The sequence below is a fragment of the Saccopteryx bilineata genome, chromosome 5 (genome assembly GCF_036850765.1).
Source record: "Saccopteryx bilineata isolate mSacBil1 chromosome 5, mSacBil1_pri_phased_curated, whole genome shotgun sequence".
NCBI classification, from domain to species: Eukaryota; Metazoa; Chordata; class Mammalia; order Chiroptera; family Emballonuridae; genus Saccopteryx; species Saccopteryx bilineata.
In genome coordinates, this window is record NC_089494.1 from 235,075,050 (window position 1) to 235,135,997 (window position 60,948).

At 45.4% G+C, this 60,948-nt stretch overlaps 1 protein-coding gene across 2 annotated transcripts; it reads left to right on the forward strand.

The window, feature by feature from the left end:
• The first annotated feature begins 25,536 nt into the window (after positions 1-25,536).
• Positions 25,537-60,156, forward strand: BEND4 (BEN domain containing 4). Of its 2 annotated transcripts, none has more exons than XM_066279967.1 (5): positions 25,537-26,207; positions 35,310-35,876; positions 47,340-47,431; positions 54,123-54,363; positions 58,428-60,156. In XM_066279967.1, the coding sequence occupies exons 1-5, from the start codon at positions 25,724-25,726 to the stop codon at positions 58,643-58,645; spliced, it is 1,602 nt and encodes a 533-aa protein (XP_066136064.1). In that variant the 5' UTR covers positions 25,537-25,723; the 3' UTR covers positions 58,646-60,156. The 2 variants fall into 2 exon arrangements, with proteins under 2 accessions (XP_066136064.1, XP_066136065.1); XM_066279968.1 differs by having other exon boundaries at positions 54,123-54,292; positions 58,428-58,485.
• Positions 60,157-60,948: the final 792 nt, after the last annotated feature.

Sequence of the window (60,948 nt, forward strand, 5' to 3'; positions counted from 1 at the left end):
GAACCACCTTTCCCGTCCTGGGAGATGGCCCCCCGCAGCAGCAAAGGGCTGACCTATTCCCAAGCTCATCTCTACCACTCCGTCTCTAATGCTGGGTCCATAGCATTCCTTTCGGGGACTCCCCTTCCTTATCCACAACATGGATAACTTCATGCCAAGTGTGGAGTGGTTGTGGAGATTACAAGGGTTAATGCATGAGAAACGTTCGTTCAACGGAGCCTAGGAGGAAGCAGGCTTCCTATAAATAATAGCAGACTTTTGCCTCGGTTCTGAGTTTTAAAGGACTTGTCTTTTTACATCAGTCATATTAAAAATGCAGGCCCTACCACATTGTTGTCACTCAAAATGTCAGGCAACAATTTAACAAGCAATATCTCTCGAGGATAATGAATATAAAAATTCATGAAAATTTCTTCCAAATCAATTTTTAAAAATTCAAACATTAGAGTTTTTTCCCATTTACAATGGAATATAAAGGGAAAGAAGCAAAAATAACAAGTTTTATTAAAAGTAATGTTAATTTACATCGTGTGTTTTTAAGCCTCAGTGTTGGATTGTGCAGGCAAGCCCCGCCTTGACAACACGTTCCTAAAGGTGGATGGGAACAACCTGCCCATTTTGAACAGACTTCTATTCACACACAACTAAAAAGTTGTATAAATTCCCTATATAATCCTCACTTTTATTTTATTTTTTTAAGAGAGAGAGAGATGAGAAGCATCAACTCGTAGCTGTGTCACTTTCGTTGTTCACTGATTGCTTCTTATATGTTCCTTGATTGGGGTGGGGGGTGATTTCCAGCCGAGCCAGTGACCCCTTGCTCAAACCAGTGACCTTGGGCTTCAAGCCAGCGACCTTTTTTTTTTTTTTTTAATTTTTTTTATTATTATTCATTTTTAGAGAGGAGAGGGAGAGACAGAAGGAGAGAGAGAGAGGAGAGACAGAGAGAGAGAAAGGGGGAGGAGCTGGAAGCATCAACTCCCATATGTGCCTTGACCAGGCAAGCCCAGGGTTTCGAACTGGCGACCTCAGCATTTCCAGGTCGACGCTTTATCCACTGCGCCACCACAGGTCAGGCAAACCAGCGACCTTTGAGCTTATGTGAATTGCCATGGGATCATGTCGATGACCCCACACTCTGGCTGGTGAGCCTGCACTCAAGCTGGATGAGCACACACTCAAGCCAGCTACCTCAGAGTTTTGAACCTGGGACCTCAGCATCTCAGATCGTTGCTCTATCCATTGCACCATCACTGCTCAGGCTATAATCTTTTCCTTTAATTGTGCTCATTTCCCTTGCAGTTAATACAAAAGAACGACTCAGCTGGCTTCTAAGCAGATGCTCCAGCTGCTTTGAAGCAGAACGACTACACCTGCCTTCGGAGTAGTTTCCATCTTTGTCTTAATGAAGTGAAGTGTATGAGACATTCCTTTTCTATCACTTTAACTTTTTTACTTGCCACTCATTTTTATAAATATCATAGGGGTTATAAAACAATGATTTTTTAGAAATTCTTTAATCAATAAGAGCCTTTCATTAAACACACACACAAAAAATCTATCCAGAAGCCAGGTATGTAAGACAGATCAAGGCGAGGTAGCCTGGGTTGAAGAAAGGTAGGAGACTTTGAACTCTCCTAAAAACAACCACTGTAACCCAACAGCCACAGTCTCTGCCACCTCAGGATCTCTTGAACAAAACGTAAGTCAGATCATATCATAGGTGATGCTCAAGACCCTCCGATGGCTGCCCGCCCTGCACGGAGATTAAAACCCACAGCCCATAAGCTTGCCCGACGTCTGGTCTCTGACTTCTCAGCCATTTACGTCCTGACACATTTTGCTTCCCGCCCACCACCATCCCACCACCACCACGGCCTCAGTGCCCACTCCATGACCACTACTATCCTTCCTATTCCCCGAACAAACCAAACATACTTGCTCTTCAGCTCCTTTGCATGTATGGTTCCCTCTATGAAAAATGCTGTTCCTTCACAAAACCACAGGTCTCTGCTACAACATTATCTCCTCAGAGAGGCTGTCTTGGCTGCCTGTACAAAGTGGCACTTTTCCACCCCTCAGTCCTTACCATTTTCTCTTCTCAGCACTTACATTATTGACATATTTCTCTATTGATGTGTATACTCATTTATTGCCTGTGTCTCTCGACTAAATGTGAACTCACTGGCACAGGAAATTTGTCTCGTTCACCAGTAGTTCATAAAGTAACCCCTGATACATACTAAGTGCTCAATAAATATGTGCTGACTGAATGTACGAATGAGACGCCTATGCATGGTTTACGAGGCAGTTTGAAACTTCTGCAACATGTAAGTCAATACTATTCTACAGGCAAACATGGGAGCTCTGTTAAAATGGCATGAAAAAAACACCGAAGGTGTCATGAACATCAACAGCCAAAAGCACAAGCGGTTTGGACATCCCAATTTTGTGTCTTAGGCTTAGATTCAGGATGGGTTTGTGAGTGGTGGAAATGAACCACATGAATGCAGATTATTTTTACTCAAAAGCTTCATAGAATATCAAAAAGGATATGAGAATAACAGAGACAAAAGCTATTGTTGGATGTTTCTTTCTGGCATCCATCAAGATTTTAGTCCATGATGCTTAAAAAATTGACCAGATCCAAAGATTTCCACACAAAGGGGAGAGGCCAGGAATCCCTGACTTCCTGTTCCTATCTGCCCCTTCCAGAGAAGTTGTCAGTTCCCAGAAAGTTCATTCCCGTGTATAGGACATGAATGGTGCTCATCATCAAGCCATGTCATCCGGCCTGATGGCCAACGTCTCCTACACCTTTCTAATACAATGTTTTTTCTTTCTCTCTATCTGCAACTCAGGATCTAGGGATTTCCCTCGATGTACACTCAGGGGCTTTCCATGGGCTAACCGGGCTACCAAAGCACAAAGCTGACAATCATTTTGAGAACCTACTTAGAGACCATGAAATCCCATGACTTATGTAAAAGACTAGATTCCCGAAATGACTTACATAAATAAAACTACAGCAAAAAAATTGTTCAACCAGAAAGCCCTGCCGTTCTCATAAGACTCACTTAACACAGGTTTTACCAGGTCAGGAAGCAGGTGGGAAGGAGTGTGGCCTGAGTCACTGAAAGTCAGGCAGCATTACTACAACCCACGTTTCCACTGAGGTTAACATGCTGCAGCCAGCTGTTTTGCTATTGATAAATTAACGTTTTACATATTTATAGATCCCTTAAACTTTGATCTTAAGAAATGTTGTAGGCCCTGGCCGGTTGGCTCAGTGGTAGAGCGTTGGCCTGGCGTGCGGGGGACCCGGGTTCGATTCCCGGCCAGGGCACACAGGAGAAGCGCCCATTTGCTTCTCCACCCCCCCCCCTTCCTCTCTGTCTCTCTCTTCCCCTCCCGCAGCCGAGGCTCCATTGGAGCAAAGATGGCCCGGGCGCTGGGGATGGCTCCTTGGCCTCTGCCCCAGGCGCTAGAGTGGCTCTGGTTGGGGCAGAGCGATGCCCGGAGGGGCAGAGCATCGCCCATGGTGGGCAGAGCATCGCCCCCTGGTGGGCATGCCGGGTGGATCCCGGTCGGGCGCATGCAAGAGTCTGTCTGACTGTCTCTCCCCGTTTCCAGCTTCAGAAAAATACAAAAAAAAAAAAAAAAAAAGAAAGAAAGAAAAGAAATGTTGTTGTGTTTTTCTACCTGGAACATTCTTCTTCTCTTCACCACAAATAACTCCTACTCACGTTTCAGGTCTCAGCCTCCCCTCCCATGAAGCCCTCAGGGAGGCCGTCCCTGACTACTTTCCCACAACCGCGGAGGCTGCCCTGCGTCCCCATCCCATACAGTCTCAGGAAACCTGTACTTTTCCTTTAATGCTCCCAATTCAGTCTGCAACATTTACCTGTTTAATATCTGTCTTCCTTACCAAGCTCCAGGGGAGCTCCAGGCAGGCAGCAGCCATGTTTGTATTGCTCACTATTGTATCCCCAACATCTAGCAGGGAGCGTGCAGTCAATCTAGTGAATAAAGGAATACATGAATAGAGCCCAACCCGAACTATGTGCTGACAGTCCCATGGAGACTTACAAGAGCCCCACTTTATTAGGATAACAGTTCCCCTACACAAGAAACAGCAGTGATACTTGGAGGAAGATGTGGGTCATTTTCTCAAGGTTCCCATTCCCAAACCTCTCTAATGAGATAATTCAAATCTTTGCAGGTGCCTACAGGGTCAGGAAGCTCATGGAATCTTGGGTTTGAGTTCCGATCAAAACATAACTTCAGGTTTTTTGAAACAGTAGGAATGGTACAAGTCAGGTCAACGATCATTATCAACCCTCAAGCAGACAATAAACAAATAGCAACCAAACAAAAAAAAAAACCAAGCAGTGCTTCTCAGTGTCAAATGCAGGAATACCCTTGGCATTGGGTCATTCCTCCACATCTCAGACATGAGACCTCCCTGGGCACCCGGAGAACTGGCAGCCCTGGAGGCATCAGAAAGCAGCAGTGCCCCGTGGACACTGTAAGGTTGGTGGTTAATGGGGGATGGTCATGTGGGGAACTCAGACCCGCCCACTTTGGCTAGGACCGCCCACAATCAAGCCCGCCAAAGGAAGCTTCCCAGGAACCATTTGGAAAGAAGCGATCGTCTGCCAGCCAGTGAAATTTCACCACGTCATAGTAGCTCCACTTCCCTAGAGGGACCCTTTAAATATCTCCCACGTAGTTTAATCTGTGCAACTTCCCTGACCTCCATCTCTCCTCCATCTTTCTTTCCTCGGGGCCAGGGAACCTTGCCGGGCGGGATGTGCGCTCTGTACCCAATAAAGCCATCTGCTATTCCACACTTTGTGGCTCTAGCCTCTCCCTTCCTTTTTAGCGGGGAAAAATACCTTACAGACATCACCGCCACTAAGGAAGGTGCGAGTCCTCGAGTGGTGTCTTAGGCACAAGGTATCACCTACAAAGAGTCAAAGCAAAAACAAAGAATGTGGCGGACATGACATGGGGCCTCTATCTGACATCCAAGTTGTGGGGCTAACCTATAAAGATGCCAAGAAATTTTGTTAGGTGAGATGTTTTCAGGACAAGAGACTATGAAGGGGAAGTAAGAGTAAGAAGAGGAAATCTAAACTGACACTGTTGGGACTTCAGCTGTGAGGTGGCATGCTTGGTAACCTTTGGGTAATACCATTCCACTTTAGGCATAAAGAGAAGAAAGTTCTGAACATGATGAGTTTACATCCTAGCTAGTGAAAGGATTCTGACGTTTAAAAAACATTCCCTCTTTGGAGAGAGATAGCGTCAGAACAGGGGTCCCCAAACTACGGCCCGCGGGCCACATGCAGCCCCCTGAGTCCATTTATCCGGCCCTCACTGCACTTCCAGAAAAGGCACCTCTTTCATTGGTGGTCAGTGAGAGGAGCACAGGATGCATCTGCTCCTGGAGTACTGTATGTGGCGGCACCGCAAAGCACGGCGTCGCTCATGTACAGCAAGTACTACTTCTGGTGACGCGGGACGTACGCGTCACAGCTCCGGAAGTGCATCATATCACTTGTTACGGCTAGCAGTGACAAATATGGAACCGACATTGACCATCTCATTAGCCAAAAGCAGGCCCATAGTTCCCATTGAAATACTAGTCAGTTTGTTGATTTAAATTTACTTGTTCTTTATTTTAAATATTGTATTTGCTCCCGTTTTGTTTTTTTACTTTAAAATAAGATATGTGCAGTGTGCATAGGGATTTGTTCATAGTTTTTTTATAGTCTGGCCCTCCAACAGTCTGAGGAACAGTGAACTGGCCCCCTGTGTAAAAAGTTTGGGGACCCCTGCATTAGAATCACCACCATGGGCTGAAAATGCTATAAAGGAGCAGGCACTGATGAGTGAATGCCAAAGCAGCAAGTGACACAGCATGACAATGATGCCTGGAATGTCAAACGCTTGGAAGTTTTCCTAATCCTTGTTTAATCTCCTGGGCGATATTTTTTCCCCATGAAAATAAATCTTTAATTTTGTAATGAAAACCAAGGGGCAAAGAGATTTGATTTTATAGCCAATTTAAAAAAGATACCTATTCCATGAATGAGTGGACATCTGTATTTATAAAAAGACGGGGTTCTAGACGATGATCATTTAGCCTCTGAGGAAACTGCCTTCAAGTCATTCATTTTCTAAATGCTTACTGAGGCTGGCACCGTTTTAGGTGCTGGAGATAATGCGGTGAATAAAACTCTGTCTCCATGGGGTTTACATCCTAGCTAGGGAGAGAGAGATAGGCCGTAGCAGCACAGGGAGGTATCAGTTAACAGTCTTGGGAACCAGATTAGGGACCTCAGAGAGTATGGGGCAGTGTTAGGCAGATAAAATATATTATGCTCACTTTGTTAAAGATGGCGCTGCCCACATGGAAGCCTGTCACCCAGGTGATATTAGTTGCCCTTCTTGCTTGGGATGGGCATGATTATATTAATGTGTGTTGGGGGCGGGCTGTGGGCAGGCAGGATCCTTGTAGCCTGGGGCTTGGTTTTAGAACTAAGCCTTTTCCACCCTTTTTGATGTGGGGTGTTACACTCTCATGAGGAATCCCATTATGCCTCAGATAAGTGACTTTGTATCAGAGACTCCTTGTTTGTATATTGGATTAAAGGTTTGGATTTCTATACTATAAAGTGGGGCAGACCAGGAGCTTGCTCTCTCTTGGTTCCTGAGATTAGCATTAGAGGAGAGAGCAGAGAAAGGCCACGTGGAGGAGGCCAGGAGAAGCAGCCAAGATGACAGAGTGGTGAAGGAGAAGCCAGTTTGTGCAGAGTTTGTGCAGAGAGCAGGAGATAAGGAACAGAGGTGAATAAGGCTGGTGAGGTAGACACCTTGATTCTAGGAAACTTGGATAAGTCAGTAGCTTTGTGAGCACTGAATGAGTGGGTTTTGAGGCCCAGTGTGTGTTTTTACTTGCCCGCCAGGTGCAAGCTAGGATTAAAGATGATGGCCCACCAGTTCTTGGCTCCATTGTTTAATTACCGTCTGTCCGAATCCAATGCGAACCTGCATGGGCCAGGCGGCTGTGATGGTGGCCGTGGCTACTGGCTTTACAGGCAGCACAAGTCTCAACGAGGAGGTGAAGATTTCAGATCTCACTCAGGGATGGGTTAACTCACACTGAAGATTTGACCAAAGAATTAAAGAAGCTGAAGGAGCAAGTTGTGTGGATCCAGAGGGAAGAGAGTTCCACGCAGTGGGAACAACAAGCAGGAAGATGCTGAAATGTGGCTGCTCCTCACGTGCCCCAGGAAAAGCAAGGCTGGTGTGGGTGGCGAGGGATGAGTGTGGGAGGGTGAGATCGGAGGGAAGGGATGTGGGGACACTAAGGGTCTTTGCAGACGGGCCTTGTGAGGGCTTTGGCCTGAGTGATAGGGGAAACCACTGTGGATCCGAGCAGGAATTGACAAGACCTGACCTCCCTGTAAAGAGCCTCACACTGGCAGCAGCAGCACAGGCACGGGATGTGTTTAACCCAAAGACCCCAAAGAAGACTAAGACTCAAACCCCCAAAGAGTTCCTATCCGTCTACCGACTCAACTTCAAAGTCCCCAAGGAGATTTTCAAAAGTAGGCTGAGAGGTCATTTTGGAAAATTGCTGAAAACAGCAATTCTGTCATTTTAAACATACAACAGAGACACAAGGCAGGACAGGAAGGAGTAGGGTTGCTGCTCCCCAGTGAGTCAGGTTATGCCCATGCCTGAGTCAGGAACTTGATCTGGTCAGCTGTCTGGGGGTACAGTGGCCGAGAGGAACAGGAGCGGAGGCAAAAGGAAGAAACAAACTGACTGCACCTGACCCAAATGCAGTCTTGATGAGGGCCCAGGGACTGGTGTCCCCAGACTACAGTATATTACCTGCCAGGGCCTAAGCACTTCCTCTGATGTTTGATGGCGACCCTTGGTGCTAAAGATTCCAGGACAATGATTTCAAATCCTGCATCCCACTCATCCCGCAGCTCATGGAAATGTCCCTGAAGAACTTCCTCCCAAGCTGCAAACAGAAACATCAGAGGGCTCTATTAGAGAGTGAAGAGAGAGATGGGAAGGCTGGAGGGAGAATCTACCAAGAGGAAATGACTCTCAGGAGTGGCGAGGAAGGGGACAGGGGGCAGGGTGGGTCAGGCAGGGTGCAGTGGCTGAGTCCTGGGCTGGGACCACTATTCGTTCCTATGTACCTGGGTCCATAATCCTGACTGAATGAGATAAGTTGCACACACCCAGGCACTCTAAAAGGTCGGTTCTCTTTCCTCTCCCTTCAGTCATCCTATCATCTCTTACAAAGGCAGGAGGAGGGAAGCGGGCTTGAACCAGTTATATGACGTGATTCCACTTTTGCTAGACATCCACACAAACACAAGCACATACTAAAAACGGACATCCAGAAGGGTGTAAGTGTCACAGTCACCAGCCCTGGATAGTGGTGCTATGGGTAATGTTTTATGTGGTTGTTTAGTTGTAGTTTTTCCTTTTCCGCAGTGAACATAGGTTACTCATATGTTTTTAGAGGCAGAGAAATATGTATTAATTGTAGAAATATGTATTCCCATTCTAGCAGTTCACATGAAAGAGAAAGTCCCTGAGAAGCTAGTGTTTTGTCATCCAAGCACACCTGCACGTAGTTCCTGAGTCACGGACCAGTGAAGCCCGGTTTGGATTGGAATACATTGGCAGCACACCATCCAGCCCATAGACTGACTGGTCTGTGGAAGGCACCGATCAGAGATCGGAGTGTATCTTCTACAGCTACTCAAAGAAGAGTGCTATACTCTTGGGCAGATAAAATATATTATGCTCACTTTGTTAAAGATGGCGCTGCCCACGTGGAGGCCTGTCGCCCAGGTGATATTAATGTGTTTTGGGGGCGGGCTGTGGGCAGGCAGGATCCTTGTAGCCTGGGGCTTGGTTTTAGGACTAAGCCTGTCCCACTGTTTTTGATGTGGATTGGTGCAATCCCATCATGCCTCAGATAAGTGACTTTGTATTTTGTATTAGAGACTTCCCTATTTTGCATATTGGATTAAAGGTTTTGCTTTCTATACTATAAAATGGAGGCAGAACGGGAGCTTTCTCTCTCGGTTCCTGAGATTAGCATTAGAGGAGATAGCAGAGCAGAGAGCAGAGAGAGGCCACGTGGAAGAGGCCAGGAGAAGCAGCCAAGATGGCGGAGTGTTGAGTGAGAAGCCAGTTTGTGCAGAGTTTGTACAGGGATAAGGAAGGAGATGGGGAACAGAGGTGAATAAGTCTGGTAGGCTAGAAACCTTTGATTCTAGGAAACTCAGATAAGTCAGTAGCTTTGTGAGCACTGAATGAGTGGGTTTTGGAGCCCAGTGTGTGTTTTCACTTGCCCGCCAGGTGCAAGCTAGGATTAAAGATGATGGCCCACCAGTTTTTGGCTCTATTGTTTCTTTACCAACTGTCCGAATCCAATGCGAACCTGCATGGGCAGGGCGGCTGTGATGGTAGCCCTGGCTTCTGGCTTTACATTCTACTCAAAGAAGAGTGCTATACACACTCTGTTGTTTAACTATAAGTTTGCCAGTGAAAACACTTCAAATCAAGTGACTGGATTTTTGGAGGGACTGCACTGCTAGGGAAATGGCTCCTTGCTATCCCTGGCTAGCAGGCTACAGAAAGTCTAAGGATCGCTGACCGCTGTATTTTGCTTTCCATTTTCTCTTTTTTCTAACTGGGAGTTTTTACTGCATTTGTCTTCTTTTCCTCCGTTATTATTATATGCTGGATCTTGTTGGGGATGGTTAGTTATAGGGTGCCAGTCTGTAAAGAGCCATGCTTGAACTTGACCTAGACGAAAAGACATTGCCCGGAAATGCTACCCTTGCAACTAGATGTAATAACTGGATGTGACGTTAGGTTGTTTTGAGGCAGGTTAGGGAAAACTAGGAGAATTCCCTGGCAAGTAGAATGAGGAAACTGAGACAAATGGTTAAACAAACGACCTAAATGGCTGAGCAATTAACAGCCAGCTAATAAATCACAAGACCCTATCCCATCCTCCCTCACTGAAAATGCCGAAGAGCAGATGGTTTAAATCACCATTGTCGGGAAGGTGGATAACAAACACCAATTAGAGCCCGACTAATCCAAGATAGAGGTGAAACTGACCAGAGAAGACCCCAAAGCTCATTATACTATCATTAAAATAAAAATTGACACCCCAAGTAGAAGGCCCTCCCTCAGGGGGACCAATGCTATGAAACTTCCTGAACAGATTATATTAGGAATACGACCTATCCTCCAACCATAATGCGGAGGCAGAATTTGTTGCCACTAAACTTGGAGACAGCCCCACCCCCCACCTCCACCACCTTGGAAACACATAAAGTCCCAAGAACTAACTGACCACATGTGTAACTCACTCATGGGTTGGCCTGCATCCACTCAGATGCATACTTTTCACTTCTTTCAGAGCGGGGTCCCACACAAGCCTCTTTTTCTCTACCTGAATAAAACTTGCTTTGTTCTCACTTTCACCCGATCTTGACATTTTTCCTGCATAAATCAAGAACCTGGAGGTCACCTGACATGCAAAAGATACCAGACCATGCCAGGCAGGGCCAGCCCCCGCCATGGAAGGGATCCAGTAAGAATTTCTCTTGCAGGGAGTACAGACTGGTTTTGGTTGATAAATGATGCAGTCTTGTGACTGTATGATATGTGTATAAGGCAGTCAAGGAATAAACTGACATCATGGAATTCCCTGGTAACGCTAATAACCACTATCTCATTCCTCTTCTCCTGGGAACACACTCTCTGTTCCCTGGCTGCTGCGGTAAGCATCAGACCCAGATCAACCAATCATAATAGCCATCCTTTGACAGCAGATATTGATTGGCCCAAGGTGAAGGCATATGTCCCGAAGAAGAGCAAATCAGTGTCCGTGCCTGGGATTTCTATACCAGCACCGGATGAAAGAAGCTCTCTCCGCCTGGGTACTCAGCTGAGGTTGAGGGTGGCTATGTGCTGACAGGTGGGCCAAGCAGAGCTTCAGGAGAAGAAAAAGAGGGTGACACAGAGGGAAACTGAGATAAGCATGGATGGAGAGGGAAGAAGTCCTGCCAGCATTGGGTACTGGGTTCCAGTTGCCACAGCCTTGACTGACAGAGTGGTGAATGTGTTACCCCATGACCTTCCCAGCCAAGTCAATCAGCACAGCCCTTTGCTCCTTCAATGGCCAGAGCTCGGTTTATTGACAACACTTCTGCCCAATCATTCAGCTACAATACCATCAAAGAGGCGCTGGATCCAATCCAATGTTCCTTTGTCATAATAGAAGCCTAAGTAGTTTGTCACTCAAATCCATGTTGGTCTTCCACAGTTTCCTGTTCTCGGTCTACCTTCAATTGGTGTTAAAAGGCCTCAGTATTACAATGACACATCAAATAAAGAATGTAAACATTTTGTCATCAGGCCGACTGTTTCAACATTTCTCACAGCAACAATTGTTGTTAAGATAGACTTATGTTTCCTCTGTGGAATTCCCTTGTAACTGAACGTAAATAAAGAAATTAGCCTTGGGAAGGGGGCCCTGGGCATCGTGGAGCAGTGGGGGTGGGGGTGGGGAGTGGATGGAGCTCAAGGCTCCTATAAGAACGGTGTGTAATGTGTTACCTCAAATACTCAGGGCCTTACAGCGGTGCAACCTTGACAAATATGTAGAGTGTAGTCTCTCACCATAGGAATTACCAAAGAAGCTAAAAGCAGAAACATGCACTGCATAATCTCTATCCTCAGGGGACAACAAAAACAGAGAATTGCTGTGTCAATCTCATTTCCTTGTTAGCCGCATTATCATAAGTGCGGGCCTTTCTTTCCAAACGCCACACTTTGCTAACATTTACCCGACTGCTTTCTGAAATATTAAATTCCATAGTAATTTTATTTTTTGCTTTTGATCTTTACTGTTGTGCTCATTTATCCATAAACATGAGCTACTGAACTGAATATAAATGAAATAGTTAAGGTTAAAACCTGAGGCCACCAGATAGGACTAAACCATTAGCCCAAGAAGGGAATTCACTGTTGAAGTGAGTAATAATAGTAAATTAAAATTTCTCTATCTTTGGATACTTTCGTGTTAGATTATTTGATGATGATCGATGTCTTGATTTATCTTGATGCTCTTCTAAATCCAGAGCAAGGGAAGGGATTTATATGCTACAGAGATTTTCCTGGGTGCGGATGGTAAAAGGAGTTCTCATGATGTGCATTTCATAAACCCTCCTCTTTTGGCCTCAACACTCTCCTATAGGATGGTTCTGTAAAGGGGAATTGCTAGGATCACTCTGCAAAGCAGTACTTGCTATCAATTGACTAATTTTAAAAGTAGCTCATTCAACCAATTTTGGCAACTGAACCATTTTCTGAAATCTGGAATAGCAAAACCTTGAGAGCAAGACAGGAACAAAATGAGAGACTTAGAAACAAGTCACAAGTACATTTTAAGTGCTTTCCATTTACTGCAGCATTACCGGTGGGGGAAAGAGAGGCGGAAGGGTATCTGCATTGGTGGCCACTCACTGACGCTGGGCCTGGGGCAGTTGGCCAACATGGTCTCCTTGATCTGCCCGCCCAGCAGAGAAGTGAGCTCAGTGTCATCCTGGTTTCACAATGGGACTCAGAGCCAGTAAGTGGTGGAACCTATATTTGGGTCTAGGGCTGCTGGATCCAAAGTCTGCGATCTTCACATGGCTTAGAGCAGGGGTCAGGAACCTATGGCTCGCGAGCCAGGTGGGGCTCTTTTGATGGCTGCATCTGGCTCACAGACAAATCTTTAATAAAAAAAAAATAATAACGTTAAAAATATAAAGCATTCTCATGTATTACAATCCATTCATTTCCTACCACTCATGTTCATGGTTGTGGGTGGTTGGAGCCAATCACAGCTGTCCTCCGGGAAAACACCAAATTTTTATTGGATAATGTGTAACGTACACGGGTCGTTGTATGGTTCTCACAGAATTACATTCTAAAATATGTGGCGTTCATGGCTCTCTCAACCAAAAAGTTTCCCGACCCCTGGCTTAGAGTGAGGCCAGGAGAGAAGCCTAAGCTACGAAGATCCTTCTCCTGGGCCATTGTTTATTTGGGATAAAGATATCAAAAAATAATTCATTCCATTTTTATCTCAATGACGATGAAGGCAATGATAAGACTTAACCTTTATTGAGTGTTTCCTGTGTACCAGGTTCCATCTATGTGTCATGTATTAATTCCTTTTGTCTTCAGAACAATGCTGCCAAGCGGGCACCATTATTATTCCCATTCTATAGATGGGGCAACCAAGGAACTGAGGTGAAGCAAACTGTACAAGGACACAAAACTGTGAAGAAGAGCCAACATAAAACCCAAGCTAGGCTGACCTGTGGTGACGCAGCGGATAAAACGTTGACTGGGAATGCTGAGATCGCCAGTTCAAAACCCTGGGCTTACCTGGTCAAGGAGCATACGGGAATTGATTCTTCCTGCTCCTCCCCCTCGTCTCTCTCTCTCTCTCTCTCTTTCTCTCTTCTCTAAAATGAATAAAATCTTTAAAAACAAAAAACCCCACACTATTGGCTGCAGCGCTCACACTCCTAACTTCTGTGCTCTCCTGCTCCTCAGACACATAAATAATGGCTAGTTAGCACAGCCCCCAATGATGTAATTCCACATTGTGCTACTCAGACTTTTATTCAGAGCAACCCCCGTGCTAGAAATGAGACACTGGTAGAACTGAGACACTTGAGACATAGAGCAGTGTATAAGTTTCAAAGAAAAACAACAACAATGAAAGAGATCTTTCAACTTTTATTTTTTAAATTATTTTTTATTTATTCATATTAGAGAGGAAAGAGAGAGAGAGAGAGAGAGAGAGAGAGAGAAATAGGAGAGGAGCAGGAAGCATCAACTCCCATATGTGCCTTGACCAGACAAGTACAGGATTTCAAACCGGCAACCTCAGCATTCCAGGTCAACGCTTTATTCACTGTGCCACCACAGGTCAGGCCTCAACTTTATTTCATACAAAAAGAATCTACACTTGAAATGAGTGTCTATGTTCTTGGAAATCCAATACATCTCTGATAGTTTCAACAGGGTGAAACCACATGCCCCTGCAGGTTCAAGATGGGGGCTCCCCAAAGCAGGGCTCACAGCCACTGTCCTTATCTTTGAATTTGTGGATGACCTTTCTTATGAAGCTAGGAGACCCATTTGAAGAAAAAAACAAAACAAAACCACTAGGCTCTTTCTTTAAAGGAAAAGTAACTTAAGTAACAACTATTGTCTTGCATATTACAGAAAACATCATATGGGTACTTGCTCTCCAGACCAAGTCAAGTCATTGTTTGCACAGTATATCTGTCTGTGAACAAACAAGTCCAGATCCATCCTCCTAAATTTCACCAACTAGAAAAGAAAGATAGCAAAGCATAAAACCATATGACTCTTGCTTCTGACATTCAAGATTGTCTTCTTTTGCCATTTATTTTTCTCTTATAATTCCAAAGGCTTTTTCCCTTATTTAAGGAACATCTCTATGGCACAGAAATGTCTTTCATTAAAAGTTGGAAGAGGAGCATATTAGTTCACTGTTAAAGAGTCAGTAGAGAGCAATTGCTTCTGTCTACCTGGCATCCCTTTGTTAGGGAACCACACCTCATGTGTGGTACCAGTGGGTGGCCCTATGACCCAGGCCTTGCCCATAATAAAACCCTCTCTCCCAAGTAAAGATTGGTCTAAGGATAGCACAAGGCACTGGTCTTTCTTTCTTTCTTTCTTTCTTTCTTTCTTTCTTTCTTTCTTTTTAAGTGAGAGGAGGGGAGATAGTGAGACAGACTCACAGACTCCTGCATGCGCCCCAACTGGAACCCACCCAGCAACTCCCTGTCTGGGCAAATGATCTGCCCATCTGGGGGCCAAAGCATGCAACCAAACTATTTTCCATGGAGTCATCCTCAGCACTCAGGGCCAACATGCTTGCATCAATCAAGCCATGGCTGCAGGAAGGGAAGAGATGGGGAGGAGGGGAGGAAAAGCAGAAGGTCGCTTCTCCTGTGTGCCCTGACCAGGATTCAAACCCAGGACTTCTACATGCCAGGTTGACCCGCTACTACTGAACAAACCAGCTAGGGCCAGGGCAGCTGTCTTTCTGTTGTGAATTCTAAATTGGGAAGATGACTCTTTGTGTCTGCTGGCCATGTTTTCTGCAACATGGAGAGACATGTTAGATGGAGAGACAGAAAATCCTGGAGCACAGAAAATCAGTGAGCACTTTTTTCTAATTCTTGCAGTCCTTTCTTCCTTCTTGCTATATACCGTTAGCAATTGTCTGAGTTGAATGAGCCAATAAATTTCCTTTTGCCATTAACTGGTTTGAGCTGGATTTATATCTCTTGCAACCAAAAGAATCATACCATAAAGACTAAATGTTTAAATTGCAGCCTGACCACTCACGCAAGGTGCCTGCCTGAGCTGAAGCTGTTTCTCTCATACAAAGAACTGAGTTTTATACCCAGTGAACCTGTCACCTTGCTAGCCTCTATTGTCTTCTACAGTCAACCCATTTCTTTCTTTCACTCCCCACTTAGCCCAGCCTTCAGGCTGATATGGTTGCTGTCTAACTGCAGTAACTTAGTCTGTCTTTGGAGAGACAAGAAGAGACCCTGTTTGCTCAGAAACAGCAAAATGCTCACACATCCCAATGTGGACTGGTTTTCCAAGTGGTGACCTTGATACCATGATGTGCTTTTTCCAGAAAGACTGCCATTTGTTCAGGCAATGGTGTTTGAGATAGCTATATAGTCAAATCAACCGAAGAGATTTTAAAAACACCAATGTCAAGGTCTCATCCAAGAGATTCTGTTTCCATTGGTCTGAGGAAGGATCTGGATATCAGCATTTTTCAAAATTCACCCAGCCAAGGTTAAGTCAGCCAACGTTAAGATTAGCTGCCTAAAAACATATTTATATAAGTTTTTAATAATTTTTATGTTTGAGTCAACTAAAATAACTTTTTATCTGCTTTTGGGAGTAGGGGAGAAGGCATGGAGGTGTTAGCCCGTTGTTAACTTTCCTTCAGCATTTCCTGGACTATGCTAGAATTCATTAAAGCATATTGAACATCACACAGTGGTGTGATGGAAATGATCTAAGGTCCCTGTGGTCTATAGCCTTGTGGGAGCCCACTGTTTGTACCCAAATGTGCATACCTGTTGTGTGCATTTAAGTTTTCTGTATATATATATATATATATATATATATATATATATATATATATATATTAAATCATACAATTCTAGTAGAAATGGCTTTTAAAATAAAACATTTGACCTTTATGACATAACTTGTTTTGGTTAATATAAATTATCATCTAATCTACCTATATGGTATATGTACTAGTTTTCTAGGGCTGCAGTAAGAATGTACCACAAAGAGAAATCTGGACACAGAGCCAGGCACACAGGGAGGACACCATGTAAGATAAAGGCAGAGATGGACATGATGTTTCTACAAACTGAGGAATACCAGAGCTTGACAGCAAACCAACCACTGGAAGTGAGGGAAGAGTCAAACAGCCTATTCCTCACAGCCCTTGGAAGGAACCAATGTAGCCGACACCTTGATCTCAGACTTTTAGCCTCCAGAACTGTGAGACAATAAATTTCTGTGGTGTAAGCACCCATTTTGTCATACTTTGTTATAACAGTTCTAGGAAACTAATATACAATAGTCTCTTACGGAAAAGTCTATGATTGTGCAATCAGTCTCCTTTGATGCTGTCTGTAGTGGTAAAGGGGAAAAACCCAAAATTTTGAATAACCTAAACACAGTAAGTTAAAGGGTCACTGCTGATCTTCACGCAACATGAGAAGTTTATTTTCAACTACTCTTTAAAGACAAAAGAAGAGAGAAAAAACTAACAAGACTTTCCTTTTTCCTAGCCTAGAAAACAGAATTCGAAAAGCCCAGCTGCCTGGACATTTATAGAAGTCGGAAAATTGTCACAATTTTTGCAGCAGAAACATATTTCTATTGGTTTTCCAAAAAATCTGTATTTACAGAAGCTTTGTTAGCAAACCATGAAATACTCCAGGCAACCAGGACACCAGTAAAATCCAGGTGCTTTCTTGGTTGGCTTATCTGTGGCATGGATTAATTTGTAAAATTTCCAGTAAAACATATAATGTGTGATCTTACAAAACCTCAAGCTGCCAGTATTTAAGATTGTATTTCACTGGCTCAGTTCTGAACCTTCTCCATAGAAGTTGGTCTTCCTCCAGTTCTATGAAATAAAATGTTAGCTTCAACACTAATTAATATTATGAACTGATTGTTGCCTGTTACAATAAAATATTCAGCCAGAAAAATTAAGAGAGAGCAGAATGGAAGTTGATCCTGCTGGTGGACACTGCATATTCTTCTTAGAAACTGAACTGCCCACAGTTTGACTTGTTACTACATCTCCTCAACTTTCTCTTAATGACTTTCAACTCCAACTTCGTAATTCAACTTTGTTCTAGTAAATATCTAAAGCTTATGCTTCTTCTGTTCAGGATGCTTTCAACTCTTTACGAGAAAAATTCTTTTAGAAATTGGAAGAAAGAAAAAAAGAATAGAGAATAAAAGATTACATATACTAAGCTTGATAAGGAGTATTGACTACCTTGATTAAACAGAAAAGTCTTGACAAGTTAAATTTTCTTCAATCCCTTTTTCTTAAGTTATTTTCATTGTAAGGGAAATAGTCCCAACATCATCACACTGGAAGGGTCAATGAACAAATAAATTAATCCATTACCAAGAGCCAATTAGTCAATGATGGTCAATTCTGGAGCTGCTAGGAGAGTTGCTCTCTTTGCACAGAAGTGACAAACAGCTGGTGGCCAGTTAAGTACCACAAAGGAAGAGCCTACCAGAGAATGAATGAACACAGAGAAAACTGAAGCTGAGAAATAGAGAGGGGTAGATTTCTAATAACACCAAGGGACATCCCTGACTGCTCTACACCAGATATACTTCCAGTCTTCCAGGGTCATGTGAGCTATAAGCATCTTTATGCTTAATTCATTTGTGTTGGGTTACTGTCACTTGCTACTAAAATAATTCTAATGCATATAGGATCCTATTAGTGACAAAAATAATAAATCCAAGATAACAGCCCTTTTCAATCCTTAAAAGGATGTATCCATTCCCAAAAAAAAAAAAAAGTCCTAGAAACCACACAGAAAGGAAAGAAAAAACTGTTGTAGATTTTATTCTAAAAAGAGGTTGGGGAGGGGATTAAATGTCCTCTGAAAAGCCCCCAAGGGCCAAGAGTTGGGAGAAGCGAAGAAGCAAATTTGGGTCCAACACAAGAAAAAACTTTCTGCTGCTGAGAGATGTATAAAATGGAATGGACCACATCTTGAATAAGTTCTACTTATGTCTACCTTCTTCCATTGTCACTAATGCTACACTGTCTATTGCGAGCTAGGCACTATTCTAGATGCTGAGGACTCGGCAGGGAACAGAACAAACCAAAATCCATGCCCTTGAGAAATTTACATTTTAGCCAGGAGAAATAAACAACCAACAAGCACAATATACAGTATGACAAATGGTAATAAGTGCCAGATAGGAAGGAGATAGGGAGTGCAGTATGTAGGCACTTCACATTGTAGATAGGTTCTTGCAAAACACTGTATAAGGAAACCAGTTTTACTATAGGCTAATATAGACATGAGTTACTATAGAATATTTCTGGTCACAAAAGCATCACCAAACTTCTAAATAAAGACCCAAAACATTTCTAATATTACACAGTGAAATAAATGTGAAAAAATACATTTTAGAAAGATGAATAAAAACAAGTAAAATCAGTGTTTTCCAACCTGTATATTCCAGTATTCCAGTTCAGGGCTGCAGCTGGCGGAGCTAATGCTGGGACCCACGCTGTACAGGACACCCTCCTACCACACACACACACCCTCGGGAAATCAATCTTTCCCCCCTCATCAACATTGTAATGAAATGAGGTTGAATAGGGGGTGTGCAATTGTCATAGGGTATTCAGTGAAGGCCTCCCTGAAAAAGAGATTCTAGAGCTCAGACGGAAAGCAGATAAGGTAGGAAGTTACACAGAGGAATATTGAGAGTAGGCAGGAGGAATATTGAGAGTAAGCACCCTGAGGCAGGACATTTGGGGCCTGTTTGAGACCAGCAAGGCTGGAGGAGTGATGGAGGGAGAGGGTAGAAGAACTGAGCTCAGAAATGCAGGAACGGTTGTAGATCATTGTCTGAAGTAAGCAATTGTTGGGATTTACTCTACCAAGGAAGAAGACAATGGAGGAATGTGGAGAAATATGATTATATTTTATTTTTTTAATGTCCATTTATTTCAAACAGTGACAATTTAAAATCATGAAACCTTTCCACAGTCGAACATGTAGAAGGCAAGGTTAGAGATAAGACAAATGGGATAGGATTGGGAGGCTGGGGACACGGGGAGGGTGGGGCAGAGGCAATGACAAAAGCCCAGCCCCTCAAGGGATTTCCCAGGGAAGGTGGGGGGGAGGGGGAGACAGGCCTTCTCCCACAGCCTGGTGGTGGGTCCTCCAAGCCTCTGCCCACAGCAGGGGGCACAGCCGGCACCAGAGCCCATGGGAGCCACAGTGTTGTGGGAGCCCAAGACATATGGTTTTATTTTAAGAGGGACACTCCATCACAGGAAAATAAATCATCTCCCAGCTGCCAACCTGATCCTCCACAGTCCATTGTTCACAAAGCAGAATCAATCTTTTAAAACACTGTAGGACGCCTGACCAGGCAGTGGCGCAGTGGATAGAGCAGGGGTCGGGAACCTTTTTGGCTGAGAGAGCCATGAACGCCACATATTTTAAAATGTAATTCTGTGAGAGCCATACAATGACCCATGTACATGTACGTTATGCATTATCCAATAAGAATTTGGTGTTGTCCAGAGGACAGCTGTGATTGGCTCCAGCCACCCACTACCATGAACATGAGTGGTAGGAAATGAATGGATTGTAATACATGAGAATGCTTTATATTTTTAACGTTATTATTTTTTTTTTTTTACTAAAGATTTGTCTGTGAGCCAGATGCAGCCATCAAAAGAACCACATCTAGCTCACGAGACATAGGTTCCCAAGCCCTGGAATAAAGCGTCAGACTGGGATGCAGAGGACCCAGGTTCAAGACTCTGAGGTCGCCAGCTTGAGTGCGAGCTCATTTGGTTTGAGCAAAGCTCGCCAGCTTGAGCCCAAGGTCGCCGGCTTGAGCAAGGGGTCACTCGGTCTGCTGGAGCACCCCAGTCAAGGCATATGTGAGAAAGCAATCAATGAACAACTAAAGTCCCGCAACGAAGAATTGATGCTTCTCATCTCTCTCCCTTCCTGTCTGTCCCTATCTGACTCTCTGTCACTGTCACAAAAATAAACAACACTGTAGGACAACCCAGCTATCCACTCTTGAACATTTACTCCCAAATAAAACTTATGACCACACAAACACATGTCCATGACTGCTCAGAGCCGCTTTATTGGTAATAGCACCAAGCTGAAAACAACCAATATGTCCTACAATAGGTAAATGGTTAAACTGTTGTACACCCATATCATAGAATATTACTCAGCAATAAAAAGGAACTATTAATACATGCAACACAGATGGCTTTCAGGGGCATTAAACTAAGTGAGAAACTCAAAACATCACATGTTGCATGATTCCATTTATATAACTATAGTTACAAAACAAATGTAGCCATCGGAGGAAATGAATGAAAGGTAACGGGGACCTCTCTGTACTATCTGAGCAATTTCCTGTGAATCTGTAATTATTTCAAAATAAAAAGTGTTTTTTTAAAGAAAGCAGTGTAGAAAACAAATTGTGTGTCAGTGGGAAAGTGTGCATCATCTACATACAGCATGCCCTTCCTTCCTAGTTATCTGACTGTACTCTTTCCTTGTCGTGGAACTATTTCTACAACTTTGAAAGCTTAGAGAGGTAACTGAGATACATGCTGACTGTTCTAATAGAGGTTCCCATCCCCCTCTTCACCCACAATCCCCGTGCAAAAAACAGTATACACGTGGACAAAAAACATTTATGCATTCAATTGAACATTCCTTATAACTCAATCTGTGCATTTTATACTCTCCCCTCTGAATAATATGAGGGCGTGGAGCATGTTCAGTAAAATTTTTAACATCTGTTCATGTCTATGTCTGTATAAGATTCATGATGGTACCTTTTCTGAAAATTATCTATTGAGAACATAAATCTGGTCGTCTCCCTCCCCAGCATTACATTTCCAAGTTTCCTGTTGGATTTAGACTCAATACCAAACATTTCCCCTGTGGACAAGGCCCTGCCCGGCCGGGTCCCAGCCTGCCCCTCAAGCCTCACTTCTCCACTGTGCTCCTCACCTGGGCACTCCGACCATTCACCCTTCTCTCAGCTTCCTAAGAACATCAAGCTTGTTTCTGCTTATAGCTCCTGCAGCTGCTGCCCCTCTACCTGGACAGTTACTCTCATGGGTGGCTCTTCTTCATAAGCGTAAGAAAACTCTTAGCTCAACTGCTCCACCTCAGTGAGGTCTTCTCAAACCATTCTATCAAAAGTAACATCCCCAGCCTATTGTTTTCATCAGTTATTCCTATCTGAAACAATAATAGCAGTATGTATTATGTATATTTTATATATTGTAATATGTTTATTATATAAGTATACTACATATTTCTTATAAGTTATATGAATAAATTTATTACATATCAAATATTACATAAATATGTTAGTAGGGTTCAGTTAGTTTCTAGTTTACTTGTTTATCTGCCCAACCCAATTCCATAATAGTAGGATTTTAGAATCTTGTCCAATTATATCCCCAGTATATAGAAAGATACCTAACATAGAGTAGACATTGAATGAATATTTGTTGAATAATTCCCTAAGCGAATGATGCTTCAGGAAGTAGGAAGGTCCCCTTCACTGGAGGTTTCTAAGCATTGTTTATGCAATCACTTGACAGGGTCATTGGAAAGCTGTACGCATAAGCTCAGTCACAAAAATAAAAAACCGTTAAAGTCCTTCTAGCGCTATCAGTCTATGACTCTATGGCCACCACCCCTTTCTGCTATTCAGTGGGAAACGCACAGAAGTATTCCTCAGTCTTTTTCCACCAAATGATAGCACCCACACCGCTGTTCCTGCTGCAATATCATCTCTGCATTAAAATGTTGAAGCTAATCAGACATTTAATTTCAAAGTGGAAGTTCATTATCTTGTCACAAAATTTTATTCCAATTACTTTTTTTCCCTATTATACAAAATGAATTAAAAGTAGCACAAAACATTGGGAGATCAAACAGTCAATCAGAAGCTCATTAAACATCATTGAAATTGGTGCAATAAAAAGCATTTCCCATGGCTGACATTATTTAAAAGCTATATTCTGGATGGCTCAAGAAATTGACATGCTGCCAATCAAAAAATCACCCTATCCATAAATAGCCACTTGACTTTTAAAAGTTCACTATTTTCCTGAGATAAAGAGTAAATATCTAAAAAGATTTAAAACATGAGTGTAATTACCATACTATCAGCCCCTATGAGACCCTAAAGAGAAGATATCAGGAAAGTCACCACCTGATAATTTAGACCAGTGATTTTCAACTGGTGTGCTGCAAAAATGTTCAAGACAAGCAATACCTGACTATTTAGTCAGAGGCACTGACCTTTTTCCCTTAGATTGTCAAATAAAAAAATGACAACAGCCAACACAATAGCCATCTGGTGTGAATGAATGAAACTTATACCATTTTTTTCATCATATCTGTAGAAAATATATTCTTTGGTGTGATGCAGAATTTTAGTAATTAGTTTATGTGTACCATGGAATGGAAAAGTTGGAAAATCACTGATTTAGACTATAACTTACAGAAAAAAAAGCTTACAAAGTGCTACCAGTGATTTTATAAACACTTCAATACATATATTTATGTACAATATTCAGCTAAGTACAATCCCAGACTGGAATTAATGGGTCAGTGACAATTTCAAAATTGAGTTTAAGTCCACACTTGGAATAAATGTCCATTTATTTTCTAAAAAGTGATTATTAAGCACTTCAGTTTTCTATGAACCCCCACATAGGTGACTGCTAACATGAGGATTTAAAAGCTGATAGTTTTAAAATTTATAATATTTTTCCCCTAGGAGCCCTCCTCTCACACACACACTTTTTTTTTTAAGGTAAACCACTAACTTTAGCATTTAGTTTTATAGAAACAACCACTTTTTGACGTACAGGATGGCAGATCCTTCCAGTTGGTAAAATATAACAGCAGCTGTACTATTCCCAGTCTTTTAAGGTGATTGAAGTGATGAGAATGATACAAATTAAAAATACATAAGCAAAAGGAAAGCTCCAGATATTGTAAATTACTTCTTCAGTAAAGAACTCTAATTCCCCTGCCCCCCCCCCCCCCACACACACACACACTGCAACTACCATGATTTCTTTTGAAAAGCCTGGACTTACTAGCAAATTATCTGGGACTAAATTGGGAGGGAAACATTTCAATGCAAAATTCAGAACTGCTTTACAGAAAGAAAGTGTGGGGAGGTTTGTTATCATGTATTTCCTCCAGTATATCATTCAATTTGGGCTGTCTCACATCTCAGAAGAAGCTCCCCCATTTCTCACTTATGTGCCTAAGAAACATCTTCCTGGCATCTCATTCTCTCTCCCTGTCTTTCACCAGCATTTCATTATTTTTTAACTGTCCCTCTCCTGCTTGTCTCCCTTTTCTCTAGCGATCCACGTGTCCTCATTTAGCAGTTTTCAGAAGCCAGGGAGAAACGTTGCAAATAATGTTAAATATGATTAATATCTTGAATTCCTTGAAATATGACATGCATGAGTTACAATGAAACCTCTTTTATTTCCCCATGAAATGCTTTTGCATAATGAGAAAGAAAATGTCCTCTATGCCCTAATCAGCCCTGACAGTTCCTGGACTCCCAAATACTTTTATTTATGGCATTATTTATTTCATCTCTAATAAATGGAGGTGGGGGGGGCCAAAGCACGTTCTGAGAAGGCTGCAGGAGAGAGGGAGACTATTCAAGGTGGAGGAACACAGAACCAGGAAAGAGAGAAGGCTTCCAAAGGAAGGGAGGAGCTGTGGGAATTGAGAGACCAAAGACCTGTACCCCCAGAAAAGGAATGGGTCACTTTCCCAAGACTAAAAGGAAAACTATTTTCTTCAGAGTGGAGAAATGAGGGTCATACATCAAGGAGATGTAACCAAAATTCGAACCTGGAGAAGGAATACTGAAGGCTGGATAAACAAACCTGGGCGGGGGTGTGGTTTTGAAGCTGGCCTGGGGGAGAGGTGATTTGCTCCAAAAAGTGGCTGGGAGAGGCCAGGATAATCCTCTAGATTTAAAGACATTTCTACATTCATGGGATCCTCCTGCAAACCACAGTGGCTCTTCTCTCATCCAAACAACTACCTAAATTGTGTGTCCTCCAGAGCCCGTGGCCCAGTGGCTCCAGATGCAGAGAGAAACTGGCTGGTCAATGCAGAGAGCTACCAAGCCACTCTGCATATGTCCCACAAGCACATATGCATATATATCAAATGACATTTTTGAAAGTATCTTATCACCATCCCAAAGGGAGTTAGTTGCCAGGTCATATTTTAGTCTGTTTCACAGACACTAACTGCTATGAGAAGAAGTGAGAATATGAATTCAAATAATCTATATAGGTATATCCGTGTGGCTTTGGGCTATTTCCTCGAGGGGCCTCGGTTTTCCCATCTGTAGAATGGGGGAAATGATTCTGTTATGCACTCTCAGATCCCATACAGGGAACTAACAAAATAATGCGGACACTCGACGGCCGCTTGCTGGCTGTGGGCAGAACCGCAGGCGTGGAAACCACCTGGGTCAAGGCCTTCAACATGCTCTTTCAGAAGGTTAGGGGAGCGATTCTTGATCCGGGGAAGAACTGCGCGTAATGATTTCCCAAGGCACGCACGCACGCACGCACTCTAGCCACCCCGCCCCGTCCGTCCCAACTACCACCAGCCACGCGGTGCAACGCCGAGAGTTTGGGGCAGCGTAGGGGGCGCTAGGATCTCGTTTCCGAAGCTGGACGCCGCCCGCAGCAGAAGCTTCGACTCCACATCTGGGACTCCGAAGTCTCGCCTTGGCTGAAACCTCGCCCGGTTATCAGGTCGTCCCCCCCCCCCCCCCCCCCCCCCCCCCCGGTCCCAGCTGTCCCCTTCCCTCTTCCCCGTCGAAGGCGCACACCAGGTTGGCCCACCCCGCGGGCGGTGGCGGCGCCAGGCCCCGCCCCCTCCCCCATTATCATTAGCAGATATTACCCTAAACACTTGCTCTTTACTTCCTTTCTCCCTCCAGGCATTGGCGAGGCGGCCTGTCAATCAGCTCTCGGGCGGCAGCCCCCCGCGCGGGGGCTCAGCGATGCCAGGCTTGGCGACAGGCGGCAGTGACGGCGGCGGCGGCCACGGCACAGACACACACCCTCCCACACGCGCGCACACGGGCAGACCCGGTGGGCGGGCAGCGGAGGCTCCCTCGGAGCCCGGCGCTGGTCGGGAAGGGGGCGTGCGGCCGGGGACCGGCCCAGAGGCGCAGCATGGAGGAAGAGATGCAGCCGGCGGAGGAGGGGCCCAGCGTCCCCAAAATCTACAAGCAGCGCAGCCCCTACAGCGTCCTCAAGACGTTCCCCGGCAAGAGACCGGCGCTGGCCAAACGCTACGAGAGACCCACCCTGGTGGAGCTGCCGCACGTCCGGCCGCCCCCGCCGCCCTTCGCGCCGCACGCCGCTGTCTCCATCAGCAGCAGCGAGCCGCCGCCGGCGCCGCAGCAGCAGTTCCAGGCGCAGAGCACCTACCCCCCGGGGCCCGGCCGGGCGGCCGCCGCCGCCGCCGCCGCCTCGTCGTCATCGCCTTCCGCCGCGTCCCAGGGCCACCTGAGAACTCCCGCGCCCCCGCCCGCCGCCCCCGCCGCGTCCTCATCTTCGTCTTTTGCCGCCGTCGTCCGGTACGGCTCGGGCCCGGCGGCCGCCGCGGGCAGCAGCAGCGCTAGCAGTGACAGTGCCAGTCTGGAGCTCAGCGCAGGTACCAACTCTTGGGCGCAACTTTCCTTCCCGCCCAGGCCGGGGGGAGGGGTGGGGACCGGGGAAGAGGGAGCGAGGGACGGCCGGTAGCCTTTTGCGCCATGGGCCTGGCGGGAGGGGCAGGAGTAGGGGGCGAACACCTGGCTGAGAGTCGGGGCGTCCGAGCGCACCCCGAGGCCTCCCCCGCGCGGGCTGCAAGTTCTGGAGGATTCCGCGGCGCTGCCGCCGCCGCCGCCGCATTCCGGGCTTCTGACGGCGCGCGCGCCTTTTAACAGGTGGCTCCGCCGCTGGATCCAGCGTGGCGCCCCAGAAGTGCCGCGGTGGTCGGCCGGCAGCAGGGATCGTTCGGGCGGGGACGCGGGAGGCCCCTCTGGTGCCGAGGCCGCGGGCTGGGAGTAAGGACGGACACCCTAGAGTGACAGCCGCGGCCGCTCCCGAAGAGGCTCAGGCGGCTCCGGGGGCTCTCAGGGACGCCCTCCCCTTAAAACCTCCGCTGCCCCACTTTTTTCCTTCCCCTTCTTTTCTTTATCTCCCTCTTTCCGCTTGGTTTTCCATCTCTCTCTTCCTTGCTTTCTGGTCTTCTTTTTCTCCACCTCTTTGATGCACTCAGTGTCGCGGTCTACTCGGCTGGCTCTCGTGTGCGCGCTGTCTCTGCCTGTTTCGCCACCCAGCCCAAAGTCCCAGCCGACGGGTGACAGACTCCAGCTCGTCTGTCCCCGCCTCGAGGTGGAACTGGCGCTCGCCCCTGGGGCCGACTTCGCCCCGAGCCCCGGGCGCTCGAGGTCCGCTGCCCACCCCAGCCCTATCCTCACCTCCCCCCCGCCGGGTGGGACACTGCTGCACCGTGGAGTCCCCCGCCCCGGAGCCTCTGGGCCGGGGCCTGCGAAATTGTCTCATGGGGCCTGCCCATCCCAGGGTACGAGATGCCTCTCCTTTGCCCGGAGCCTGCGGGCGGCCTCACGTGAAAAGGCCAGCCCTCCTGCCCGGCAGCGGGAAGAGAGATGGGCTGGTGGAAAGGCCAGAGCCTGGAGCCTGCGTCCAACTGCGCTCTCTGCTCCTCGAGGACGCGCAGCCACGTTTTTCAGGCTCATCAAAACTGAAAGTTCCTGCTCAGGCCTTTTATGCCACTTTGGAGCCCCCCCCCCCCACTCCCCCACCGCCGCTCCCAAATTCTTCATCTGCGTGAATCTTAGGCTTTATTTCTAATGAAAATATGAGCATTATCTCTGAGTTATAGGTACTAACGCTAATGTTCTGTTGTTTGTCAATATTTTGACACATGAAGGATTGATTTTGAGGAAGAAGATCTACAATAATTACAGGTTATAGTGAAGACTTGTTCTGTTATATACCGCACAGATTTGGAGATGTTTGACTGCTTTGAGTGGGGTTCTTATGTCAGTGTCCTTATTGTATATGGGTTTTTTTTTTTCTTCAGTTGCTCTTGGCCCAATATTCTGTTGTGTTTTTATATTCTGAGATTACTCACACACTTTTATTTTCCTCGTTTTTCTTCTGTTTTACCTTCTTTTTTTTTTTTTTTTTTTTTTTTTTTTTTTGTATCTTTCTGATGCTGGAAACAGGGAGAGACAGTCAGAAAGACTCCCGCATGCGCCCGACCGGGATCCACCCAGCACGCCCACCATGGGGCTACGCTCTGCCCACCAGGGGCGATGCTCTGCCCCTCCAGGGGGTCGCTCTGCGGTGACCAGAGCCACTCTAGCGCCTGGGGCAGAGGCCAAGGAGCCATCCCCAGCGCCCGGGCCATCTTTGCTCCAATGGAGCCTTGGCTGCGGGAGGGGAAGAGAGAGACAGAGAGGAAGGAGGGGGGGTGTGGAGAAGCAAATGGGCGCTTCTCCTGTGTGCCCTGGCCGGGAATCGAACCCGGGTCCCCCGCACGCCAGGCTGATGCTCTACTGCTGAGCCAACCGGCCAGGGCCTGTTTTACCTTCTTAAGAGGTTTGTGTTCTTTCTCTTTGGACTCGCTCATGCCCATTTTTATTTCCCAGTTCTGCTTTTTATCTTTCTATATTTTTATTTCATCTTTAATAAGTTTAGGTCCTTTTCCCATTTTCTGTTTTGCTTAATCATTTGCATAACCTCGCTTCCAACCTGGTTTTCCCCCTTCTTTTTCTTTCCTGGTTGGGCTTTATTGTCATCTTGTTTTCATCTTGAGGTCTTGGCTGACTTTCAGTTTTTGCCTTTCTTTCCTACATTATAAATTTATCTCCTCATTTCCACTTTTACCCATCCTTTTAACCTTGGTTTTTTTCCCTTCTGTCTCTGCACTAGTCACTTGCTGTCCTGTCTGGTGTTTCCTACTCTGGCACTTTTCTGATGCTTTCATTCCTAAGTAGTTTTTTGTTTTGTTTTGTTTTTTCCTTTTCTTTCTCACCGTGTTCTAAATGCTCTCTTTCAGTGTTTCTTCTAATAGCCTATTTAATCTACTTTGTCTCTGTCCCCTGGTGGAAATTACATCACTGAATCTAAAGAAGTTAAAAAGGGGCTTGTCAGTGGCCCTCAAACAACCTGTATTTCTTACTTTCTTTTATTGTCAAGGCTTTTGGGAGGGGGGAGAGACAGGAATATGAAGCTGCTCCTGTATTTACCAGGCTTGTTGTTTTTTAATTTTAAAAAATAAAGCCTAGAAAGGTAAGCTTTATAGCACCAAGGGCAGAGTGACACGTGCTTGTTGGAAGGATGGGAATTAAATGTAGGTGTCTTTAATGTAGTGAGGAAAATGGTCTGGGGCAAAAAAAAAAACCCAAAAAAAACATAGCCCATAGTACTAGATGTCATGAATTTGTGGTCATGTTAATCACTGGTAGGCAAAACCATCTCTTATCAGGCACAGTGGTGTGAGTGGCCATCAGAGGGACAGTCACTTGGTGAGTTGATTGGCTCTGTGAAGAACTAGTGGTTCCACTTTGAACCAATGAGCGTGTGTGCACAGAGGGATGGCCATTTATGTGTACCTTGTGGGGGTGTGGATGGTGATTTGCCTTTTACCCCCTCACAGAAGTGTCATTGCAGAGTCTCAGACCACCTGGCACACTGAAAACAGAACAACCATGAGTCCAGGATGGGAGATGGGTGACTGTCCAGAGTAAATGCAGTGAAAACATGAAAGGGTTGAAGTAAATCTAAGGGCCCTAAACTATCGAGAGAAGAAATATGTGATTAAAAATAGACTTTTTTTTCCAACATCCTAATAAAATCTCATGAAGAGTATAATTTTCCTTAAAAGGGGTAATACACCATGGTTTTAAAAGCATATTTTTTCGCTGTGGGAGGCTTAGAGTTAAAACCCACGTAGATCTTGATATGCAGCCTAAATTTGGCATCAGGAAATGGGAAATTGCATCTTTAAGCAGAGTACAATCAAAAATGAATTACAATAAATCCTATATAATTGCATAGGTCATTCTCTTTAATGAGATTTTATTAACCTGACTGTCAAGCTTTTGAGTCAGGCAGATATTTTATCTTCTTCAACTGATAAAAGTGTCAGCTATAAACCACCATATAAATATTCATAAATCTACACATCTGTGGCAGCCTATCAGCATCATTCTTTTGGACATTAAAAGCATTCTAATTACTTTCTGTCTAGCAGAGCTGAAATGCTGCCTGTTATAGTATGTGCTTGGCAGGCATGATTGCTTTTGTTTGCCATCACAAATAGCAGCATCCTATTTTATATACCGATGGTCCAGAAAATATTCAGGGATTGACTGAGCAGGATGAGTATTAGGAAGCACCATCTGGTTTTGATAGCACCAAGTATATTAACTCATCTGTTAATTTTTGACACATCATTGATTTATTTATTTAGAAAAATTGCATCCTCTTTTGCTGTGTTGATGTTTGCCATCATGGAAAAAAAGGGAGGGGATGGTATTTTTTTTAGAAGACGTAGGTCATTGATTTAAGACAGGGGTGGTGCTTCCAAAGAAGCTTTTATTTTCTAACTTCTATCTTCTATGCCATGAAGTGCTTTCTTTAAAAGAAGTTATATTAATGTTTTAAGGAAATTTAGCTATTTTGAACTAGCTGGAAATCTGTTGGGTAGCTAAACTCTGGATGAACGATAGTGGGTCACAGAATGTTTTTCTGCTTCTGCATTTTTAATATATTTCACCCTTCGCTGGGCTAAAATCAAAAGGTTACCACTAATCTTGACTACTGTGATCTCCTTCATAGAAACAGCACTCTTGGGGATGTGCTGTGACGGCAGATTCCGTTCAGGGCTTTCCTTACCAGGAAGGACGTTAGAGTGGGGAGCCTGTGTTTGATGGCTGAGCTCCCGTCCCTCTTCTTCCTCACTTCTCGGTTTTAAGATGGATTAAACCACTTAAGTTCCGAAGAATTTCTAGAATGATTTTTTTTTAATTAAAAAAATAATCATGGGTTCAGAGTTTGGAATCAGACTAGGTACAGCTTGCAGCATATTATTGCCCAACAGACTGCGCAATACAGCAAAATAAGTTAGAAAGAAGCGACCATTTCGGTGTGGTTTGGGACTGTGACATTTAATGTGTTTGATTTTAAGGACGTTAGGGATAAAATAAGTAATTTTAAAGCCCCTTTGTACTTTGTACTTCTCTGCCATCTGAGTGGAGCATTTGGGGACTAAGGGGGGGAAACTGTTAAATTCAAAATACATGTTCGCACTCTACACAATTAAGAATCATGGATCAGTGGCCATTCAATTGCGTTCATATGAAAACAACTTTTCTCCATTTCTTAGCAATAATGGGCATTGCACAATACATGCATTTCTAATTATATTCTGTCTGGAAAGCTATTGCTGGCTGCAACGTGTATTACCGTATTTCCCCATGTATGAGATGCTTCCAGGTATAAGACGCACCTTAATTTGGGGCTCGAAATTTGGAAAAAGAAATGTATTACAGAAAGTTATTGAACTCAAGTTTTATTTATCATAAAACTCATACCACTCCTCATCATTGTCAAAACTCCCATCCATTAGCTTGTCCTCATCTGTGTCTGATGACGAATCACTGTCTTCATATATTGCCTTGTCCTCAGTTCCATCTATGGCATTTGAAATGCCACAACCACTATATAAGACACACCCAGTTTTTAGACCCCAAATTTTTGGGAAAAGGCTGTGTTTTATACATGGGGAAATACAGTAAGTGGAAAGATTTACTGTGTTCTATGAAGTGTAATAATAATATTTTTCATCACATCCTTCAATGTCTTGATGTTAAAACACTATTCAAGTATTACAAGATACTGAAAAGACAAATTCAGCTTTAAGGCTTATACGTGCTGTTTCTGCATGTGTCAGTTTGGAGAATGGAGCGTTTTTTAAAATGCTGGCAAGAACTGTTTTACGATGGTCACTATTCTCTGATATTCTGAGTGCACTTCAGTACATTATCCTCATAATGAAGGGTATTACATAATGATTTTTTTTTCTCAGCATATCATGAGTTTATCCCTCAGGAAAACAAATCATACTTGTCCCTAAGTCAGGTTCTTTTCCCTTAAATCTATACCCCGATGTGATTCATCAATATGATTAAAACAACTGAGTATTATATAGGACATTGAATAAATATATTGAGCAGTTCTTTCTAGATAATTCTATTTTAGCCTTTCCTTTCATATTTTGTTCCTTTCATCAAGATAGTTATGTTAATGGTGTATAGGCTGTAAATCAATTGGGACTATGCTGATTAAAATGCAAACAGTAAATACAACTTCAGGTCTAGAATGGGATTATAGGATTAAAATGAATGAAAATCGCTAGTGTGCTAGAATTTAAAATTCCCAATCAATATCATTCTTTGATTTTACTAATAAAAGAACAAAAACTTGGAAGTAAAGAAATGAGAGGGCAGCATTTTAAACCTCCCCATTTATATGGTTGAACTGTTTACTGTCTTGTTTGTTTTTGGTCATTGTGAAATTATACCCAAATATCTGAGGTCCCTCCCGATTTAAATCATGAGTTCAGTTCTTTGTACCACCTGGCAGGGGGCGGAGGGAGGCATCATCAGTTCCAGTGGTTGGTGGTTAAAAGCTACTTCCCATGTCCACATTCCTTTTTCTCCTATGAAGTAAACGGTAGTAAATGGTAACTTTACCTTGGCAGCTGCTTCTTTTTCTTTCTTCTTTTCCAAGTGAGGGGAGGGGAGATAGAGACACAAACTCCTGTGTGCGGTGACTGGGATCCACCCGACAACTCCCACTTGGGTCTGATGCTCTGCCCATCTGGGGCCAAGCTCACAACCAAGCTATTTTCAACACCTGAAGCAGAGGCTCCACAGAGCCATTCTCAGCACCTAGGGCCAATGCACTTGAAACAATCGAGCCATGGCTGCGGGAGCTGAAGAGAGAGAAGGGGGATGGGTGGAGAAGCAAATGGTTGCTTGTCCTGTGTGCCCTGACCGAAAATCAAACCTGGGACATCCACATGCCAGGCCAACATCCTACTCTACCACTTAGTCAACCGGCCAGGGCCCGTTGGCACCTTCTTCAGCCAGTCCCCAGCCTTGCAGCCTGAAACTATGCCTAGCATCTGATTCCTTCTTTAGCACTCAACATAACTGTGCAAAACATCAGGCCTTTGACTATTAGTGGGATTTAAGATGAGAGTACAAATGCAGGCCTACATATCATATATCTAAATAATTAAAAGGCCTGAATCACACTTAAACTGTTAAAATGTGTCTAGCGCACCCACCCTGACAAAGACACCTTATAATGACCAGGTTTGACTTGGGTGCTTGCAGCCAGCCGGTAATCTCTTGCCACCCCCAGCTTCCCTCCTGGAGGAGGGAACCCATAATCACACGCATGTGGATGCCCCAGTTCAAACTTCCAAGCTCAGGCACCATGGTCTGCCTTTGGGAAGATGGCTCAGGGAACAGACCAGCACAGGCCCTCGGAGCAGTTTGAGTAGGGAGTTCTTGGATTTTAGGCACCTCACCATAGGGAGAGGGAAGTCTGGAAGGGGAGGATCTAGGCAGTGCCTGTGTCTAGGGCAGTACTGCTCCTAAGAGAGAGTAAGCCCCAGACCAAGAGGAGAGTACTGCTGTGGACTGTCAGATCACGTGCCACGCCCACCCCAGCCAAGTACCTGGAACTGCTGTGAACAAAGTCTTACTTGCTTTACAAGAGTCCCTGCATGTACTGGGTCACTGTCTCCTGAGGTACTGCGCCGGCCCGAGACCACTGTGCTGTGGCATTTGTAGTCTGTGCCTCTCCTGAGCCCAGGTCACTGGCCTCTGTGTTCTGACTTCTAATCCTTGCAGAGGGATTTAGGAACAGGAGCATTTTATAGATTTGGGAGATGTGAGGGGTGCTTCTTTGATGCTCTGGGTTTTATATATATATTCTAATTAAATTGTTTAAAAAGGAGACTTTGACCCCCCCCCCCCCCCAATACCTTAGTTACTTCAGGAAAGAATAGTAAGAAGAAAACACAAAGTGGAACATAAAGTACTTCATGGGGGGGGGGGTGTCTTCCGGGGGTTTCATTGTTCAGCCAGCCAGGATTTTCTGGAGAAATCAAGTTCTTTTTTTGACAGAGACAGAGAAAAGGACAGATAGGGACAGACAGGAAGGGAGAGAGATGAGAAGCATCAGTTCTTTGTTGCAGCACCTTAGTTGTTCATTGGTTGCCTTCTCATATGTTCCTTGACGGGGGCTACAGCAGAGTGAGTGACCGCTTGCTCAAGCCAGCGACCCCGCACTCAAGCTGGTGAGCCCACGCTCAAGCCGGCGAACTTGGGGTTTTGAACCGGATCCTCTGTGTCCCAGTCTGACGCTCTATTCAGTGCACAGCTGATCAGGCTAGAAAAATCAATTTCTAATCACAGCTAATCTGGTTCCCCATTCCCATAGAAGCCCTTGAGAATCTCATTTTTTAAGTGCTGTGGGGGGTTATTTGTTTTTAGGGAAAAAAGACAATTAGTCAACATTTTCAGAGACAGCAAGTTGCCACTTACATTTCTATCATAAAAATAGTACAGTATTGGCACCAAAAATCTCCAAGAGTTTGTTGCCATCATTCTGGTGGGGGTTGGGGAGAGGCACCCTCATACTACTCTGTAAGCCCTAAAACGAGTATCTGTCAGTATTTATAAGTAGCCCGTTTGGGGGGGTGGTTAAGGAAGAAGGGAATCCACCTTGTGACATTTATATTTAGGGTGAATTTTCAAGGCCTGATAGACTGACGACATTAAGCCACAGTTTTGCAATTTGGGAGAGTTTCTTTTATTTTTGCAGTAAGTTGTTTGCTTTCTGTTTGCTTTTTGCTTTTGTTGATTAACAGTTAATATGCTTTAGAATTCATGTATGTGAACTAACTGCATTCTCAGCACGTGCCATTTTAGGAGATTTGGCAACCTAATGGCAAATAACTACTGCTTTTCAGATGATACTGATGTAGATCAGCCTAAACATTGGCCTTGATGAGATATTCAAGTTGGCAGGTAAATTAAAGAGTAGGTGACACAGATATTGGATAGCACACATAGTTTTGCTTTGGGGGCTCATCATCGGCTGCCTGATGGGCCCATTCTTTGTTTTACCTTAGATGTCTAGTGAGCTCTTCAAAGAGACTCCACTTTCTTCTCCGGTTTTCATCTGGGAGCAACGTGCTCTCAGCAGGGATTATATCAGCTGATTAATAGCAAGGGCACAAGGGCACTCCAGAAATAGAAGTAATGATTGCTCTAAGCCTTCTACCAATGAGGAATTGAGTCTGCAGTCGCTGGCTCGGCTCGATTCATTAGAGTAAAGACATTAATGAAGCCGTAGGTGTGAATTCAGACCGGTGCAGGCCAGTTAATGCCACAGAGAGGGAAATTGCTACATTGTGCCCCAGTCACAACCCAGCCGCTTCCCAGAGGAAGGGGCTAGAGGCAGCTCGTCAGGCTCTCCGCCCGTCAGAACAGCGGGAAGCTGTACATCCTGCGAAAAGTGGATTCTCTGTGTCCCTTTGATGTGTGACAGTAGATATGCATATTTTTAACATTTTTGAATGTTGAACTGAAAGCTGAAAACTTCTCTTATCCCTTGTCTTTGGCTGTTGGTCTCTGATGTGTCTTCTCACGTGTTACAGAGAGCCGCGTGATCTTGGATGCCTTTGCCCAGCAGTGCAGTCGAGTTCTTAGCCTCTTAAATTGTGGAGGAAAACTTCTGGACTCCAACCATTCTCAATCCATGATTTCTTACGTAAAGCAGGAAGGCTCAAGTTACACTGAAAGACAGGATCAGTGTCACGTTGGAAAAGGGGTCCACAGTCAGACCTCAGACAATATAGACATAGAGATGCAATATATGCAAAGGAAACAGCAAACTTCTGCCTTCTTGAGAGTTTTCACCGACTCCCTTCAAAATTACCTGCTCTCGGGAAGCTTTCCAACTCCAAACGCCTCGTCGGTCAGTGAGTATGGCCACCTGGCCGATGTGGATCCTCTGTCGACCTCCCCCGTGCATACGCTAGGCGGCTGGACCTCCCCAGCAACATCGGAATCCCATGGGCACCCATCTTCTTCCACACTGCCAGAGGAGGAAGAGGAGGAGGAAGAGGAAGGCTACTGCCCCAGGTGCCAGGAGCTGGAGCACGAGGTCATTTCATTGCAGCAAGAAAATGAAGAGCTCAGGAGGAAATTAGAGAGCATCCCAGGTACCCCGTCCTGTTCCTTACAAGCCAGATGGAACTCTTCCTTTTCCATGATCTCCTCTGTATGTATGTATGCCTTCATGCATGTAGATACGTATTTGTTGTTTGGTTGGTTGGGTTGATTTGTTTTTGACCACTGATGTAAAAATGTTGGAAAAACGGGTATGCACAGGATACCCTTAGCCCACCGGTGACAAACAGAAGTTTCAGGATTAGCCACTAGCCTTGTTCTGTCTATGGTTCAGCCACGGTCTTCTTGGGTTTAGGCCTGAAGACCATAGTCCGATTATAAGATGCTCTATCCATAGATGTGGTGCAGTGAGATTAGGATAGGTCAAGTACTGCGAGCCTGAGTTTCCTTAGAAACGTGGTCTTGCTCCTTTAAAATGGCTTTCGAATTTTTAAAGACTTTGATATATGTGCTTTATTAATCAGTGACAGAAATTAAAATGAAATGATACCTTCAGAGAGGCAGGGCTCAAGTAGTAATGAACAAATGATCTCTTCTGTTCCATTAATTTCTCACCTTTCTTGCTAAGTTTCAACAGGCAGAGTCTCTTTTTAGCATGCAGACTCCCCCTTAAAGTTAATAAGCAGCTGTAAACTAAAAGGAATAGATCAAAGACAGACCAGTAATTAAGCTGATCCCAAACTATTTGTGCCCCTGGCTAAATATGAGGCATTTCCTTGCCTCTTAAGAGACATTAGATTTGCAGAGAAATAAAAGTCATTTTCACAGCCAGCTCTTCTCTGGGTTGCAAAGCCATTTTTTTTTACTATTTGGAAAGCTACTGATTTTGCATATGTCTTTGAATTTATTCCTGCATGTCTGTGGCTTATAAAAGATATTAAGATCATTGGCTAGAACAATATCTTCAGACGTCTTGAATCATACACACATTGGTAACAGTTTTTGACCCTGTATCCACCAGTGTACAAATTTATTGGTTAACTACATAGTATGTGTTCCACTATATTGCATATATTTTCTTCAAAAGAAAGCGTACTTAAAAAAAATTAAACTTTTTAAAGCTGGTACCTAAATATAAATAGAAGTTACTTTTTAAAAAAAATTTTATTTACTAATTTTAGAGAGAAAGGAAGATAGAGAGAGAAAGAGACACAGGAACATTGATCTGTTTGTTCCTCTATGTGCCCTAACCAGGGATTGAGCTGGCAAGTTCTGCGCATCTGGATGATGCTCTAACCAACCACGCTATCTGGCCAGGTCTAAATAGAGGTTAACATTTTTCCCTGACTCCTTGTCTTTGTGCTGTTCAGTTAGGCAGCTGATGTAGAAAGGATGTGTCTGTGTTAGGAATACCTCACCACTGACCTGCCCCTAATCATTGTTCTTCTCCACGTCCCAGAAAGACAAAAATGCTGTCATTTCTTGACCCTCTTTATGGTCAGACATTGAGTGACACAGGTTGATATTAGGCTAATTAGTATTACGGCAAACATATCAGCCCTGTTGCTAATCATGAACTTGAATCAGTAGACATTTTACCTGGAGAACTATGATTGCTTTAAAGGATCTAGACCAGGGGTCCCCAAACTTTTTACACAGGGGGCCAGTTCGCTGTCCCTCAGACCATTGGAGGGCCAGACTATAAAAAAAACTATGAACAAATCCCTATGCACACTGCACATATCTTATTTTAAAGTAAAAAAACAAAACAGGAACAAATACAATATTTAAAATAAAGAACAAGTAAATTTAAATCAATAAACTGACCAGTATTTCAATGGGAACTACGGGCCTGCTTTTGGCTAATGAGATGGTCAATGTCCGGTTCCATATTTGTCACTGCTAGATGTAACAAGTGATGTGACGTGCTCTGGAGCCGTGAGGTGTGCATCCCACGTCACTGGAAGTAGTGCTGTATGTGAGCGATGCCATGCTTTGCGTCTCTCACAGACCACCAATGAAAGAGGTACCCTTTCCGGAAGTGCGGCAGGGGCCGGATAAATGGCCTCAGGGGGCCGCATGTGGCCTGCGGGCTGTAGTTTGGGGACCCCTGATCTAGACCAAAACCCAGCTATGTAGATGAAAATCAGTTTGTCTGTTATGAATAGAAAAAAGATTACTGCCTGACCTGTGGTGGCACAGTGGGATAAAGCGTCGACCTGGAACACTGAGGTTGCCGGTTCGAAACCCTGGGCTTGCCTGGTCAAGGCACATATGGGAGTTGATGCTTCCTGCTCCTCCCCCTTCTCTCTCTCTCCCCTCTCTCTAAAAATCAATTAAAAAATAAAAAAAAAAAAAAAAAAAGAAAAAAGATTACTGTCAAAGAGTAGGAAATACTAGTTTGTGATTGTGTAACACGTGTCCTCACTACCTAGGGACACCTTAGCGTTGGGCATCAGGTTGAAAGTGTCACTTGGAGATGAGAACTGGACTCAGAAAGAGACATCACTGCCCTCTTGCCCTCATCTCCCAACCTCCGTTTTGGCTAACCAACCAACCAGGCTCTAGATGACCTGATATTTTCAGATAGCCATTTGGTGACAAGTGCGGCCGGTTAATACTCCGGTTTTGCATGTAGCAGGAGTATTTTGCAAGCAGTAGCTCTCCAGTAATGTGGGATCGACTTTCCCTGAGCAGTGTCACGGCCTCGCAGTGGTCCCAGTAGGCCTCTGTCATCCTGGAGGCCAGTGCATTTCCATGGAAGGACCTGGGGCTTTCCTCTGGTAGAACCCACCCTCCTGTCGTGGGGTCGCTCTTGTCACAGCCAAGCAGGACGAATGGCGATGCCCGGGACGGCAGCGTCCGGCAGTGAGCCGAGGAAGCCCGGCTGACGGGGAGGGGGAAGCGCCTGCCTGGGTCACAGCCAGCACATGGTGCCTCGGTCCTTTCCCTGCCGCTCCAGAACCATGCTGCTGAGCAACCCTGAGGTTCCTGTTTCTTTTCTTTTTTCTTCCTGAAATAAGCATTCATACCAGTTCTTGAAGTGAAAGTTCAAAAGAAATGAGGCTATTAGTTGACAGGAAAAATGATTTTACTTTAGCAGCTATAACAGGGGGGAAGGAAGGTGGTATAGACCTTACCAAAAAGAAAGGCTGGGGAGAGGGGCTCTTTCCAGCACCGCTGGCGAGGGGCTGTGTGACTGTGGTATTCGTGAGACATTCAGCCAAGTCTTATTTACCATCAGCTACATGCAAGCAAGGGGCTTCTGGCCAGTGCTTGCCACCTAACTTTCCAAAGTTAGGCAATTAAATATTTTACCCCAAAGTAGTAGCGTTAGCACGTTTTCTTTTGTATTAGATTATCACATTAGAAGTTACTCTGTTTAAAAATATATGTTCTTTTTAAAAGAAAGCGAGACTAGGTTAAAAGGAAAAGGCTCCAAAAGGGAAGGATGTTGGAATCAGGAATACAAGGAGCCGCAGGATTGGGGAAGGAAGGGGAAGGATGGGGACACGTCAGTGGAGAGGGTGTCGGGCTAGAGAACTCACAGTATAAATATTTAAAAAGTTGACAACCAGCACGAGGTGGAGAAAAGTCATAAGGGAGAATGGGCATAAAATATCATTTCCTCTAAATTAAGACCCTGTTGACTGTAAGACCCAGCAGTACCCTATGTTCCACTATGAATGAAGAAAACACTACAAATCGTAATTGCACATTTTATACTTAGTTTGGAACACCAAGTTCATAGATTTTAAAATATGAAAAATACAGGTCTTGGAACCATAAAATGTAGTCATCTAAAAAAATTTCCTAAGTAAAATAATTGTGACACATGATAGGAAAGATATACTTGTTGGTCTTATTAAAGAATTTCCTGCTTGTTAAAAAGTATACTTACGATCATCTCAGTTTATCCTCATAACTGCAGTATTTCCATTTCCCAGACGAAGAGGTTGAAACCTGGGTAGGTGATATCCGGGGCAGACCTAGGAATATAATCCAAGCCTCTCGACTCCAGATCTGGTTTATGACTCTCTTCCACCTTCAGAACCGTCCGTTCTCATTTATTCACGGTACTTACGTCCTATGAAGTTGCTGTGATCCCTGAATATTGACCCATTACTTCTAGTGGAAATACAGAGCTGGATTCCTGCTAGCCTCTAGTCATAGCATTTTCATCAACTGATCAACATAGAGCCTTGTTTTATGTATGTTTTTGTTTTAAAAGACCTTATTTATATATAGTGTTGATTGATTAACATTGAACTCGCAGGCAGTAGCACAATAACTCATGCCTGAATGAAACTTATCTGACAGATTTTCTCCATAAGGCACGTCACAACCTCCTTGCACTTGGGAAGACTAGGTCGCACTCAGTTGTACATCTGGAGTACATTTTTAAATAGCAAAATCAACAACAGTAAGTACAGAAATTCAAAAAGAAATGTGGCACAGAACAGAGAGTGGAAAGGACACTTGTTTGTAGAGTGCGAGCTGAAGTGAGGCAGAGCGTTACCTTGTCCAGCCTCAGCTGGGTCCGTGTCCATCAGCCTACTCAGATCTTCAGTGATCTGCAAGTGACTGCAAGAGCCCCATGAGTATTGATTTGACCATTACAAATGCACGTTAGCTAGTAGGCAAAATTGCAGATACAGAATCCGCAAATCAAGCGGATCCACTGCAACGAACTAGAGAACTAACCTTCGGTTATGCGGTTCTGATCCCAGTAGTCCACAAGTAAGATTTTTAAAAAGATAAATCAGCATCAGTTTGGGGGTAGTAGTGGTTTTGGCAGAAAGCCGTTGATGTGAATGCAGTGTGGCTTCACGAGTAACCCCCCCACTGCGCTCAGCACCCTCCAGACCCGCACGTGCCCGGAAGTACCTGTGGGACTAGGCACAGGTCGACTTCCGGTCCTGAGACATACTGCTCTTATTTAATGTGGGGGGGTGCGGACAGTGAAGGCCTGAAGTATATTCTGAGTAGAAAATTAGAGCAAATGAGAGGAACAGAGAAAAAGAAAGAATTGAGTTCTTTCACTTAAAATTTGGTAAAAGTCATTACAACTCTTGTTATAGCTGCAGGTGGGATTGAGGGAGACAGAACAGTTGAGGTGAAGAGAATGATTTCAAGTCAAACCCGAGTTTGGATTTCTGCTCCTGCTACTTGCTCGCTGTGATTTTTGGCAAATCTGAGCCTCTGTTTTCTTTCTGTAAAATGAGGTTAATAATTCTATAGGAATATTGGAAGTATTAAGTTCATTAAGTAGTAACTGAGTGCCCACTAAGTATTCCAGTAGGCACTCAGTAAAAAGCGACTTTTAAGAAACAGAGAGGAGCCCTGGCTGGATGGCTCAGTTGGATGGAGCATCATCTTAATATGCAAAGGTTGTGGGTTCGATTCCCGGTCAGGGCACATACAGGAACAGTTCAATGTTTCTGTCCATCTCTCTCCCTCCCTAAAAAAAAAAAATCAATAAATAAAATATAGAAAAAAAGAAAGAAACGGGATGTGCCTAGTAACACAGAAATCTTAAGTGGCTTTCTTAGATCATAAGTGGTGTTCTTACCTTGTAAAAAGGTCACCATCCAATTAGGTCTCCAGCTTAGAAGCCTCAGATCCATCCTTAAAGCATCTCTCTCCCCTGCTTCCCTCATTCTCTTCTGTGGATTCTAGCTCAGACATATCCATCAATTTGGGTTCCTCCTGTCACCCCTCTGCTTTCCTCACAATACATGGGATTGCTGAACCCACTCAGCTCCTCCCCTGCTGAAAATCCCCAGGTCAGCCCTTGCTAAAAAGCTTCTAAAGGCTTCCCATGATCTGTGGAATAACACCCAGCACCCTCAGCGTGGCCCACGAGGCCCTTCACTGCCTGGATCTTTTCCTGCCTATTCTTGTAGACGTGACCCTCAGTTCCCACCGAACACCAAGCGTTCCAGCCCAATTGAACAGTTTGCAATCCCTGAGTAGCCGTACGCTTTCTGCCTCCGATCTTCCCTCACTCCAGCTCTTCCTTCTGAGAACATAATGTCCTTTTATTTCCTCACACGAGAGACTCTTGATTCCTCTTTCAGTATCCAGTTCCAGGGACACTCCTCTGTAACAAACATTTCCCCAGTTCCCAGGCAGAATTAACCACTCTCCGTCTAGTACCTCAAGCATATTTCTTTTTAAAGTCCGTAACAGAGGAAGGTTTTACTTTCTGTGTGTCTGTCTCTCCTGGTGGTCTGAAGTGAGGAGAGGCAGGCCGGGTAAGGTCCTTGAGGGCAGAGATAGAGTCGTCCTTGTATCCTCAATTCCTAGCCCAGTGTCAGGCATGGAGGATCCACAGATACTTCAGTTAAATTAGACAGAACGTTGTCATTATCCAAAGCAAAACCATGCATCTGTTGGCTGAGAAACACTTAAAGCTCATCGTTTATTCCTCGATATTTACAATTCAGGAGCCTGTCCTTTACAGAGAAGCTGTGAATGGGACACTTGATGATATCAGCACACAGATGGCATGGTCCTGCGAGGGCACTAAATAATTTCAGTCCCCCTATAAAATTGTAGATGGTGCATTTCGAGATAATGTTTTGGGTTTTAAAAAGAATTATATAGCAAGGTGGATAAATAGTGCTGGAGGAACAAGGAGAGAAACTCTGATCGAGATTTTAGTGCAACGATCTGCAGTGAAAATTGAGCACTCAAAACCCAAGTACCCTTAATATAGGCAAAACCAGAACTGGAGCAGTTCCTAGAGAGAGCTGCACTCACAAAACAGGTACTCGGGCAGTACAGCAGCCAGGCCAGCAGGTCAGCGAGGCGGCCTCTCCGAGAAATCCCCAGCTGCTTAGTCATGGAATAACGACAGCTTACCTTAGGCAGTATTCCTGGGTGGGTTCGCCTTCATATGTAGTATTCAGTGAATTCACGCAGTAACTTTGCAGTAGGTAATATCCTTGCTTTTCAGACGAGACGACAAGGGGCTACGAGGGGTTAAGTAACTTGCCCAGGGTCACAGTTCAAAGTGCAGTCGATACATTAAGAGAAAAACATAGTATGCAAGAATTACTTTAGAACCCATTCCCCAGCCTTTCTGTCAATGAAGTGGAAGTACCAGTATTCCCTTAGACCAGCAGTTCTCAACCTGTGGGTCACGACCCTGGCGGGGGTCAAACAACCAAAACACAGGGGTCGCCGAAAGCCATCGGAAAGAGAACCGCTGCCTTAGACTGTCTTGAAGACGCTGTCTGTGTGGATTTAACTAACTTACCCCAACCCTGATGAAAACAGGCCCCTCCAGGCCAGGGGACCCGGTGGTGTCTGAGAGCAACATTCACCTTGGTAGCTTAGGTACCTGGTAGAATATTTGCAGCCCGTTCCTCTCAGTTTTTAACTTTCTTGACCCAAAAGATCTTTCTGCTTTGTGGTTTTTTTCCTCCTGAGTATTTTACACTCTTTCCAGGATTGTCTAATATGCATTTTAAATGTCACTACATAGAGGAGGAAAAAATGATTAAATATCAATAGCAAGGTAGGAACTGGGGACATTTGGGGTACTTTTATATTCTTGGTTTCCTTTAATGGGGAATTTCTACAGTTTTGGCTCCTTCACCTGTTTAAGCTAGTAGGTGGGCCTGACTTCAGCAGAATGCGTCAGTGAAACCTGTCCAGTGGGATTGAGGCGGTACCTTCTCCAGTAAGACTGACTTGCGTAAAATTTGCACAAGGTGACAAGTATGAAGGCCCCTGGAGCATTAATTGGCTCCTTGAGAATTCTGGGTTTTTTTGTTTGTTTGTTTTTAATTTGAGAGACAGAAAAACCTCAACCTGTTGTCCCACCTATTCATGCTTCATCAAACCCACACCCTTGGTGTATGAGGCCAACGTTCTAACCAATGGAGAGCTACTTGGCCAGGGCCTCCTTGACAGTTCCGTCCATCTTCCTGCTGCCGTGAGCCCTGACTTCCCTCTCCCTCCCTGGGGGCCGAAGGAGCAGTGTCTGGCGTGTCAACTGGACTGCATAAAACCTCATCACATGAAGCCCGGGCTCCTTGCTCCTGTCTCAGGGCCCTGCGTCCTCCCACAGAAATTCACAGCGTGTCCCCAGCGCTGTAGGGGAACAGAGCAGAAGGGCAGCACACAGGAGCCCGCCCCCTTTCCTGCTCAGTGTCCTCCCTGGGTGGCTCTCGGCAGGTAGCATGGCATAGCTGTGAGTCAGGATAGTATTTCTTTCCCCTTTTATCTCGACTTGAAGAGGCACAACCATCTCCACTTTCCAGACTGACCGGTTCTTTTTCTTCTTTGTTCTTTTTTTCACAGAAAACATTTCACTTGATTCTGCAGCTTTCCTGTGTAAATGTAGGCAACTTTCCAAAGAGCCCTCCGTCAGGATTGATGTTCCAGCTCCTGTGACAGCAAGGGCTCTGGGTGGAGAGGCCCTGGGGACCTGGGCCTCTGTCAGGCTGGGAGTGTGCCGGGCGGGGGAGAGGAGGGGAGCTCCTCAGAGGGCCCAGGGCAGTGAGGATTCTAGTGTTTTAACAGTTGGCTGAATCTGAGCCTTATCTTCAGTTTGTGCCCACATAGCAACTGCAGGACCCACTTCCTATGATAGAGCCCTCTATAGCCAGTAAAGGCAGTATGTTTGAATCAGCTGGCGTTGACCATAGCTTCACACTGTTGACTAAATATTTGGGGTGTAAATAACGGGAGAGCCGACTTCAGGGCTACATGACCAACGCTGAGGATAGCGTAGAGCACAGGAAGGGGAGATAGCAGTTACATGGATATTTTTCAGACAACTTTCAAATTATTCTAATGCATGCCCACTCTAGAAATCTTTCAAAACTGGTTTTAACCCTGGCCGCATAGCTCAGTTGGTTGGAGTGTCAACCCAATAATGCAGAGGTGGCCGGTTCGATCCCTGGCCAGGGCACACACAGAAGATTGATGTTGGGTCTGTCTGTTTCTCTTTCTCTCTCCAGATCAATAAATTTTTTAAAAAATTTAAGAAAGGAGACCCTGGCCAGTTGGCTCAGTGGTAGAGCGTCGGCCTGGCGTGCAGAAGTCCCGGGTTCGATTCCCGGCCAGGGCACACAGGAGAAGTGCCCATCTGCTTCTCCACCCCCCCTCCTTCCTCTCTGTCTCTCTCTCCCCCTCCCGCAGCCGAGGCTCCATTGGAGCAAAGATGGCCCTGGCACTGAGGATGGCTCTTTGGCCTCTGCCCCAGGCGCTAGAGTGACTCTGGTCGTGGCAGAGCGACGCCCCGGAGGGGCAGAGCGTCGCCCCCTGGTGGACGTGCTGGGTGGATCCTGGTGGGGCGCATGCGGGAGTCTGTCTGACTGTCTCTCCCTGTTTCTAGCTTCAGAAAAATACAAAAAAAAAAAAATTTAAGAAAGGAAAAAAACTGATTTTAGCAATGATAAAAGATAAATGTAATGTATAACTACCGTAATCCTGCTACTAAAATGATCATGGTTAATTATTAACATTTTGGCTTATTCTTTCTATTCTCTTCTCCATCCATGTAATTACTTTTAACATGGTGGAGATCGTACAGAATATTCAGGTTTTATTTTATTAAGTTTATCGGGGGGTGATTAAGAGTGTGTGAGCCCCACGTCTGCGGTTCTGTGACGCATCGCCTGTATGCTGCATTGTGTGCTCATCAGGCCTGGTCTCCTGCCACCGTGTGTTTGACCCTCTTCCCTCTGGTAACCACCACACTGTCGTCCGTGTTCACGAGGGTTTTGTTTGTTCATTTGTTGCTTTCTGTTTCATATCCCACATATGAGTGAAATCATGTGGCTCTTGTCCTTTTCTGTCTGCCTTATTTTGCTCATTAGCACGAGACTGTCGGGATTCGTCCCTGTTGTCACAGATGGCCGTATTTTGTTCAGCTTTGCAAGCGTTCTTGTGTTCGTTTAAACATTTTTTTTTTCGTGAACATCTATCTTAATGACTGTAAAATATGGGTAATGGATCACAAGTTTTATTTAAATCCCAATCACTCAATCAGGATTGACTCATTTCACTAAAATTTCCAAACTATATCCTACGTAATACCTTGCCCGTGTCACTTGGCAAAGCTAATTGAAAACCAGAACTCAGACACAAACCTGTTTTAGCTTCTCCAGTCTATTGCTCCCCCCCCATAATTAATGCCCATTGTCAAAAGACTGTTCTCACCCACCGTGGAGTCAGTAAGGTAGGTTAGACTTAGTGTAGGCAGCGACGTTGGGGTGCTTGGCTGGTCTCCCTGCACTTCGGTTTAATGAAAGTCCTATTTCACACTGATGCAGTTGTGCCGTTTTGACTTTCGTGCTTGTTCAGCAACTGCTCCTTCGGGCTGAAGACTAGATTTAAATGACGGTTCAAGAGTGGCCTGTGACACAGGACTGGAAGACACAGACCTGTAAAGGGCGTTATTGTAGAAAAATTCCCTAAGCTATTCCTACTTCCTATCATTCAGCTCTTCAAAAGGATGCTGATAGAGTTTTCTGATTTGTTCCACCACAATGTCTCCTGAAAACCCTAAAGCTGTTAGGAGTGGATAAAGATGATCGTTTCTATTTGCTATCATTAAAAAAAAAAAAAAAAAAAAAAAAAAAAAAAAAAGATGAGAAAAACTAAGTAAAGAAAGCTCAAGTGGTATACTTTAAAATTGGGGCTTAGGTTAAATACCCATTACTTTCTTTAATGGGACAAAAAACGTCTTAAGAAAACACACAGCTAAGACAAAGTGGCAATAATTCGTATAAATTAGATTAGTAACTGAGCTACCAAGGCCTTTAAAAACAATTAAGTACTCTTGAAAAGGGCTCTAACATAAATCTTAAGATGGGGGAATTATTTATGCAACACTGCAAAAAATGTTAGGCTCTCTGTTGGATTACTGTCTGTTCAGTGTTATAATTGTTCGATGACTCTATAAGACTAAGCCTCAAAAAAATAACGCACAATTAATAAAATATACAGTAAGCAAGTCTGAATTGGACCGGATCAGTTGTGTTTCTTGAGAGGAGAGAGAATGGGACACTTAGAGGAGGAATTGTGTGGGCAGGTGTACTCCTGTTGGGAACAGGACTAAATTACATGGTGTTCCTGCTTCCTGAAGAGCTAGGCATAAACCTGTCATTAAAAATTAGTATTATGTTTTTGATTAAAAATTAGTGAAACGTTAGTTTCTAGTACTTTATTTTTAAAAAGCATCACTGGGTACCACTGTTAACAACTCGCGTCAAAGAAGACAAATCTTGTCTCTGAGTTGTTCGTTGGTCTTTGTTGTTGATCCAGATGCATCTTAGATTGTTGGACCTGAAGGTTTTCAGGGATGGTGCTGAGCCTAAACATTCCCCCAACCCATAGCATCTGTTCTGCATTTACTAACTGAGAAGAACTACAGATGCCGAATGCAAGGAGATTCTGTGTCCTTTGGAAAAGAAGTCACTTTATCGTTTTAGAAGTTTATGGCAGAAATCTTTTTAGACCTTGAAGCATTTTGTTTTCTCGTGGCAAGAGAGCTAGTGTATAATCATGCCGTTTCTCCCCCCCCCCCCCCTCAGTGCCCTGCCAGACCGTTTTGGATTACTTGAAGACAGTGCTACAGCATCACAACCAACTCCTGATCCCACAGCCGGCTGACCAGCCCACCGAGGTAGGTCTCCGTCCGTGAAGTCAGTGTTGTTCTACTGGGCATTTCCTTAAAATACAGCGGCTGGACAGCTTGCTCACACATACCAGCACAGCTGGGCTAGCAAAAGACAGGTTTTACTCTCTGAGGTGTATGGGTCTATCATCTTTGATATGTAGACTGACGCAGCAAAGTGATGCATGTGTTTAACTCACAAAAACTCAACTCTGTACTCCAGGGGAGTAAGAGAGAAATGGCAGTTTAAACAGTGTGGGGAGTGTGTCCACCGCTCCTTTGGCACCGAGGGGGCAGGAGATGGGAGGCGCCGGCCGGTCATTCCCTCGGGCAGAGCTGTGTTCCCCGAATGCCTCTCTCGTGTGCCCTCTCCCATGCTGACATACGCGGGTGTTCAGCTAGGTGTCTGCAGACATCAGGGCCCCTGAACCATGAGCGCTTTGTTTCTCCGGACCTTGATGGAAGACAGCAGTCTCTTCCGGCGTGGAGCAGAAGTGGTCTGTTTTGATGGTAACGGTTTATCTATGGCACCACCGTACATTTTTATAGGATTTTCAAGGCTTAGTTTTCTGGGTATATTATTTTCATCTTGGGAACTTCGGAACCTAAATCCAGTGGAAGAAGCAACTGCACTGTGTCCCCCTGGGGTTATGCATGTCAGGGATTGGTAACGGTTGATTTAAGTACAGGGGGTCTTCAGGTTACGACATAGTTCCGTTCCTATGACAGTGACGTAACCCAAATTTTGGTGCAAGTCGAAACACACCCTAGCCTTAGTCACTTACCTATCCTAACACAGTTGTAAAATCATAATCTAGAACATGAAAACATAATTGAGCCACAGAAAAAGGGAAAAGGACATAAGTATGCTGTACTGCACACCACACTGTAGTCACAGAAAATATGACAAAAACTGAGTGTAAAAAAAAATTCCTTCCCTTTACTCCTGTGGTCGGCTTGCACACTGGAAGGGGCATTGCAGGGTGGGAGAGAGTGACCTATCGGGAGGAGGAAGCTGGAGAGGCAGGAGGACCTGCAGACGATGCTGGAGACACTGGGTCAGGTGAATCAGGATTGCCTAAGGAACGTGCAGGAGGCGCTGGAGGTGATTCTACCTGTGCTACAGGTGTTTCATCTGGAGAAGCAGCTGATGTAGAGGGTACAGGATCTGGTGCAGGCCTCTCTACCTTCTTAAAGAGTTGTTCCAGGCTAGTCTGGAAGGTAAATTACTTCTTTTCCAAAATCTGCCTGAACACTCACGTCTCAATTTTTTAAAGTGTTTATGGGAGTGAGGGTCGTAAACTCAAAATGCCCAGTGTCGAGACTGTCCGGGGACCCCCTGTAATTAAATTTTTTCATTTGGCAAGGGGAGTTATTCACACTGGTAGTGGGAGGATGGTGACTCTCTGTCGTTTTGTGGTCCTATAGCCATTGTCATTCCCTGTGTCTAGTTAAAATAATATTAAAGTTCTAACCCCGTTGAGTAGATGCACCTGCACACCTGTTGCCACCTGGCTGAAGAAACACAAGGACACGTGAACATCCAGTCCCTCGCACGTGAGAGACAGGACAGGACGGTGGTGTCAGCCCAGGGCAGCTGAGGCTCTCGCCTTCCGTGGGGTCCGAGACTTGCTGGGCAGTTGCTCCCTTTCCCTGTGATTTGTCTGAAGGACAAAGGTCCTTGTTTCCCTGCAGCCCCAGCCTGTCTCTAGTCCCACCACACTCCCTCTCCTGAAGTCAGCTGAACAGTGAGACACCCGTTACATTCAGTCTGCTGAATTCTGTCCCACCCGTTCCACCTTCGGGCACCCCCGTACCTCACAGGAAGCAGCGCCCTTGCCAGTGCCCACGGATCCGCGTCTGTCTTACCCAGCGCTGGCTCCTCCGTCCGGGCCTTGGTGCCATCGTGGTCCTTGTCTTGTGCATGACTCCTCTCCTGCTTCTTGGTCATTCGCGAGCATCAAACACACTCACGTCTTCCCACCCTGAAAATAACCCTTCCTTTGATTCACCTCTCTCCTTCCGTCGATTACTGCCTTTTCCTCCTCCTTTCTCCCCCAAACCCTCCACCAGCGCTTTGATTCTGCACCACGACACATCTCCCCTCCCGGAGGGCAGGCCCAGAGCGCGTCCTGTCGGCACCCCTGGGCCCACCATTGAAGGCACTTGCTGAATAGCAACCTCATTTTTGCAAAGCGATGAAATGCACAAGAGACCGGTCTGTGTTATCTCCACCCTCTTCATTCTCGTTTCATTCTTCATTCTTCGTTCTCATTCTCCCTTTAGTCTGTCCCCATTTCTGCTGCTTGTCACAGTGCTCTGCAGGAGGCCTCAGTGGTTTGCCCAGTTGTCCAGCCCGGGGCCCTTTCTGCAGCCCTCGTCATCTCCGGGGTCCCGTGCTCCTCCTTGGCTGTCCTGGTCTTGGCCCTCGCATCCTGGCTGCTGGTTCCCCGCCCGGCTCGCAGGTGCTTTGAGGGGCGTTCCATCCAGTGTCTCCAGAGTTTTGTCCTGCATCTTTCTATCTTTCTCTTGCTCTCCACCGCCTTGCTCCGGTCAGTCAGTCCTGTTCTCTCTCTGAACATCAGCTACGTGTAGGTTAGCCAGTCCTAAGCCTTGGTCTGGACCACCAGTCCCCAGGGCTCAGCTCTGGGCCAGCGTGTCCAGTACCTGACCAGCAGTGCAATGCCCATGCACTCCGAACTCAAGACACCTCTGAATACCCGCCCGGACTCCTGTGTTCTCTGCAGTAAAGGCTTCACCCACCCCAAGCTGGAGGTCCTGGGCATCGCTGACTCTTCCTCTTCCTTATTATTGATGCGCACTTGTTTGACAGCCATGTCGAATAGTCTCTCCTCGTGTCTCTACTTCCCTCTCGTCACTTCTCGCCTGGACTGTGGCAGCGGACTCTGTCTTCTCTGTCCTCCACACTGAAGTTGTCTTTGTAAAGAACAGGCCCAAAATAAACGCCACATGCTTAAAATCCTTTGATGACACTTTGGGGTGGGGTTTGCGATTTCTTAACTTGACATTTCTATGGCACAAAAAGCACATCTGAAAAGCCCGCTTTCTCCAAGAAGCTTGCCCTGATTGCCTCACCCCCTCTCTGCTCACCAGATGAATTCAGAACTTACTGAAAAGTTAGCGTGCACCTGTGTCTTCCATCCGGTTAGGCATCTGTGAAGACGAAACGAGGACTATTCATTTGGGGTTTTTTCCAACATTGACTCAACAGCAGGTCAGAATTCTATAAAAACATAAAAGTAGGAGAAATACCTGCGTTTCCTCTGGATAGGGCTATTTAAACTTTAATTACTCATCATCATCATTACTATATTATTTCTCTTGTCAGGCGTATGAGCATTTTCTCATTAGTATTATGTATTACATTTTATTTCTATTAACTACGTGTAATAAATCTCACCCACAACACAGAACATTCTGAGTTGTTGTGAGCTGTAAATTACTTGCTCTCTTTTCCTTTCTTTTTGAAGAAAATTACCTCCAAATGATATTTCTACATTTTACGAGAGCTGCATTTCTTGGGGGGTGGCTCTGTTTCAGAAGAGCCGGAGAGCTCTCTGGGCAGGTGGGTTTTTTGGGGGTTTTTTTTTGTATTTTTCTGAAGCTGGAAACGGGGAGAGACAGTCAGACAGACTCCCGCATGTGCCCCACCGGGATCCACCCGGCACGCTCACCAGGGGTGAAGCTCTGCCCACTAGGGGGCGACGCTCTGCCCCTCCGGGGCGTGGCCCCCGCCGTGACCAGAGCCACTCTAGCACCTGGGGCAGAGGCCAAGGAGCCATCCCCAGCGCCCGGGCCATCTTTGCTCCAATGGAGCCTTGGCTGCGAGAGGGGAAGAGAGACAGAGAGGAAGGAGGGGGGCGTGGAAAAGCAAATGGGCGCTTCTCCTGTGTGCCCTGGCCGGGAACCGAACCCAGGTCCCCCGCACGCCAGGCTGACGCTCCACCGCTGAGCCAACCGGCCAGGTCCTGGGCAGGTGTTTTTAAGGGTTGAGAAAGCTCCTTCCTTGAATCGTCCGCTCCTTCATCTCAAGTACTTCCCATCTTGAAATAGCCTCACCTCGGTCTGAGGGTGAACTCAGAAGTCAGGGGCAGGGTTCCTAGCTCGGCCTTTTGACTTGTGGGACTGGGGGAAGGATTTCACCTCCTTGGCCAAACAGCTCCGGGGACCCTGGCTTGCTGGGCACACTCACACACCCACGGGAACGCTGTTTTTAAAACATGTACGGTGTGAAATGAAAGGTGTAAGAACTACGTAGTTGCACTATCTCCTTTTCTAAGGCTGACCAGTGTCCTTAAGAGACCATACCTGAAAAGATGGTTTTAAATGAAGGGTGGTGGCGGTCTCTGTCTTCAGTATCCCTTAATGGCTCCCTGTCTTTGGTGGTCTCCTTAAAGTTCTTTAGCTTTGCTTATTTATTTGTTATAATCAGAAGCTCTTTGACTGGCCCAGCACTGCAGTGGTTAAACAGAAGAGAGAGAAGAGCAAGGACTCTTCAGTGCAGCAGCATGTTGAGGGCGCTCTGTGCCCGTCACGGTGGTGTTTACTGCACCAGTCATTTGACAGGTGTGTATTGCACCTGCTCTTGTGTCCTGTGCTGTTCTCAGCCCTGGGGCTAGGACGTTGAATAAAGAAAATAATAATCCCAGCTCTCCTGGGCTTATTTTCTGGTGGGGAGGGTGGTAGACTCCTCACCACAAACCTGCAAGCTGGAATTATTACCCTTATTTTGACAGAAGCGAGCTGAAGTGTAGAGCAGTTGAGGCACCTGCCCAAGGCCTGCCCCAGAGCCCAGCTCTGTAGCTGCACCAGCGACTCAGCCTGTGAGGGGCAGAGAGGCCAGGGGGACACAGTGCACACGGCAGCCTCAGGCTGCTCATCTATATGACTCGATATATGGGGACAGTTATCGGTGAGACTTTTCTGCAGACATGCTTTTGAGACAGTTCATGATCTGAGGCAACCAGCCCTGGGTCCCACCTTCCCCAGGCCCGTGGCTGCCCTGAGGGCCAGGGGTTAGCTGGTTTGAAGTCAATAACCCCTTCCCTCCCCGTGCATGGGAAGCAGTGAAATTCTGTTCCTTATCTGCCTCCACCTCCTCCCAGACATACTCGGTTCCTTATCTTTCTGAAGGGCACCTTCATCCCACCTGGGACCCGTCCTGCTCCCCAGTGCCCCCCCCCGGCTCTCTGGGTGGGCTGCCTGGCCCCCCTGCCTGACTGGTCTTTCACACCACTTCTGCATCTGCACCCCCACAGACCCGAGCCGTTCCTGTTCCTCATCTCACCCTCACCCATCGCCAGCCGCCTGGGCAGGGACCCTCTGGCTCCTGTCCATTATTTGATCATCCTTAGTACACAGAGCCAGGGTTGATTTGTGCTCCCAAGTACTTATGTCTTAAACCTACAATAATTTAGTTATTCCTTCCATTTTCCAGACAGAGAAACTTTGGTTCAACAAGTTGAGGTGATAACTTGCTCAAGAAACACAACAGATAAGACCCTGAACCAAGATTCACTTCAAACCCAAGCTGACTCTAAATTCAAAGTACAAACCATGTGCCTCAGCATCCTCCCTTCAAAAGGAAACTGAGTCACACTACTGCTAAATCAAGGAAGGACAAATGCTGTGGAGATGAGCTTCCGATTGGGCGACAGATTCCTAGCCAGCTCTGGCTGCCTACGTCCCAGTGGCTTCTGTACCAACTGCCCTTCTCAGCGCTTAACCAAACAGAACACTTTTTGAAATAAAACCCTAATAGACCTGAACATTGCCAAATTTATAACGTGTAGTAAATTCAGAGTTGTAAAACTATGTTTTCCCTTCTTTATTCTGTATACCTTAATTACTGGAGAAAGAGTACATTAAAACTGAGATCATGGGTTAATTAATTGTCCTGGACTGTAGAATTTTATGGACAACCAGAACTTGACTAAACATGACTTATAAATGTTACAGAAATCCCTTTAATTAGTCCCACTGCAGCTATTTAGCTTGGGAATTTTATAGCAGACATAAATTATGAAGGTGAAAAGTAAGAAAAATTTTGAGTTGACAGTGGCATTTGCAAAAGCTGTCATTTGAGGAAAACTGTTTTGCATCATTATGAATGTAGCTCTTTTTTTTTTTTTTTCAGTTTCCACAATCCCCCCTTTTTAAAAATTTCCTTTTTAATGTTGTTTCCACTGGAGTGTAATCAATAGCTATCCAGTGTTAGGTGCATAGACACAGGTATTACTCCCTGAAAATAGACCACCGGCATCATTTCTAAAAGGACGTACTGCCAGCCAAAGGATGAGGAGACCTATTTGATCACGCTCTTCAAAGTCATTTCTGCATATTTTAATAGATCGAAAAGGAAAGTTACGGGTTATATTTAAATAGTGTTCCCTGTCATTGGATCTTGACACATTTTAACCTACCTGTTAAAATGCAAGTTATAAATAGCTCCTCTCTCAATGGTGTTCATTATACCTCATTGGCTCTTGTTATAGAAAATGCAAATGTAATTTGAACAGTGTCCGTTCTGAGTGTGAACAATTACTTGTGCTCCTTATACCTGGTTCATTGTCAGCACAGAGCCACTCGGTTAGAAAGCAGGCTAGCCTTTGAAATGGAGATGGCCCGGGCTCCTGGCGGGCTGGCTGAGGAGGTAATGAGGAACGTTTCTCTCTTCCAGGGAAGCAAGCAGCTGCTGAACAACTATCCTGTCTACATAACGAGCAAACAGTGGGACGAGGCTGTAAATTCTTCAAAGAAAGACGGGAGGCGGCTCCTGCGATACCTCATCAGATTTGTTTTCACCACCGATGAGCTTAAGTACTCGTGCGGCCTTGGGAAAAGGAAAAGGTCAGTGCAGTCGGGAGAGACAGGTCCTGAGAGGCGCCCTCTGGATCCAGTTAAAGTAACATGCCTCCGAGGTACTGCATCCTTCCGCTCAGTGTCGCCATCTGTGATCTCATTTCACCGCATTGGCTGTGGCTCCCCGTGCGACTGTTCAGCCTTGACTGTGTTTTGGTTTATTTTTATTTTTTTCACTGAGACCGTATAGGCTTCGTGTGGCCCATCTACTTGGTATCGAGAAGTTCTTTTGAAAGTCCCTCCTCTGCTTTAGCCGTGGTGTCCTGAGCACCACATAAGCATCGCATAGCACCTCATGCTCACGCTTCAAACGCAGGCTTTCCGCGCTGCGCTGCGCTGCGCTGCGCTGCCGGAGGAGGCCGCCTCCAGCAACCTGGAGGGTCGGGAAGTGCACGGAGGAAGGGAAGGCATGGGATTTTGTAATCTTTAGTGTAGTGATCCAACCCATTTTCCTCTGCAGCCTGTGGCCCACCCCTGCCCCTGTCCAGTCTAGCTTCCTTCTCAAGAATACTTGACCCAACTCCTTAAATTTACTTAGAATTCATTTTCCTTAGCGCCTTAGTATTACTAGCCTAGTCAGACTTTATTCTATTAGTTTAAAAAGAAATTGTTGTATTAAAAGCACTGCCTAGATGATAAATACTATTTCCTCAGTGTTGGCAGCCGATGAGTTTGCAGCTGAGCCAGGCCAGGCACGGGGGTGGGGGGGTGGCTGTCCCATTTCCTCCAGCGGCTTCCGGCAGGCAGACCTGGACGGCTAGGAGCATTAGAGTGCCAGAAGAACACCATTGTCACCTGAAAAAGTTCCTTTCAGAGAGCTCAGCTATTGACCTGTCTAGTTCAGTAGTAATTTTACTGGTTGGGAAGATTTAATAGTGATTTTCTCTGAACATAGGTGAGAATGCTTTCTGGTGAGGAAGCCACAGTGACCAGGCCCTGGGCATCACGCAGGACACGCACTCCTGTGCTCCTTAAGGGGTGCCCACAGTGATGGTCAGTGTGCCTGCAGTGCATCTGGGCAGGACTGAGCAGCTGAGACTCCTCACGCCCCCCTGAGCTTCTGACTCAGCTGGTCTGGAGTGGGGCTGGGAGGCGGGCATTACTGTCTCAGGACCACCCCATGTGATCCTGATGCCCGTGGGCCATACTTCAGAAAACCACCCAGAATGGAAACACCACTAGGAACTAGATGCAGGTGCTCTGGAGCACCCCCTGTTGGCCAGTCTGAGAAGTCTGCTTGCTCATAGTGGGTATGATGGAAATTTTCAGGGTCTTCCTGAGCCAACTAGCCTTGGTGTCCTTTATTTTCCAACATCATCACAGCTGACGGAGTTACTCACCAAGAATACCAAAGGCAGTGGTGGGCTTGGAAGCTCCCCTGATGTGGACTCCAGGAGTTGCCACGAGGCTTCTAAGGGACTCAGGATAAGGGGCTACACAGTGATGTCCCTTTCCAGAAATTCTGTGTGTGTGTGTGTGTGTGTGTGTGTTTTTCGGAAGTGAGAAGCGGGGAGGCAGAGAGACAGACTCCCGCATGCGCCCAACCGGGATCCACCCAGCAAGCCCACTAGAGGGCAATGCTCTGTCCATCTGGAGCATTGTTCCAGTTGTAGCCAGAGCCATTCTAGCACCTGAGGCGGAGGCCATGAAGCCATCCTCAGCGCCCGGGCCAACTTTGCTCCAGTGGAGTCTTGGCTGTGGGAGGAGAAGAGAGAGACAGAGAGGAAGGAGAGGGGGAAGGGTAGAGAAGCAGATGGGCGCTTCTCCTGTGTGCCCTGGACGAGAATTGAACCTGGGACTTTCACACACTGGGCCAATGCTCTACCACTGAGCCAATTGGCCAGGGCCCAGAAATTCTTATTAAACACTTTACATTTTAACTAGTAAATCCATGAGACTGAGCCATTAACAAACATCCCAAAGCCCCAGTGTCACTGCCGCAAGAATGCTGCCAGACCCGCGTGACACGAATGCTGTCCAGGCTGCCTGAGCAGCACCTGCCTCCTCCAGCCCGTGTGTCCTCTGGGCACATGGTCATGGGGGCCTGGGGACCGGCCTCCACTGGAGAGGATGTAGGCAAGCGAGGTGTTTGTCTTTCCAGGGCAGCTGGTTAGAACATTTACACGTCTGTCCCAAAGGGTGAAGTCCTGGGGCCTTCCTGTGACCTAGCTGGGACTCCCTCCCGGAAGCTTTTAGGCCAGGTGACTCCCGGGATGGGTGTCCTGGTTTTGGTGAGCGAGATCACAGTGGCTGAGGGCGCCTCAGACCGTCAGATCTTAGTGATGGAAAGCAGGGTGTTCCAGGGAATAGAACCCAGTCCTGGGCTGACCCTCTCCCGAAGGTGTTTGGACCCTGGAGGTAGGAGGACCTGTGAAGACGCTTCATGTCTGTTTAACAGAATGAGCTCTGCCCTTAGCTTTGCACAGTCCGTCACGGCATTAGGGGAAGTCCTGTCCCCTCAGTAGACACGGAGGCGGGGGAGGCTGGAGTGGGTGTCACCGCAGTGGGTTCTCATGGAGCACAGGGTGGCAGCAGCATCCTCCTTTAGCCTGTATTTCCGCCTATTGACACTTTGAGTCTTCCCATTTCCGTGTGTTCCTGTGAGAGGGGAATCTGGACAAAGATGGGGACATTACTTAAACAAGGACGGACTACCTAGCATACAGCCGGGCCCCGAGGAGGACAGAGAGGGGCAGGAAAAAGCTCCGACTCCTGGAGCTAATTAGTAGTCTGGCGGGAGCGGAGGGGAGGACAGTGGCGATTGGCTGCTACCACAAGTAAAAGAGCAGGAACCATTTGAGCCCTTGAGGTCCCAGAATATCTCCTTTCTGTCTGCCCAGCATTACTAATGACCGTGACCTGGGTTTGGTGATTGTCCCTTAGTGCTCCCCAGGCTTGTCCCCCAGGATGAGCCATCAGCTTTATGGCAGTGTTGCAGAGTGGGGAGCTGGATAAACAGTGTGCTCTCCCCCAGGAAGGCCACCAGGGCTGGGTCTCGGGAGGCGAGTGAGGGTCTTACCTCAGGCACGAAGCTGACGGGGGTGCCCACCCCCCTTGGAGTGACCCTGCTTCTCTCTAAGCTGGCCTCGACTGAAGTGGACACAGGTCCGCTCACAAGCTTTCTCTGTCCAGGTGCTTGGAAGCGTTAGCTTCTCCCAAAGGGCAGGTGGGAGCGTGGATTTCACAGAGAAATTTCAGGCAGACCTGGTCGCCCCATCAGAACTGTTCTGTAGCGGGAACGGTGTGAACACAGCAGTCGTCTGAACTGTCAGTCAGCCGTGCAAAAAACAGTTTGACTTAGAACCTTCTTTCTCAAAATGCTCACTTCATTTTACAACTGTTCATATTAATAGAGCTACATAGGAATGATGGATGTGCCCTCACCCCTGACGAGACAGAGGAAGGGTTACTTTGGGCTCGGTCCAAAAGAAGCCAAGTTTGTTTCATTGGATTCTTAGCTATTTTTTATATATTCACTCTTCCAGGCATGCTAACTGCTTTCTGGTGAATTAAATATTTAGAGGAAATCTCACTTGAAAAATATTTGTCAGTGCGTATTACAGACACCACAATTACAGAAACGAATATAAGACTATAGTGTAACACTGTAAGAATGTGCAAACCTCTCCTGAACTAAAATTGAGGCTATTTCTCACTCGTTGAGATTTTTGTTATTTTATTGCACTTAATCTACAAATTAATAGCTGGTTGAAGAATACCATGCGAATGATACTTGCTTTGCATCTGGAGATAACGTTCTAAAAATGTGAGGCAGTAGCAACAGGGGTTTTGAAAACATAACTTGCTCACTTTTACAAAGCATGGCGCCTCCCATGTCTTACAGATCAAGTTGACCTTTGACTTTAATATAGCAAATGTTCCTTATAAGGATAACCCTCTCTCTCCCTTACACAACTTTGACTCTTGCGCATGGGTAGAAAATGTATATGGAATCGGTTGGGTCTAATGCGTGACATCATCATGGCATCGCATTGAAGTTCTCATAAAGCTTTTCTTACAGAGCTTTTGTTAAAGTTTAAGCAGCCTTTCTTGCAATCTTCTGCAAAAACCAGCTGTTTTTTCCTCTTTTTTTTTTTTTTTTTTATTGTGTGTATTCCCACAGAATTCATTAGGATGCACTGCACCTCCAACCCCGACTGGTGGATGCCCTCGGAGGAGCAGATAAACAAAGTGTTCAGCGATGCTGTGGGCCACGCCCGGCAAGGGCGAGCCGTGGGGACTTTCCTGCACAATGGAGGCTCGTTTTATGAAGGGATCGATCACCAGGCTTCCCAGGATGACGTCTTCAATAAGAATTCTCAGGACGGGTCTGGGGATTAGTGGACAGAACCTCTCCATTGTAACCACCAGTCCTCTCATGAGTTCCACTTGTGAATGTCCTGGTACCATCCCGTTAGAGTCCGCGGCATGGCCTTCTGTCAGGCTTGACACATCCTCAGTCTTAACTCTCTTGACCCACTGCCACCGTTGCCAAATAGAAATTCATTTTAGGGTTATTTGGGAAGTCTGTGGAGCCTACCACTGATTTCCAGAATATTATATTGTGAAAAGAAAAAACTACAGTTGATTTTTCAAAGATTACTAGCTAGATGGTGAGGGTGGAGAAAAAAATACAGGCACACTTCTGTTCACCTGTCTGAAATCTTCAAGTAAGCTCTGCTGCCTGAGCACCGCTGGAAGGTTGGGTTAGTGTTCCGGCAATGGGGGGAAGGGAGTTAGTTAAAGGGACAAGGAACAGCATTCTCCGATTTCAATTCAAATAAGTCATCCTTACGTTTTCCAAAGATTTGAATTCATGCTTCTCAGCAAAGACATAGGGTAGGTGACATCATATGCTGTGTCTACATTGACAGAACCTTTAAATGGATACCAGAGAACAGAGGCCACCTCTAGACAGTGATTAAGTGGAAGTCAGCTGCGGTTCTGTTATTTTTACCCCCCGAGAAAATCCCACTGTGTGGATGAGGAAGGCACTGTGTAGTCTCTGGCGTTTACAGACAGTAGTAGGTTTCATTATGTCAGTCAGGAAACATCCAGAGGTCCGGAATCATTGTTAAACGCTTGATTTTGTGGGTTCATAGATCCACGGTTCCCATAACCTTAAAGCAGGCTTTGTTGACACAATGTCAGAGCGATGGGTTAAACAATGAGCATTTCAGTCAGCTAGTTGTTTAGTGCACTGAAGACCGGACAAGTGGTGTGACTGATGGTACTTCACTGAATTGACCAGATGTGCCGGGATTGTGTGCACCCAGCTTCAAGGCTGTTCTGACAGCCGTGCAATGGGCTGGTCTGTCATTTCTCAGAAATGTGAAGTTCTTTCTGTGCTTAGTTATCTTTAGAATTTGCATACAACTTCTGTTTTCTCGTCACCGATGAAAATGTTTCATCCCAACTGTGTGCCTGCTTTGAATGTTACTACACCCACTCTCCCTGGTTTCATTTGCTGAGTTCTGTGTGTGAAATTAGTAGTGTCTTTGGAACCACAAATGCTATAGAGATGCCAGAATTTATTTCTGATGGCTTCAGGTTAGGGTGTTGAGAGAAGCTTCCTCTATCAGACTAATCCAGATTGCTCCATCCTTTACAAACAAAGGGCTAAAAGGGCAGCATTTATGGAAGGCTGTTAATGTCATCTACATACATAACTAAGGATTTTGAAAATTGGTTGGAAATTCATTTAAAGTGTATGAACATCCATTTATGAAAGTTTTTTTGCTTTTTTTTTTTTTTTGGTCTAAGTAAAATAATTATCCTTTACATACAGTAATTAACACCAACTATGTATATGCACAGGCCTAGAAATATACTAATAAAAATTAGGGGATATTTAAAAAATGAGTGGGAAGCGATAAAATACCCCCTAGTTTTTGTGAGCAGTATCGGTCCTTTTGTTTTCTGAATAATTATTAGATCAATGTTTCAGCCATTGAAAAGTTGAATGTTTATATGTCAGGTATGTTAAATAAATGATGTGTGGAAAAGTAATATTTTGATCCTGTTAGGGCTAAGTTAGCTAAAATTTTGAGTTTTTCTTTTCTAAAGCAATGGTAAGGGCAAGCGCAGTGTTGCTTATGGGAACTGTGAGACTAATGTGTTTGACTCTTCAAGGAAAAGGATACTTGTTTAAGAGTCTTAGTGGTCTAGGAAATCAATATCTTATATAAGATTCTTTGGTGACCTAAAATCTTGGCTGGAAAAAAAAGATCACAATCACCTCACCTGTCTATCCATCTTACTCCATCTAACTTTGTCTTCTTTTTTTTTTTTTTTTTTGCATTGCATTGCATTTGAGCTATCCAGACTGCTGAATGTTCTTTTTTGTTTTGTTTTGTTTTGTTTTTTATATAGCAGCAGTATTTGACCACTGCTTTTAAAAACAAAAACAACAAAAAACCCTTTCAATTTTTTTAAGTGGTTTTCTCTGATCTTGAGAATTGCACATCTGTCGCATCCAGGCTTCGTCTCGGTCTGTGCTCGTCGGAGCTGGGCTGGCCTTCGCCGAGGGCGCGGACGCACTGCGCAGGCGCGGGTTGGCCCGGTTAGGGCTGGCGCCGCGCCTGTTGCCGCCCTGCAGGCTGCCGGGAGGAGCTCTGCACCCGAGCCACCTGGTCCTACACAGA

What these genes read in the sequence shown, in the direction of transcription:
- BEND4 (XM_066279967.1), top strand. Translation starts at nt 25,724, where the DNA reads ATGGAGGAAGAGATGCAGCCGGCGGAGGAGGGGCCCAGCGTCCCCAAA. An exon ending in CAGTCTGGAGCTCAGCGCAG is followed by an intron (nt 26,208 to 35,309) that starts GTACCAACTCTT and finishes CACGTGTTACAG; the next exon opens with AGAGCCGCGTGATCTTGGAT. An exon ending in CGGCTGACCAGCCCACCGAG is followed by an intron (nt 47,432 to 54,122) that starts GTAGGTCTCCGT and finishes TCTCTCTTCCAG; the next exon opens with GGAAGCAAGCAGCTGCTGAA.